Genomic DNA, 72,089 nt, shown 5'->3' with positions numbered 1-72,089 from the left:
TAAATTTTGTGTGCATAGTTGCTCACAGTATTCTCTGAGGATCTTTTGTATTTCCGTGGGATGAGTTGTAACGTCACCTTTGTCATTTCTGATTATACTTACTTGGATCTTTCTTCTTTGTTAATCTAGCTAGCAGTCTATTAATCTTGTTTATTTTTTTCGAAGAACTCTTGGTTTCACTGATCTTTTGTATGGGTTTTGTTTTGTTTTGTTTTTTGAGACAGGGTCTCTCTCTGTCCCCCAGGCTGGAGTGCAATGGCGCAATCTCATCTCACTGCAACTTCTGCCTCCCAGGCTCAAGCAATCCTCCCTCCTCAGCCTCCCAAGTAGCTGGGACTACAGGTGCACGCCACCATGCCAGGATGATTTTTGTATTTTAGTAGAGATGGGTTTTCGCCATGTTGGCCAGGCTAGTCTCAAACTTCTGGCCTCAAGTGATCTACCGGTGTTGGCCTCCCAAAGTGCTGGAATTACAGGTGGGAGCCACTGTACCCGGCTTTTGTATGGATTTTTGTCTCAATTTCATTCTCTAATTTTAGTTATTATTTAGTGCTTCTCTAATTTTAGTTATTATTTTCTTCTGCTAGCTTTGGGATTTTCTTTTTTTCCCCCTAGATCCTTTTTTTTTTTTTTTTTTTTTTGAGACAGAAGCTTTTTGGATTTTCAATATTTTCAGATTTTGGAATATGTGCATATACATAATGAAATGCCTTGGGGATGGGACCCAAGTCTAAACATGGAATTCATTTATGTTTCATATACACAGTATACACATAGCCTGAAGGTAATTAATACAGTATTTTTAATAATTGCGTGCATGAAATAAAGTTTTGACTGTGACCCATCACAAGGTCAAGTGTGGAATTTTCGACCTGTGGCACTATGTCAGTGCTCAAAAAGTTTTGGATTTTAGACCATTTTGGTTTTCAGATTTTTGGATTAGGGATCAAGAATGAAAATTGTTTTTCCCAAGTGCTGCCTCTTGACTTCAGTTGCAGTGAACATATTGTTATTTTTCCCTCAAACACGAAGGCATAAAACCTTGGCATTCTCACTGATTAACACTTTTTTTTTGCTTTAGACGGAGTCTTGCTCTGTCGCCAGGCCGGAGTGCAGTGGTGCGATCTCAGCTCACTGCAACCTCCGCCTCCCAGGTTCAAGCGAGTCTCCTGCCTCAGCCTCCCGAGTTGCTGGGACTACAGGTGCCCATCACCACGCCCAGCTAATTTTTGTATTTTTAGTAGAGACGGGGTTTCACCATGTTGGCCAGGATGGTCTCGACTCCTGACCTTGTGATCTGCCCGCCTCGGCCTCCCAAAGTGCTGGGATTACAGGTGTGAGCCATCGCACCCGGCCTGATTAACATTTTTCTTCAATGTCTGTATCATGTCCTGTCTGTTCTTCAAAACACATTACTCATTTTCACTGCCATCATTCTAATCCATGCCTTCATCACATCACATTTGCATTACTAAAATAAGCTTTTAGCTAGAAAAAGCTGATGAAACACTGACTTAAGATTATACGTTATGTGGTTTGTTACTTACGTCACGTCTCACATATTTTTAGTCTGTTTTACTTCCCTAATAAATTAAAAGAAAGCCCCTGAGAGCAAGGACCATATGAAGCTTTTGCACTGGTTACAGCATTCAGGCTGACGGGAAGCCATACATGGGTGTCACTCAATATATGTGATTCATTTGTGACTGCAAAAATGGCAAAACTAAACTCATCTAATCTTTAAAGGGCTATGAAAATTAAAATGACTATGTAGAACACACAAAAATTACATACAAGATGTTTTATGTGAGACATGTTATAGGTATTTTGTTGTTGTTGTTTAGGGACAGATCTCACCCTGTCACCCAGGCTGGAAATCAGTGGTACGATCATAGCTCACTGCAGCCTCCCTCCTCAGCCTCCTGAGTAGCTAAGACTACAGGTGTGCATCACCACACCCACCTAATTTTTTATTTTTTGTAGAGACAAGTTCTCCTTATGTTGCCCAGGCTGGTCTTGAGCTTCTGGGCTCAAGTGAACCTCCCACCTCAGCCTCCCAGAGTGCTGGGATTACGGGCGAGTCGCCATGCCTGGCTGGTGATCTTTCTATAATGTTTATGACTTCAAAAATGGTAAGACAGCTGATTCCCATTATTCACGGAAGTTATATACTACAAAGTTGAGGCAAACACTGAAACATTTGCCAAGGGGAAATACAAGTTTAGGTTCCCGTGAGCCGCTGGTCACAAAAATCATACATAACCTTGTTTTATGTGTTTATACTTAAAGACACCTTATTTAATATATATTGCTGATCATTAACACTGAGCTCACGGCCCAGGCCTGAAGACAGCTGATCTGACACGTGTATTTTCCACAAGGCAGGTCTTGGCCCTCCTGTGCTGAGGAATAGCACTCTGCTTGGGGCCATGTTAATTGGCAATGATGGTGCCTTGGATAAACTGCATTGGCCACTGCACAAAGCTTGGGGGACTTTTTAAACAGCAGAATTACTGTAGCACAAAGTAAACACATGAACAGGATGCTTGTTTACAGGATGAGGCCGAAATGAAAAGGCAGGGTGTCACCTTGTTCCACTGCAGCTAGGGACGTGTGTCAGGCAACTTGCGTCTGTCATCGCTCTGTGTGTGTCCAAGGACCTTAAAGTGGTTACAAATAAAGTTTGGCAGTGAAGCCAGTTTACAGATATGTAATCTGTGAATGAGATCAACTGTACTTTATTGCAGATTGATAAAATCTCTGATATTCAGGAGGAGCAGAAAAGCAAAGAATTTATGACACAGTAGACTTTGTTAAATTTTATTTAAGGGCTTGAAATTTGCATTTAAGGCAGCCGTAAGTTTTTATTCATTGCATTATACGACTCCAACAAGCCTGTCCGGCCACCCCCACGGTGCTCTACATGTTCAAGATTTCACCCGAACTGATGAAACCCTTGCCCAAATATTTTGTAGGTTCCCTGTGCTTTTTAGATGCACTTTGCCTTCTCGCTCATTCTTACATTCAACAGAAACTTGCTAAACACCGTCTCTGTCCTGGGCACTGTGCCAGGTGTGGAAGATAAGCTCTCCTTGCAGCGCTTGATTCCTTGCAGGCTTGCACCTTGGGGGTGTTTAGTAAATGCCGCCTCAACACGAAGGATGTCACATATTTTACAGAATAAAATGGAATGGGAGCAGTCGCCCAGTTAATTGAGATTTCAACACAAATACTTGAGACAAGTTTTCATTGTTTTTAGTGTCCAATTATTACCATTATGGACTCACTCATCTTGTATCATCCTCCATAATTTTTCTCATATATTTAAAATACAAAATAAGGTCTTAAAAAGATTTAAGATGCCAAGAGGTGAGGCTTTAGGGGAGAAAATACCTAAAGATGACTGGGGTTGGTGGTGGTGGTGGTGGTGGTGAAGGAGGGCTGCGCCTAGGAGACAGCTGTGTGGGAAATGGGGCTGATGAGAAAGGCCTGGGGCGGGTACCTGAGAGTCGGACGCTCAATTCCAAGTTGTCACTTTTACGTAAACCAGACCTTCCAGCATGACGCAGCTTTGCACGATGATGGTATGGCGTGAGGGTAGGTTAGTGAGGGGAGTACTGCCAGTTCTCCCGCCAGATCCCAGCACTCTGTCAGAGGCTGAGGGTTCTAGGAATTCATGGTGAGTTAAGTAGCTGCGGTGAGGAACTGGCTCAGCAGGGCCTGGGGCAACGTGCATTAGAGGTAACCTTAGCAGGAAGCGGGAGGGCTGACATCTGGGTCACATGTAGAATGTAGATAATGTGCCCTATGTAGTAAATGTCCATGCCTCTTCCCTCCCCATTCCATGCCAGGGTTAAAGACAGAACACAGTTACACTTCTTGGTTGGGTTGGGAGGACACACTGTTCATTCATTGTGTCAGGTCTTCCTCCTCCTAAACTTGGGCCCTGCTTTGAGACACGCTCCATCAAAGTACTTGCCTACTATTAGCCTGCCCTGCTTTTATTCCCTATCAGCAATAGAATTTGGATCACTCATATTATCCTTAGAATGAAAAGCAACAGGAGGACAATGGATCCAGGAGGCCTCTAACTGCACATGTGCTACCTGGCCTCGAGGAGACAGGCTGGAGAGGTGCCTTCTTTTTAGCCCTTCAGACTTTATTGGCCTAGATATCTACCAGGTGAGGTCAGATGTGATCCTGGATTTTATAAAACTCAGACCTTGGTAACTGTGGTAAAATCAACACAGCCAATTTTTAGCTGGGGAGGCAGGAGTGAGTCGGTGGAAGCGCTTGGTAAGCAAGGTAAAGAACAGGAGGTACAGAGACCAACCCCCACCACCCAACCACCTGTTAGAAAACACAGAGAAGACATCTGCCTGCCTTTCAAGCTTTGCCACGGATACAGGGACTTGCTTCCTCCAGATTAGTCACCATCTGGGAGACTAGAGCAACTGCTTGGTCTTTTCCTGGTCCCAAAGTGTGAAGTTTCCAACCTGATATTCTAAGTATTTTCCTCTGGCTCACGAATCTCGGAGGGGCGAATCCAAAACTGACTTCCTGTAGGTCTTGATAATTGTTACAGGCGTCCTGGAGGATGCTTTCTAGACCCATCTTTCTAAATCTGGTTATTTTCTTTCAAAGTCTCCATCTCCTACCACTCCCTCCCCCCATTTCGTTTCCCTTCTATTCCTTCTCAAGCAAGATGTATTGTCTTCAACAAATTATCTAACAATGGCATTTCACCTTTTCTCCCCAACTTAAGCATCGTTCAGGGCAGGTTTCTATCTTTTTTCCCTTCCACGGGGCCTAAGAGGTATTAAATACTAGCTTGATAACTGATGCTATGCACTGAATGTTTGTGTCCCTTCAAAATTCATCTGTTGAAATCTTAACCCCCAAAGTGGTGGTGTTTGGAGGAGGGGCATTTGGGAGGTAATTGGGTCATGAGGGTAGAGCCCTCATGAATGGGATTAGTGAGCTTATAAAAGGGACTACAGAGAGCTCTGTCGCTCTGTTTCTGCCATGTAAGGATACAAGAAGTCAGTAGTTTACAACCCGAAGAGGGCTCTCATCAGAACCTGACCACAGTGTCCCCTTGATCTTGGACCTCCAGCCTACAGAACTGAGAAATAAGTTTCTGTTGCTTATAAGCCATCAGTCTACAGTACTTTGTTATAGTGGCCTCAACTAAAACAACTGATTTTTTTTTTTTTTTTTTGAGACAGGATCTTGCCCTGTCACTTAGGATGGACGCGGTGGCGCCATCTCAGCTCACTGCAACCTCTGCCTCTCGGGTTCAAGTAATTCTGATGCCTCAGCCTCCCGAGTAGTTGGGATTACAGGTGTGCGCCACCACACCCAGCTAATTTTTTGTATTTTTATTAGAGATGGGGTTTCGCTGGGTTGGCCAGGCTGGTCTCGAACTCCTGGCCTGAAGTGATACGCCCACCTCTGCCTCCCAAAGTGCTGGGATGACAGGTGTGAGCCACTGCACCCGGCCTTGACTTTCAATGAATACTCTCTACTTATCATAAAATTCTAGGTGTCACAGTTACCTAAAGGGATGAAAACAGAGCACTTCCTGATCATGGAAAATCCTCCAGATTGTGATTTAAAACTTTCAGCAGAATCTCAGAATTTCTAAAGACTGCAGGAAAGTGCCTAAGAAGGCAGGATTATGAAAGCCATTATCACTTTCTAGCCTACAGTAACACTGGATAAGATAGAATATGACATGCCTAAGTTTGAAGACCGGAACTTTAAGCATTGTACGTTCTCATATTAATACATACTCAATATAATATCTGGCATTTAGAAGCTTGGCCACTGACTGATACATGAATCATGCTAGAAAATATGCATTTTTGATCTTTTAAAAATGCATTTTACAGTTAATAAGAGTTCAATAAAATAGAAAGCGTGCATTAAGTGGTCTTTATTGATGTTTCACATTCAGTTATTTCTTATCAGTTCTTCAGTTAATTGTACAAGTATGATAAATTATTTTCTATTTGCTGTGGGAAATTAAATGTAAAATAAATACAAAATACATGTGTGGTTTAATGAACACTCAATGAAGCATCTTTTCTGAGGTATTCCTTTTAGTCTGGTTTTATCCCAGATCTTTTTACTTCCCCTAGGAATAGTCGATTAAACCACACAATGGATCTGTGAACTTGTGGATCAAGTTCACTGTAAATCTGTGAACTTGTGTTTTAATTACATTAGACATATTTTTTGATCTCATCATACAACACCAATACAAAAGCACCGCCCATGCCTCTCAACACATTGGACCAGGCACCTTTGAAGAAGGCCTTGGCTCCTTCATCTTTGGCAATCTTCCTCCAGCAGTCAACTGTCCCCGTGTACATAATATCAGCTGTGGAAACAAATGTTGGTGAGGGCTCCACAACGCTGGAGGAAACAGACTTTTCCTCTGAAACATATCTGTACACACTGTTATCAGTTTTATAAAATCAGGGTCATCTGGGCATGGAGTCCCAGCTCCATGCAACATTCCACTGGACATCTCCTTCCTTGCTTAACTGGCAGGCTGGGTGTCCTGTCATTCCTATGCCATTAGTTCAAGGTCAGTGAAGAACTGGGGCAATTAACCAAGTAATTCATGGACTACCCAACTGCGAAGCAAGAAGGGCGCAGTGGAGCAGGAGTACTATGCTACGCGGTTACCTTTTTTTATGGAGGACCAAACTGAGGCCTAGCCTCAGATGATACTGCACAAGGTTATGCAGTTAAAATAAAAGGCTGCAACTATTAGCTGAAACATACGAAACTGCTAACATGGGACTGTTTTTGACTTTTAAAGTGGCAATTTCCTATGGTTCAATCTATAGAAGCCAAAACTTTTTCTGGCACAACAGATTGCTTCAGGCCATCTCTACCCAGCTAAACACCCCGTCCCACTAACACCTATAGCTAGGAGGGAAGCAAGAGTTCTTTGTAAGAAGTAGCTAACTACTTCTTTTCCCTAGCTTCTGCACCCAGGGTCTAAGGGAAGAGGGCCTAGGGTCTCTATAATGCTAGATACCTAGTTAAATTCACATCTGAATATCTTACTATTGATGTTCTTATCATCTCTTTAATAAAATGGAAAAAACTTTTCCCTAATAGGATAGTTGAGAATGTTAGGGGGAATTAATACAATCTTTCTTCCCTAAGTCCTTATCAAATAATTTTGAAAGTTAATTTCCAGTGAGGAAGACCGAAAGGAGCACTGTAAAATGTTCTCCTCGGGCAAAAATAAACAAGTTTAGACGAGTAGAGCACAAGCTTACCCCCTTTCCGGCCGGACTGCATCATCATCCTACGACGAACAGTGTCAAAGGGGTAGGACACCAGCCCTGCGACTGCCGTCACACTCTGGGCAATCATCCAGCTCACAAAAATGTGCACGTTCTTGGGGTCAGGCAGCATCCCTGTGGACAGAGCCAAGAAGCCGAACGGCTATGAAGTGACTGTTCTCAGCAGAAAGCAGGTGGAGGGAGAGAGGCCACCGCACCTCCAGCTCCACGCTCTGACCTTGCGGGGAGCCCGCCCCTGTGCAGGTGCTTCACATATGACCAGGCAGACAGCAAAGGTGGCTGCTGCCCTCTCCGGACCCCAGGGGGCCAGTGCTCAGCTTGTCTGCAGGGCATTGGAAGTGGCTTCAAGTTAAACTCAATAACTGCTATGGCTGTGTCTGGAGGGAGACAGGCTCCCCTTTCCTCCTCTCTGAATAACTAAAGGCCAGAGTTTATTTCAGCAGAGGACACAAAGAATGCTTTAGCTATTAATTTATGCACACCACCTCCTCATTCAGAAGCCTTAATTATCCCAGAGACTAGAAAAAAACAAGATCAATAAATATCAAGTCCTTTGTGAGTTACAGATCCCGTAGGGTCCTCTTTCCACACCACCCTCCTTCTCCCGATGCCCCTCTCTCACCCTTGGCAGTATCATAGACTCCGAAGTAGGCAGCTCTATAGATAATGATGCCTTGGACAGAGACGTTGAAACCCTGGTAGAGCCCCCTCAGGCCATCAGACTTGAAGATCTTGATGATACAGTCGCCCAGACCATGGAACTCACGCTGGGCGGCGCCCTTGCCCACGTCGGCAGCCAACCTGGTCCTAGCAAAGTCCAGCGGGTAGACAAAGCAAAGGGAGGTGGCCCCAGCGGCCCCACCGGACGCCAGGTTACCAGCAAAGTAGCGCCAGAACTGCTTATGCCGATCCACACCCCCTAAGAAGAGCTGCTTGTACTTGTCCTTGAAGGCGAAGTTGAGAGCTTGGGTGGGGAAGTAACGGATCACGTTGGCCAGATTACCCCTCCAGAAGGAGAGGAAGCCCTGCTCCTTGGGGATTCTCACCACACAATCAATGATCCCTTTGTACTGCTTCTCAGCACTGATCTGTTTGCTGGCATGCTGGACCTGGTGGAGGGGAGGGTGGGTGACAGAGGACAGGCAGGCAGAGACAAGGGAAGAGGACAGGAGAACAAAGAAGGTTTGCACTTCCTGGATTTTTTTTTTGTTTTGTTTAAGAAAAAAGGATGAGGAAATCAAACGGATACTGAGGGCATGTAAATGGATACTGTTATACATGTTAGTTACTAGATAACAAGCCTAAATAACCCAATGTTGCTTCAATTATTAGGGTATTTGAGGGAAAAGGTGTTACTCCAAATAAACTGAAAAGGTGATTGAATTGTATAAAGCTAGCCATTTATTTATTTCACTTTCCCTAGGTTTGAGAACTGTATGAGGGGCTTACTGGGGGACGGAAATGAGTAATACTCCCTGCTTCAAAGGGCTTTGGATTTAATAGACATGATGGCCAAAAATGACAATTTCTCAGTGTCACTCTGATCACCATGGAGATGAGGATCTCTACTAGATGCTCTAACAGAGGAAGGAGAATAAATCCACTAAACATTAGGGCTCCAAAGTTTTCAAGCAGATAATCCAAGTAATCAATTATTGAGAGTTTGCTGCTGTTGTGAACAATTTGTGGGGGTTTTGTTAGTAATTTTGACTCCCAAATTGGGCTCTTCCTCACTGAGGGGCCCTGACCTTTTGGGCAGGTGGAGGAAAACACGAGAGGATGATAAACCATTCAGCGACCAGGTAGGGGAGGAAAAGATTTGGAGGCAGGATGATCTGAGTTTATTCCGAAAATTGTTTCTTAATATTTCAAAACCTCATCTTCATCTGTAAAATGGAGAAGAATAACTCTCTCACAGAGGTTACATAAAGATGAAGGCGTCAGCCTACATACAGCATTATGCATGAGATAAGATAAGGGAATTCTTGGGTGATGACTATTTTGATGTTTTTATTGTAAAGGTGCGTGCGCATAAGACGGTGCCAAAAATACTGGCAATCACTAGGTGCCTCCGGGCCTGAGTGCACGCCCGTGCTGTCACGGGCGCAGGATCTGGCACACGTAAACCGGCTCCGGGTGGGTTTCCATATATAGACACCCGAACGCCGGGCGCCACCCGACACCAGGAATCTGCAACTGACGCTGGACCTGTCTCTACGCAGAGGGCACCTTCTTCCCCCGCGGGCGGGCGGGCGCCCGGGCCTGTGGCCTGGCGCAGATTTTCCGCGGCGCCCCGCGCCCTGCAGCTCGCGCCGCATCGCGCGCCCCACCCGGCCCGCTGCGCCTGCGCCCGCCCCTTGCACCGCGCAGTCCTCACCTGCAGCAGCAGTTTGACCCTCTCGATGGGGGCGACCGCTGTCTTGGAGACGGCAGCGGCTACGCCCCCGGCCAGGAAGTCCTTTAGGAAGCTCCAAGCGTGATCACCCATGGTGACAGCTCGACGCTCTCAGCCCGCCGGCAGCCCGCTCGCGCTCTCGCCCACGCCCGGCCTGGCACCGCCGCGCAGTCCCCGACCCTGCGCGACGCTAAGGGGCAGCCCCCTCGCCCGCAGCCCCCCCTTTTATGCCCGCCGGGCTCTCGCGAGAGGAGGCGGGTCGCAGCCGGCGCTCGCGCCGCGCATTGGCTGGGCAGGTGCGGGGCGCCCCCTCCTCCCAGCTGCAGAGGGCATCGGGGGCGAAAGCGCTTCCGGGAGCGGGGCTGGGCCGGGGGCTGTCCCTGCAACTTGGGACGTTTAAAGGGCACATTCATGTTATCTGTCCCGCCGAGCCCAGGGAACACCGTGTCACCGCGGCATGTGGGCCGCGTATTTATAGCACCGGCAGCCTTAGGCCGGGGCGAAGCCGGGGCAGACACCGGACCGCTGCCGCCGGCGGAGAGTTCTTGACCCTCCGGCCTGCACCGGCCGCGCTCAGGCCCTGGGATTTCGAACCGATTCCTCCTTTTTGCATCTAAAGGCGCCCCCCACCAGAGCTCACTGCCTGGATATGGGCCTCTTTAAAGCCGTGCGCTCGCGAGAATAAATGGCAATCCTCTCAAATAGATACCAAGGTCACCTGATGCTGTGATTGCCTCATAGAATCTGACAACCTGCTGCCTCTCATTTCTTTTCATTCAATCGTTCGTTCAATCATTCATCCTGCTATTACATATTGATGTGTCTGGCACTCAGTGGCCACAGGAAAGACCTGGTGCAGGGGGCCACTAGGTGAATTCATACTTGTTTTGGCAAAACTCTGTGACTCTAAAACATAGGACACTTCTTTTGTAAGCCCCTAAAGGGTTTAATGTACAACTCTGCGTTCAGCGGAATTTCAGCACATATCAGGGCAGAACGTTCTGTCAGCCGGTGCCTTCTTGAGGGTCAGCGCTGTCAGCCTTCCAGAGAAGATCCAGTCCTTGGCTGCATTTGCCTCTTTTTAATGGCAGCTGGGGTTGAGGAAATGCTATTTAATCCCAGGAAATTGATTGCAATTAATTTCTTAAAATATATAAATCTGAGCTTTAATTTTTCTTAAGCTTGTTTTTCAGGCAGTTCATGTAACCATACAGGTTTTCAAATACAGCTGTTCCTTCTCCTAGAATGACTGCAGTTAGTTTTTAACTTTAAACTCTTTACTCAATTATCTTCCCATGTTTGCTAATTTTCATTTGTACGTTTAACAAAGCTTATTCATTGTTTTTATAAGCTTTTTTTTTTTTTTTAATGTTTACTGACATCATGTTAGAGGTTTATGGAGCTGCAGCTGTGTGTCACCCTGGGCCTGGAGACTTTGGTATAGCAGAACTCACTAAGGTTCCAGGGCCACAGAGGGCGTGCGTTTAATCTAAGAGTGGGGCAGGCTAGAGTTCCGAAATCCAGATAAGCAGAATGAAAGCTAGAAACTAGTGCAAAGTTGCCAGAGGTCAGAGCAGACAGAAGTCAAGGACTCGGAAGAGACAAACAGATAAACCATGTATGTGTTCATTCAACAGACTCTTGTTGAGCATTTACTGTATACCAAGAACTAAGTGTAGCCCTGCGGATTGAGTATAAGTAGACATGGCCCGTCTCCAAATACCTTACAATTCAGTGTATTCATCACTTGCTCCACTTTATCAAAACTTCACTTACCGATTTCCATGGATCAGCATAATCCACACAGTAATCCTTTTTAATTTATAATAGCGTACTGTATCCCATCCTGTAATATAGAGCAGTTGCTTTTAAACCTCCATTTTCCTTTTAATTGTGCATTAGAATTGTGTCTTATTTTTATTATGAAAAATAGGCCGGGTGTGGTGGCTCATGCCTGTAATCCCAGCATTTTGGGAGGCTGAGGCTGGCAGATTACCTAGGTCAGGAGTTCGAGACCAGCCTGTCCAACATGGCAAAACCCCATCTCTACTAAAAAAACAAAAATTAGCCAGGCGTGGTGGCTTGTGCCTGGAGTCCCAGCAGCTCAGGAGGCTGAAGCATGAGAATCGCTTCAACCCAAGAGGCAGAGGTCATAGTGATCTGAGATCACTCCACTGCACTTCAGCCTGGGCAACAGAGAAAGATTCTGACTCAAAAAAAAAAAAAAGAAAAGAAAAAAGAAAACAAAACTAATACTGCTATATTGAAACTTACACAAACTTCATTTTCTCCTCTAAGTTTTTTCTTCTCATATATTTCCCAAAAGGAATGGATAGATTTAAGATTTTTAAAGTTTTGTAGCTTTTGCTACATATTGGCAAATTGCTCTTCAGAAATACCGAACCACCAGTTATACAGATGGGCTTTCTCTCACATTCTTCTCCAACACTGGCTTTAAAAAAATAGAGTTAGTTATTTGTGAGTTATTTATGAGTATTAATTTGTATTTACTTAATTACTATGAAGCTGTATATATTCCATAAGATTCAACTTAATTTGACAGTCTGACAAGGTTTCCCTTTTGTATAAACTTTTAATCTTCCTTGACTACTGCTGGAGTGAAAGCAGAGTATTTATATTAACAACAATTCTTTATATATTTGGGGCAATAAATATGTGTTTAATGTTTTTCATTTTGTTGTTTTCATTTTGATATGTATTGTATCATTCTATTAGTGTTATGAACAGATATAGTATGATGATGATCTACTTCATGTTCTGATGTAAATGTATCTCTTTTATAGATACAGCAGTTTATTTACTCTAGTACATATATCAGTTTTTTTCTTCTACTTTGATTAGCTATTTTTAAAATATCTAACACTACGTTTTATATTGTATGGAGGTGTGGGTCTAATTTCACTTTTCTCCATATCATGCTTGGGTATCCCAATACCAATTCTTAAGTAGATATTTTCTTCTCTCCATTATTTGTCTTATATTACTAAGTCTAGTTTGTCACATATTAAGTTCTCATAATAGCTTTAATTTATGAAATATCCACACTATGACATATTTATTTGATCTTCATTTTAAAAAATAAGCTGATATATGATTCTACAATCACTTAAAAATAAAGTTTTATCTGCTTTTATGTTTGGATTTATTTTTACTGTCAAGTTGTTCAATTGTTTAAACATCACCAGAAGGTTTTAAATAGACATTTAAATTAAATTAAATATTAATTAATATATGAATTCAGGAAGTATTATCATCTTTGTTACACTTAATTTTACCAATCAGAGTTTTTGATATTTTCTAAATAGGAGACGTATTTCTCCTTGGCTACCCTCCAGTTATCCTGTTCTATAGAAGGAGTCATAGCTGGAATCCTTGACAAGAGGTTTTCCGTGGAAACTCATACACTGTCCTCTGCTTCCATGGACTTTCTCAGAAAAGAGAGGCCTCAGATGCCCTCGGGAGCATGAGCTGCCTGTGGTCACAAGATCCTGGTATCACTTACACAGGCAGGGGAGAGAATGGTGCTCGGCAGAACATGTGTCCACCCGCCCAACCCAGTACTTAGTGGCTTTCTTCCAGCAGGAGAATGGACAAGGCATCTAGGAGATGAGAAGAAACTCTGCTTTCAATCATGGATGGGATCTTGGATGCTGGTGGGAACAGGGCCATGTAGAAATGAGAGCAGGGTGGAAAGCTAGCCTTTTGGAATTTTAGTGGAAGCTCTTATAGACTTAGTATCTTACCAAACTCGGAATAGAGAATGGAAGTTGCTAAAGAGTAAGAGTCACAAGAAATAAAGAAAAACAATAAAGGATGTGCTAATGGTGGTGATAACATAATGCCTGAGTGCAGGTGTACATTTAAAGTATTGGGAATTAGAACACACTACTACTATTTGTTCACATGGTAAATTTCAGCATTAAGCAAAGAGGATCAAGGTATTTATAGATGTATGTATGTACGTTTGTATTTATTTATTTAAGAGACAGCATCTTACTTTGTCACCCTGGCTGGAGCACAGTGGCACAATCACAGATCACTGAAACCATGCACTCCTAGGCACAAGGGATCCTCCTGCTTCAGCCTCCCGAGTAGCTGAGGCTACAGGCACATACCATCACGCCTGGATATATATATTTTTTAATTTGTAGGTTTTGCTGCGGTCTCCTGGTTTTGCTATGTTGCCCAGGCTATGTGGAGAAGCTTACATGCCAGGAACAGACATAGTTGTGGTGCCTACAGGCAATGCCAACGCAGCCTGGCAAGGACAAGGACCCAAGAGGGGGTTCTGGTTGTACTTCCAGCAGAGTGACTTTCAGTGTGTTGCCTCCACCAGAACTTGTACTTTTTATGTTTTATGAATGTTCGTGAAACAAAAAGTTTTGTTAGAAGGATCTGGCGCCTCATTATTTAAAAGAAGTGATTTGAGGGGGCAGAGGAGCCCTTGAATCATAGAAAAGACAGAGGGACTTCTAGAAGACACTCTGCTTCCGGGGGAAACTGATTCAGGTTGGCCTCTTGGTTGCTGGAGGCAGGGAGGCCTGGGGGACCCCTGTAGCGCACCCCTAATAAACACAGGCAGACGCCGTGCACTTCCCAAAGACAGATTCAGAAACTTTCTTTTCCCACTTCCAATCTTAGCACCTCTCTTTACTTTGTTGAAGAGTCCAACAAGCACATTGAGTATCATACAACACAATGAAGCTAATATTTATGCTTGTGTAATAATGCCTTCCGACCATAACCACATAACCACACACCTTCCAGGCTGGCATCTTCCAGTTTTGCCCACAGGCAACCTCTGTGAATAAAACTGTTACTCACCTGGAGCTGACTGGGTCTGTTTTCTAAACACATTTTGAACTAGTGTTTTGTGTTTCACATATCCTATCAATCATTTTTAAAAACACATTCTTTATTTCTATTATTGTTAAAATCAGTATTATTATTAAAATTAGTAGGCAACGAATGTTATCAGAGACTAATTTTATCATCTGTATTACTGAAGAACAATATTTGCTATTTTGATGAATGAGGGTTTTTTCCATATGCGTTCTTTTACCTCATGACACTTTCCTGGATCACCTGAGGTCGGGAGTTTGAGACCAACCTGACCAACATGGAGAAACCCCGTCTCTACTAAAAATACAAAATTAGCCGGGCGTGGTGACGCATGCCTGTAATCTCAGCTACTCAGGAGGCTGAGGCAGGAGAATCACTTGCACCTGGGAGGCGGAGGCTGCGGTGAGCCGAGATCACACCACTGCACTCCAGCCTGGGCAACAAGAGCGAAACTCCATCTCCATAAAAACAAAAAACTTCCTGCTCAGCTACTCTTCTAAAGATTACATGAAGTTTTCCCAAACCTGGAGAGAAAGGAAGAAAGTTAGAGAGAAAGTAAAGAATGAGAGGCTCGTGTGGATCTCTGGGAAGGAGGGTCCTGTATTCTGCGCAGCCCAGGGAGGCACAGATGCAGGGGAAGAAGTGGCCGGGCGGTGTTTCAGCACACAGGTCAGAGGCAGCCTCGCAGGGTTGATCCAAGTGCAATAAGGTAGACGGAGAACAAATCCCTGGTACCCGAGGGATTTGCCTGTGCCCATAGTCCACCAAATGAAGGCAGCCTGCTGGAGTGAAGGTCCCTAGAGAAACCCGTTCAGTTTTTCCTGCTCTAATGTCTCTAATGTGGTGCAGGAACAGCAGAATGACGTTTCCTTTTCAAGGCCACCACAGTTAGCTGACAGCAAGCCAGCCCTGAAGAGCCTCAGGGTTGGAAGTGAGGAAAGTGTGACCTTGACAGAACACCCTTGATGAAGCACAGACTGAAGACCAGAAGCGAATGCGGGCCAGGCCGCAGGTGCCAGCACGGCCAGATAAAGATCCGGACCGCGACCCCTCTCCTCGCCTCCTTAGTCATCCCTGGGAGAGCAGTGGAGAGAAACGGGGACCTGGATTATTTCCACCGCTTGACAGAATGGAGCCTGAATAGAAATTAAGTTGCCTTGCCCAGCTGAGTTTGTGGACCAATATTTGTACTTACTGTATTCTTTTCTTATTTTTGAAAAACAATAAACTGAAGACATCAGAATTTCAGAAATTCATTACTGTTCCTTGTTCTAGCAAGCACATTTCTTTAAGAAAGAGACTGAGATTTAACTCTGTGTGTGTGTGTGTGTGTGTATGTGTATGTGTGTGTGCGTGCACATTTAGGGGGTGCACTTCAGGGTGGTTTTCTCCATAAATCTTTGTGAAATTGGCTTATGAGGCCAGGCACAGTGGCTCACACCTGTAATCTCAGCACTTTGGAAGGCTGAGGTGGGCGGATTGCCTGAGCTCAGGAGTTGGAGACTAGCTTGGGCAACATGGCAAAACCCCATCTCTAAAAACAAAAATACAAAAGTTATCCAGGCATGGTGGTGTGCCTGTAGTCCCAGCTACTTGGGCTACTTGTGGGGGCTGAGGCGGGAGAATCACTTGAGCCCAGGAGATGGAGGCTGCAGTGAGCCGTGTTCACGCCATTGTACTCCTGTGTGACAGATGGAGACCCCATCTCTCAAAACAAAAAAGCTTATGAATTATGAATTTATATTAAATAGCTAAACTAAGTACAGCAACTGACTCCTTTAATGTATAAACTTTACGCCTTCAACACAACACAATAGTCTTTCAGTAACTGCTTGTTGAATGAATAGGAAAATAATGTACTTTAATTTCTAGGTCAATGGTTCTCAGATTTCTCCAATGAGGGAGCACCTGGAATCCACCATCATTTTTGTGCAGCACTATGAAATGTAGGTATATGGAATTTCATCATATAAATGAAGAGTAGTTATACTAGCAGAAATGTGGTCTTCTGTTATGTGTCTGCCTCCCATATAAAACAATAGTCATTTTAATGGTGGGTTTATCAATTTCTCCCTTGAGGTCTGTTGAATTTTCCTTTATACATTTCAAGCCTTTTGTTTTTAAAGGCATACAAGGGCCAGGCACAGCGAGCCTGTAATCCCAGCACTTTGGGAGGCGGAAGCAGGCGGATCCCTTGAGGTCAGGAGTTTGAGACTAGCCTGGCCAACGTGGTGAAACCCCATCTCTACCAAAATTACAAAAATTAGCCAGGCCTGGTGGCAGGCGCCCTTAAATCCCAGCTACTCGGGAGGCTGAGGCAGGAGAATCACTTGAACCCGGGAGGCGGAGGTTGCAGTGAGCCAAGATTGCGTCGCTGCACTCCAGCCTGGGTGACAAAGTGAGACCCTGTCTCAAAATAAATAAATCAATAGGCTGGGCACATAGGCTCATTCCTGTAATCCCAGCACTTTGGGAGGCCAAGGCGGGCAGATCACTTGAGGTCAGGGGTTCGAGACCAGCCTGGCCAACATGGTAAAACCTTGTCTCTACTAAAAATAGAAAAATCAGCTGGGTGTGGTGGTGCATGCCTGTAGTCCCAACGACCAGGGAGGCTGAGGCAGGAGAATTGCTTGCATCTGGGAGGTGGAGGTTGCAGTGAGCCAAGATAGTGCCACTGCACTCCCACCTGGGCTACAGAGTGAGATTCCATCTCAAATTAATTAATTAATTAATTAAAAATAAAAGCATACAATATTTGAATTGTTATATCTTTTTGGTGAATTTAACTTTTTATCATTAAGTTGTGGCCCTCTTTATCTGTAGTAATACCTTTTGCCTTAAAGTCTTCCCCCACACACACAAATTAATAGAGCTATTTGTTTTCCTTTGGTTTGTATTTGCCTAGTTTATATTTTTCTAACCCTTTACTTTCACCCATTCTGTATAAGTATATCCCCTGTAAACCTCTATGTTTTCTTTTTCGTTTTTTTTTTTTTAGACGGAGTCTCGTTCTGTCGCCCAGGCTGGAGTTACAGTGCTGTGACCTCGGCTTACTTCAACCTCTGCCTCCGAGGTTCAAGCAATTCTCCTGCCTCAGCCTCAGCCTCCTGAGTAGCTGGGATTACAGGCGCCTGCCACCACCCCTGGCCAATTTTTGTAGTTTTAGTAGAGACGGGGTTTCACCATGTTGGCCAGGCTGGTCTTGAACCCCTGACTTCAGGTGATCCGCCCACCTCAGCCTCCCAAAGTGCTGGGATTACAGGAATGTGTCACGTGCTCAGAAAAATTCTCATTATTCTCATTATTTTAACTATAGAGTTTGGATCCATTTTCATTTATTATTACCACTGATATTATTTAATTTTTATTTTGAAATAATTATAGATTCAAAAGAAGTTGCAAAGGAATGACTGCCGATATTTTAAAATTTTATTTCTGCCATTTTATTTATACTTTTTATTTGTCCTCCTTCTACATGTCCTTGAAATTCATCATTTCCATTGCTTATTTACCATAACTATGCCAACTACTACATGCGTTTCTGAATTACACGTTAAAGGGCTAATGACACCATAATTGTTATTAATTATTTTAGGTGGCTACTATTTTTCCAGGTTCCAAGGAGGCCAAGTTTCCCCCTCTTGGCTTATTTAGGCACTGGGTGTCTCTCAGGACTGTGATACCAATTTATACACAGTTGCAGACAACACTGAAGTCAAATTAATAGTTCAATGTGCATAACTTGCCATGGAAAAGCTCAGCTCTGGAAGAAATGCTTGCATTTCATAACATTATTCAATGTGGCCACTAGAGGGAGGTCACACATAGCTATTCTCAGAATAGTATTCTAAGTTTCTAATTTTTATCAAAGATCTGTCAATAGTACACAAAATTAAGGGAAAAAACCCAAACCCTTTCTACTTTTAAGAAGACATACAGTGCAGTCTTAAAATAATAGGGAAAATAATTAAGTCAAAGCAGAGATTTTCAAATGGGGAAAATGAAGCAAGACCCAAGTATATGCTGCTGCAAGAAATGCACTTGAAATATGAAGACATACATAGGTCAAAAGTAAAAAGATAGGCCGGGTGGGGTGCCTCATGCCTGTAATCCCAGCCCTTGAAGAGGCCAAGACAGGAGGACTGCTTGGGGCCAGGGGATGGAGAGCAGCCTGGGCAACATAGTGAGGCCTCCTGTCTCTACACACAGACAAAAAAAGGAATGAACTCTTTTTGGGGAAGGGGGTGTTTCTTTTTAAAATTGTGGTAAAATACACGTAATACTAAACTGACCTTTTTTTTTTTTTACGATTTTTTTTTGAGACAGGGCCTTGCTGTTGCCCAGGCTGGAGTACAGTGGTGTGATCACAGCTCACTGCAGCCTCAACCTACTGGGCTCAAGCAATCCTCCAACCTCAGCTTCTCTGGTAGCTGGGACCACAGGCATGCTCCACTATACCTGGCTAATTTTTATTTATTTATATTTTTTGTAGAGATGGGGTCTTGCTATGTTGCCTAGGCTGGTTTTGAACTCTTGGGCTCAACAATCTCTCCGCCTTGGCCTCTCAAAGTGCTGGGATTACAGGCATGAGCAACCATGCCTGGCTGAAATTGACCATTTTAACTTTCTTTTTTTTTGAGAAGGAGTCTCACTCTGTCGCCCAGGTTGGAGTGCAGTGGCATGATCTTGGCTCACTGCAACCTCCGCTTCCCAAGTTCAAGCAATTCTCCAGCCTCAGCTTCCCAAGTAGCTGGGATTATAGGTGTGTGCCATCATGCCTGGCTAATTTTTGTATTTTCTGTAGAGACAGGGCTTTACTATGTTGGCCAGGCTGATCTCGAATTCCTGACCTCAAGTGATCTGCCCACCTCGGCCTCCCAAAGTGCTGGGATTATAAGCATGAGCCACTGCAACTGGCCCCATTTTAACAATTTTGAAGTGTACATTACAGCAGTGTTAAGTACATTCACATTGTTGTACAATCCTCAGAACTCTTTTTATCTTGCAAAATTGAAACTCTGTACCCATTAAATAATCCCTTATTCCCCTATCCCTCCACCCCTGACAAGCACCATTCCATTTTCTGTATCTATGAATTTGACTTCTCTAGGTATCTCATATAAGAGGATTTAAGCAGTATGTAATTTTCGGGCCTGGCATATTTCACTTAGCTAATGTCCTTAAGATTCATTCTATATGTTGCAGCATATGTTGGAATTTCCTTCCCTTTTAAGGTTGAATGTACTATCCTATGTATGTACCGCGTTCTGTTTATTCATACATCCATCAATGGACACTGTGTTGCTTCTACCTTTTGGCTGTTGTGAATAATCCTGCCTATGCACGTGGGTGACAAACATGTCTTTGAGATTATTATTATTATTATTTTTTGAGACAGAGTCTCGCTCTTTCGCCCAGGCCAGACTGCAGTGGCGCTATCTCGGCTCACTGCAAGCTCCGCCTCCCGGGTTCACGCCATTCTCCTGCCTCAGCCTCCCAAGTAGCTGGGACTACAGGCGTCCGCCACCACGCCCGGCTAATTTTAAAAATATTTTTAGTAGAGACGGGGTTTCAGCGTGTTAGCCAGGACGGTCTCGATCTCCTGATCTTGTGATCCGCCCGCTTTGGCCTCCCAAAGTGCTGGGATTACAGGCGTGAGCCACCATGCCCGGCCGAGATCTTGCTTTCAATTCTTTTGGTTATATACCCAGAAGTGGAATTACTGGATCATATAATTCTATGTTCAATTTTGGAGAAACCCCCATACTGTGTTCCATAGTGGCTCTACCATTACGCGTTCACCAACAGCACATAAGGATTCCAATTTCTCCACATCTTTACCAACCCGTTATTTTCTATTTTTTGATAGTAGCCATCCTAATGGGTGTCAGATGGTAGTTATATTAGTACTACCTTGTCTAATGTAAAAATTATTTCTAATTGGGATTGCATTGAATTACAAGACTAAGGAACATTTGTATTTTTATAATATTCAATATTTCTTTCCAAAAAAAAACGGATGTCCTTGTTGCTTTTATTCAGAGATGTTTTGTTTTATGGTGCTAATTTAAATAGTATATCTTCTTCTGTTATATTTCTCCAAAGGGGTTGTTTGTATACAGAAAGACTTTTTTTTTAATACTTGAACTGAGTCATCTTAAAGAAGTCTGATATTACTGTTGCAACAGTTTTTCAATTGATTCCTTTGAGTTTTCCAGTTCAGAAATCAAATCGCCTGTAAATAATGACCATTTTCACTTCTTTATAATTTGTGTTCCTTGGTTTTTTCTTTTGTGTAATTGAATCAGCCAATATACCCAGAATAATTTTAAATAACAGTGGAGATACTGATAGCCTGTGTTTGTCCTCATTTTAGTTGTAATATTTTTAATGTTTCCTCATTAAATATGATACTAGTTTTTAGCTATACATTGTTTCTTTGTGTGGCCATACCTTTAAAAACTATTGATTTTATTCTCTTTTCTTAACCTTTTTTTAAATTGAGAATGGATTTTACACAATCTTTTAAAAAAATTATAAAATTAACCATGAAAAAATTGATGAATTGGACTTCATTGAATTTTTATTTATCAAGTACACTCCGCATCAGTTTGCTGGGACCATTATAACAGAATACCATAGACTGGGAAACTTAAACACCACATTTATTTTCTCACAGTTCTGGAAGCTAGAAGTCCAAGGTGAAACTGTTGGCAGATTTGGTTTCCCCTGAGGCCTCTCCACTTAACTTGCAGATGGCAGCCTTCCCTGTATTTTCATGGTCTGCCTTCCATGTGTGTCTGGGTTCTAATCTCTTCTTATAAGGGCCCCAATCATATTGGATTAGGGCCCACTCCAACAACCCATTTTAACTTAATCGCCTCCAAAGATAGTCACTTTCTGAGATACTGGGGATTTGGGCTTCAATAGATGGATTTTAGGGGGACACAATTCAGTTCATAACACACCATTCAGAGTGAAAAGGCAAATTACTGTAAACCAAAAATAAAATTTAACTACCCCTCCTCCTCCAACCTTGGGGGCCTTCCTCTTTGGCCAGGGCACTTTTAACCTGAAAGAGTGGTTCAGGCCATGACAAGAAGTGGGGCTTCGACCCCTCCACCATTAACATCAGCACAAACCTAAAGTCTGATAAGAAACATTTAGTCTATCTCCTCTAAAGCCTGCACCTGGAGGCTTTATCTGCATGATAAAACCTAGGTCTCCACAACCCCTTATGATAACCATTCCTTTCTGTAGATAATAACTCTTTCAACCAATTGCCAATCAAAATAGGTTTATTTATTTATTGTTATTATTATTTGAGACAGGGGCTAGTGCTGTAGCCCAGGCTGGAGTGCAGCGGCACGATCTCTTCTCATTGCAGCCCCTGGCTCTCGGTTCAAGCAATTCTCATGCTTCAGCCTCCTGAGTAGCTGGGACCATAGGCGTGTGCTACCACACCCAGCTAATTTTTGTATTTTTAGTAGAGACAGGGTTTCGCCATGTTGGCCAGGCTGATCTGGCACTCTTGGCCTCGAGTGATCCACCCGCCTCAGCCTCCCAATATGCTGGCATTACAGGCGTGAGCCGCCACCACAAACGGTCACCAATCAGAATATGTTTAAATCTACCTATGACCTGGAAGCTGCTCTCCTCCTTCCAGTTGTCCTGCTTTTCCAGATAGAACTAATATAAACCTTACACGTATTGGTTGATGTATTGTGTCTCCCTAAAATGTATAAAAGCGAGCTGTACCCTGACCACTTTTGTACATGTCGCCAGGACTGCCTGTGGCTGTGTCTTGGGTGTGGCCTTAACCATGACAAAATAAACTTTCTAAATTGATTGAGACTTGTCTCAGATACTTTTTGGTTTACACTACAGATGATCAGAAAAGAAAAAGACAAGTAACCTAATCTATAAATAAATCAGGACTGAACAAAAACGTAGGCTTCACAAAAGAGATCGCACCCATAGTTAATAAGCATTTGGAAAGGCGTTCAACATCATTACTCACCAGGGAAATGCAGATTATTCGGTTGAAACATACGAAATTAGCCGGGCGCGGTGGCTCACGCTTGTAATCCCAGCACTTTGGGAGGCCGAGGCGGGCGGATCACGAGGTCAAGAGATCGAGACCACAGTGAAACCCCGTCTCTACTAAAAATACAAAAAATTAGCCGGGCGTGGTGGCGGGCGCCTGTAGTCCCAGCTACTCAGAGAGGCTGAGGCAGGAGAATGGCGTGAACCCGGGAGGCGGAGCTTGCAGTGAGCCGAGATTGCGCCACTGCACTCCAGCCTGGGCGACAGAGCGAGACTCTGTCTCAAAAAAAAAAAAAAAGAAACATACAAAATTGCCGGCCAGGTGCGATGGCTCATGCCTGTAATCCCAGCACCTTGGGAGGCCCAGGCGGGCGGATCACCTGAGGGACAGGAGTTTGAGACCAGTCTGGCCAACATGGTGAAACCCCGTCTCTACTAAAAACACAAATACAAAATTAGCTGGGCATGGTGGCACGGGCCTGTAGTTTCAGCTACTTGGGAGGCTGAGGCAGAAGAATCGCTTGAACCCGGGAGGTGGAGGTTGCAGTGAGCCGCGATCCAGCCATTGCACTCCAGCCTGGGCAAAAAGAGCAAAACTCCATCTCAAAAACAAATAAAATAAATAAATAAATAAATAGCCAATAAAGGACAGGCGCAGTGGCTCACGCCTGTAATCCCAGCACTTTGGGAGGCCCAGGCAGGCGGATCACCTGAGGTCAGGAGTTCACGACCAGCCTGGCCAGCATGATGAAACTCTGTTTCTACTAAAAATACAAAAAGCAGTTGGGTGTGGTGGTGGACGCCTGTAGTCCCAGCTACTTGGGAGGCGGAGGTAGGAGAGTCACTTGAACCCAGGAGGCGGAGATTGCAGTGAGCCGAGATCGCACCACTGCACTCCATCCTCCGAGACACAGCAAGACTCTGTCAAAAAACAAAGAAAAGGGGCCTGGCGCGGTGGCTCACACCTGTAATCCCAGCACTGTGGGAGGCTGAGGCGGGTGAATCACAAGGTCGGGAGATCGAGACCATCCTGGCTAACATGGTGAAACCCCGTCTCTACTGAAAATACAAAAAATTAGCCGGGCGTGGTGGCGGGCGCCTGTAGTCCCAGCTATTCTGGGGCTGAAGCAGGAGAATGGCGTGAACCTGGGGGGCGGAGCTTGCAGTGAGCCGAGATCGCGCCACTGCACTCCAGCCTGGGAGACAGAGCCAGATACCGTCAAAAAAAAAAAAAAAAAAAAGGAATTGCCAATAAGCCCCAAAGTGGCCCATTAACAGCAATATCACATGAATCAACCTAAACAAGAACAGTGAGATACCACTACACACTCCAGAATGCTAAAATTAGAACAGACAGAACGCCAAGTGCTGGTAAGAACGCGGAACAACTGGAATTCTCCCACATTGCTGGGAGAAAAATAAAATAATACTTTGGAAAGCCATTTGGTAGTGTCCACTAAGGCTAAACATGCACCTACCACCCGCCAAGTCCACTAAGATACAAACGGGGCATTTAACCTGAGTAGCAGACAAAGGCGTCACAGGGACATACTAACTAGAACGGCCTCGTGCAGGGACCTGTTTAACTGTTCTCCGAGAGCCGCATAAAGAGGTATGCAGTCAGCGTCAGTATTTATTTCCAGGGAGCGGAGACACTAGGACCGCGGTAGAAAGCGTTGCTCAGGGAGCGCCCGCGGCGTAACTCGGTCACCCCTAGCTCTGACCTGCCGAGCGGGGAGTGACGCGATTTGACATAGAAAGAATTGAGCATCCTGCAGATTAACTCCTTTCTTGCAGCTTCCTTCCCCTGCCAGGCCCATTTCTGGCGTTCAGAGAACCCCGATTATCTCTTCGTGAAGAGGGACTCGCAGGCGGGGTCCCGGCGCCGAGGGCCAGGCGGGGCTGGCGACACCCAGGTGCGGTGGAAGTCGGTCCCCTCCGCTCGCGCCTCCTCCCCGCCTCTGCTGCGCTCTTCCCCGGGCTTCCGAGGGAGCGTCACGGGAATGGGACGCTGAGCGCTCGTCCCGGGGCCGGGGAAAGCCTCCACCGCGCGGCCAGTTCCACCTCGCAGCTCCTCCGGGAACAGTAAAGTTGACTCCAAGGCTGTGGGTAACGCCACGAGCGCTCTGAGCTAGGGGCGGGGGTGGGAGTGCGGGGAGGCGGGAAGGAAACCGGTGCTGGCCAGAGCGGCGGAGCTTTCCAGGCCGAATCTCCGCAAGGGGAGGGCGCCGGGTTCACGCCTGGAATCTTGGCACTTTGGGTGGCCGAGGCGGGAGGATCGCAAGAGCTCAGAGTTGGAGACTAGCCTGGCCAACATGGAGAGACCCCATCTCTACAAAAAATACAAAAAAAAAAAAAAAAAAAAAAATTAGCCGGGCGTAGTGGCAGGTGCCTGTAGTCTCAACTACTCGGGAAGCTGAGGCAGGAGAATGGCGTGAACCCGGGAGGCGGAGTTTGCAGTGAGCGGAGATCGCACCACTGCACTCCAGCCTGGCGATAAGAGAGAGACTCTGTCTCAATAAATAAATAAATAAATAAATAATAAAATAAAGTAAATCTTAGTGCCCCCTTCTCAACCTAACCCCCAGTCCGACCCAAAGCACACATCCCAGATACAGAATGCCCGCACTTTCCCGAGGGTCTTCCAAGCCCTGGGTGAGCCTGAACCGTGGGTTCCGGAGCGTCCGCGCCCCCTTCCGCCCTCCCGCACCCTCAGTCCCGCCTCAGGGCCCCGAAGCCGTTCTGGGCGCGCAGCGCATCCCCAGGCAACTGGAGCCCCAGCCCCGGCCCCGACCCCTCGTCGCCGCAGTCCAGGAGACCGCAGGAGAGGGGGCTCGTGGGGCAGGGACAGCCTGGCGGGGCCTCTGCAGCCCGGGAGCCTCCTTTGAACTCGCCGAACCCAACTCCCAACCCGCCCTTACCACTGCCCAGAGGCTCGCGCGCTGGGTTTCCTCCCATCCTGTGTCCTCCCACCCTGTGTCCTCCCACCCTGAAGGACACAGATCTCCCCCGGACATAACTCAGCAACTGCCTGTTCTGGACTCCGGACTGCACTGAGCGCGTTACCTGCAGGAGCTCGCGGAGTCCTTTCGGCGCGCGTGGCGCGGGCGCGGTCACCACCGCGGTGCAGGGAGCTGAGTGCTGCGGCGGGTCAGAGGCCTCGTCCTCCGGCCGGTCAGAGGCCTCGTCCTCCCGAGCTTCTCCCTGTCTAGGCGCTACTCCCAGGCGCCTCCAATTGGGTCCTAATAGCAGCCTCCGCAACAGTGCTGCTTCCAGAAGCCCCACCGTGCAGGCCTCAGTGTAAATTGGTTCAGCAAACTTTTCTTTTTAAAATCACCAGGTACTCAGCCATAAACAGAACAAAATCTTGACCTTAGCCGCAACATGGATGCAGCTAGAGGCCAGGTCCTAAGCCAATTAGCACAAGAACAGAAAACCAGATCCTGCATGTTCTCACTTGTAAGCCGGAGCTAAAGTTTGGGAATCTATGGACACACAGATGGGAACAGTGAGAACTAGGGCTCCAAAAGGGGCAAGCGAGGGAGGGGCCAACAGCTGAAAAACGACCTAACGGGTACCATGTTCACTATTTGGTTAATGGGTCCAATAAAAGCCCAAACCTCAGCATCATGCAATGTACCCAGGTAACAAACCTGCACATGTATCCCGGAATCTAAAACTAGAAAAAAAAAAAAAAAAAATCGGCCGGGCGCGGTGGCCCACCCCTGTAATCCCAGCACTTTAGGAGGCAGCTAATTGCGAGGGCAGGAGTTCGAGACCAGCCTGGCCAACATGGTGAAACCCCGTCTCTACTGAAAATATAAAAAATTAGCCCGGTGTAGTGGCGGGGGCCTGTAGGTCTTGGTCTACATTCCTTTGAGGTGTTACTTTCCTGCTTGAAGGCCTGTAGGGTGTCTCCCTATTTTCTACGGAATGAATCCTATTTCCTCTGTCCCTCTGCTCACATTCTATTTTTATTATTATTATTATTATTTTTATTTTTGAGAGGCAGTCTTGCTCTGTCGCCCAGGCTGGAGTGCAGTGGCACAATCTCGGCTCACTACAACCTCTGCCTCCAGAGTTCAAGCAATTCTCCTGCCTTAGCCTCCAGAGTAGCTGGGATTACAGGAATCCGCCACCACACCCAGCTAATTTTTGTATTTTTAGTAGAGATGAGGCTTCGCCATGTTGGTCAGGCTGGTCTCGAACTCCTTACCACAGGTGATCCCCCCCCGCCTCGGCCTCCCAAAGTGTTGGGATTACAGGCGTGAGCCACCGCGCGTGGCCCCACCTCATTTTAATGCTAAAACACCACCACGAAATGAACATGGGATATATGTTACATATATGTATGTTGCCCAGGGAGCAACCTAACCCAGGGAGACCCTAACCCAGCAGTGCTAGAGGAATTAAAGACACACACACAGAAATATAGAGGTGTGAAGTGGGAAATCAGGGGTCTCACAGCCTTCAGAGCTGAGATCCCCAAACAGAGATTTACCCACGTATTTATTAACAGCAAGCCAGTCATTAGCATTATTTCTATAGATATTAAATTAACTAAAAGAATCCATTATGGGAAACGAAGGGATGGGCCAAATTAGAGGAATAGGTTGGGCTAGTTAACTGCAGCAGGAGCATGTCCTTAAGGCACAGATCACTCATAGTACCCTTTGTGGCTTAAGAATGCCTTTAAGCGGTTTTCCACCTTGGGCGGGCCAGGTGTTCTTGCCCTCATTCCAGTAAACCCACAACCTTCCAGCGTGGGATTTATGGCCATCACAAACATGTCAGTGCTGCAGAGATTTTGTTTATGGCCAGTTTTGGGGCCAGTTTATAGCCAGATTTTGGTGGAGCCTGCTCCCAACAGGTCCCCCTTCTCTGATTTGCAAATTGACAAAAGCAAAGGCAGCTTTGTCACAGTGAGCTACTTCTTGCAGGAGTCAAGATCCACATCTGCAGACTACACAAAGACAAACAACACAGATTAAAAGCACAATCATCATTGAAATCACAGAGCTTCCAAGTGTTTTTATCCATTTTCAGCTCCTTTAAGCATTCCAGTTCCTGGCATTAAGGTCTGGGCTGCTTTAGGTGTGCCTGGGCTGCTTTAAATATTTGTTCTTTTAATTTTAAATCATTATGTTAAGCTCCTAGAGCAGGCCATATCATTTGAAGTTGAGGTGTCACTATACCGCCATGATTCCAGATAATAGGAACTTTTGCTGTACTTCTTATCATTTCTACCATCTGACCATTTTGTTCGGATCATCTGAACATAGTGTGGCTGTGGCACACAGACCGAGAGGTGCAATTCAAGCTAAACATCCCCTTAGGGGACCAATTAATAATAATTCCATAGGAATCTTGTGCAGCACCTCTGCCTGTTCTGCAATGCAATCTTCCTAAACAAGTACGTTCATTTTTTCTCACTGGGTCCAATCCTGTTTACAAATAGGTTTTTGAGGGTGGTATGCCTCAATTACAGGAGCAGATTTATTATGGTAAATACTGAGATCAGAAAGCATGTGTAACTACGTCATAGAGTGATTAAAATATGTCCAATATAATTGTTCTCTGTGTCAGCCCTTATTGAAGGAATACTCACAGCAGTGGTGATAACCGCTATCATGGCTACCATTACATTACTCATTGTGACCGGTTGTCCCTCTTTCCTCAGGTTTTCTTCCGCCATCTGTGACAGCTTCTTGATCTGTCCCCAGGTGGGTGGCTGTGTTCGACGGGTGTTGCTCATGATAGTTGGGGTCCCCCTCAGCATCAGTCTTGACATGGCTTCAACCGGGGGGTCCTTGGGATCTTCCCAGAGTCTCTTCCTCGGCATCTGGCTCATGATAAGGTTTCAGGTGTCTTGATGGTATCCAAATCGGCTGTTGATTTTGGCCTGGAGATATACAAGCATAACCTCTACCCCAAGTTATTATTTTACCTATTTCCCAACTTTTTGTTATCGGACCTCTCCACCAAATCAGTTGTTCTGCTTCTGTCTTTGCAGCTGGTTTCTGTGGATGCTGTTCAGCTGCTGATAACATCTGGCCTTTGGGCAGGCTCAAAAAATTTAAAGTTAATAATCCTAGGTTCAGTTGCATCTGTGGGGTTCCATATTCTCTGTCTCCCCCTTTCTGCTTTTGCAACTGCTGTTTTAGGGAGAGATTCATTCTATCCACTATGGCTGGTCCTTGAGAATTGTATGGGATACAAGTGATGTGTTTAATATTCCACATAGAGAAAAATGTAGCTAGAGCTTGGCTAGTATAGCCTGGGGCATTATCTGTTTTAATAGAAGCTGGAATGCCCATCACCACAAAACACTGCAAAAGGTGACATTTAACACAGGCAGAAGACTCTCCTGTTTGGCATGTAGCCCAGACAAAGCGAGAAAAGGTGTCCACACACACATGTACATAAGCTAGTCTCCCAAACAAGGGAACACGGGTGACATCCATTTGCCAAAGAGAGTTAGATTCCAATCCTCAAGGATTAGCTCCTGTGAAAGATGAGGAATGTACCATTTGGCAAGTTGGGCATCACTGGATAATAGCTTTGCTTCTTTCCAGGTAATGCTGTATCTGCGTTTGAGACCAGAGGCATTAACATGGGTTAAATTGTGAAAGTGTCAGCATTAGATGTTGCATTAGCAACTAGGCGATCAGCCATTTGATTCCCTTCAGTCAGAGGTCCTGGAAGAGATATATGAGCCCTAATGTGAGTGATGTAAAAAGGGTGCATTCTACTTCCAACTGCTGTTTGCAATTGGGTAAATGAAGTCATCAATTGTTCATCTGTATGAAGTCGTAACTGCACACTTTCAATTAACCGTGCGGAATGAACCACATATGAAGAATCAGAAATCACATTAATAGGCATATCAAAAGCAGTCAATACCCCAATTACAGCTACAAGCTCTGCTTTTTGAGCTGAAGCATAGGTCCTCTGGAAAACTTTACCTTTTGAGCCAAAATAAGAAGCTTTACCATTACTAGACCCATCTGTAAAACAATGAAAACACTTAGCAGGCTGCAGGTTGTTTACTGCAGGAATTGTAAATGCAAACTATTCACAGTCTTGCTCAGCTAAAGGGATAGTAAAGAAACAGTCTTTGAAGTCTATGACTATTAAAGGCCAATTTTTTGGAAGTATAGCAGGAGAAGGCAATCTGCCTGTGATGGTCCCATAGGTTGGATAACTGAATTGATGGCTCTTAAAGTCAGTTAACATTCTCTGTTTACCTGACTTTTTCTTAATTGCGAAAACCGGAGAATTCCAAAGGGAAAATGTTGGAGTGATATGCCTATTTTCTAATTGTTCAGTAACTGATTACTCTACAGCCTCCAGTTTCTCTTTACTTAGCAGCCATTATTCTATCCAAATTGGCTTATCTGTTCACCATTCTAAAGGTGTAGGTTCTGGAGGCTTAACAATGGCCGCCATCAAAAATTATTTCCTAATCTTTGGCGGGAACTTTGTTTTTCCGCTTGAAGCAGTTCTTGCAAACCTTGCAAATTTTTTTCTAGTCCTATACCAGGTACATACCCCATTTCATGCATTGTATGTTGACTTTGAGGGCTATATAATTGTTCTGGAATTAGAACTTGTGCTCTTCATTGTTGTAATAAATCTCTTCCCCATAAATTTTTAGGTACAGAAGTTATAACTGGTTGAATAGTCCCAGGTTGTCCATCAGGCCCTTCACAATGTAAAATGTAACTACTTTGATACACTTCAGCAGCTTTACCAACTCCAACCACGTTAAATTGAGTGGGTTGAATTGGCCAAGCGGACTGCCAGTGCTGTAGAGAAATGATTGAAATGTCTGCACCTGTATCTAGCAAACCTTTAAGTTTCTTTCCCTGAATAGTTATTTCACAGGTAGGGCGTTTATCAGTAATTTGATTTACCCAATAAGCTGCTTTGCCTTGTTTATTTGTGCTTCCAAATCCTCCTGTTCGTTTAGTTTCACTTTTCCCCATTCCCACATACGGCACAATCAGGAGCTGTGCTATGCGCTCTCCTGGCTCTGCTTTCCAGGGAACAGAAGTAGGTATAACAATTTGAATTTCCCCATTGTAATCTGAATCAGTGACTCCTGTATGTATTTGTACCCCTTTTAAACCTAAACTAGACCTTCCTAGAAGTAATCCTATCGTCCCCGCTGGCAAGGGTCCACAGACCCCTGTTGGGACCTTTTGCTGGGGTTCCCCAGGCAGAAGGCTCACAGCTTTTGTGCAGCATAAATCTACTGTGGCACTACAGGCTGTGGCGGGGGGCACACATTGTACGGAGGTGAGGGAATGGCCTGAGCTGGAAATGCCCTGGTTTAGAATGGGGCCCGGGACAGGCCTCTCATGGCGTTTCCTGAAATCGGGTTCCCATCTTTATCAAACTTAGAGTGACACTGATTAGCCCAATGTTCTCCTTTTTTACATTTTGGACATATTTCAGGCTCAACAGTTTTCTTTTTTCCCCTATCTGGTGGCCTGACTCGCTGATTTTTTCGACATTCTTTTTTGGTATGACCATGCTTCCCACAGTTAAAACAATCTCCAGGAAATGGAGCATTTCCTTTATCCACTCTCGGTCCTGCCATTGCCTGTGCTAGCAGAGTAGCTTTATGCAGATTACCTCCGATACCATCACAGGCCTTGATATAATCAACTAAATGTGCTTTCCCTCTGATAGGTCGCAGAGCAGCCTGGCAATCGGGATTAGCATTATCGAAAGCTAATAACTGCAACACTATATCCTGAGCAGCCGAATCTGCAATCATCTTTTTAAGAGACTCCTGTAACTGAGCTATAAAATCCACATATGGTTCTCTTGGTCCCTGTTTTACAGCACTAAAGGAAGCGTATTGTTCCCCACCTGAAGTGATTTTTTCCCAAGCTCTAATGCACACTCCTCTAAGCTGCTCTGTGGCATCATCCTGTGTGACCAGTTGTGCATCTAAACCAGCCCAGCCGCCAACCCTCAAAAGTTGGTCTGCAGTTATATTAATTCCAGGTTGGGCCAGGGCATTGAGAGCAGCCTGAATGGAAGCTTCATCTGCCCACCAAGTTTTAAACTGTAAGAACTGAGCAGGAGTTAGACAAGCTCGAGTAAGAGCGTCCCAGTCAGTAGGAATCATCCTACTGGCAACAGCAATATTCTTTAACAGTCCCATTACAAAAGGAGAACCTGGTCCATACTGATTTATAGCTTGTTTAATTCTTTGAGTAATTTAAAGGGAAAAGGCTCAAATGTAGCTATAATATTTCCCTGTTGGTCTGGGGGGTGTATTCTAACAGGGAACTGCCAAGCCTCTAAATCACCCTCTTGTCTAGCTTGCTGAATTCCTGCCTGAATAGAACTAAGAGCGGTCGCTCGAGGCGCTGCTTGAACAGTCACTGGGGCAACTACTTTTTGCCCAGTGTCCTCTGGAAAAGAAAGATCTGAAGGGTCTTTTTCTTCAAAATAATAAGGAGGGGGTGCAGAAGGGGAGGGATGAACCTCTCCTTCCTTTGCCAATTTAGCTTTAGCTGGTAAATAAACATGTTTTGTAACCTCTTCTGTTACTTCACTATACTCTCCTTCCTCCTCATCATCAGTGTGAAAAAGTTCCAAGGTGAGACGAAACAGCCTGGTATATGGTAGTGATCAACGCAGGGTCCTTTCCAGTGATCCTTTGAGTGGAACTAATAGCGTACATCTCTGATGCATTTACCTTGAATTTTTCTCTAAGTAGCAAAGTGAAAGTTAATAAAATACTTCATTGTTCAGTCCCACAATTGTGTTACTAATGATGAAGTTGACAAAACATAATATCCTTTCTATTTCATTGTTCCGTCCCATAACGGTGTTACTAATGATGAAGTTGATACAACATAAATATCCTTTCTGTCCCTTAGGGTACTGTTTAGCATCAGCAAATTGTGCCTCTACTGCCTGGTAGCTTAAGTAGCTTAAGACCTTGAGGAAGCTACTTCTCTTTGCTGAATTTCAGTTTCCTAGTCTATGTAAAATCTGAGCAACTATGAAGTGCCTCTCAGATCTTGTGTTAATTAATGTCTGTAAAATGCAGGCTCTGGGTAAAGATTCATTCCGTCTCTCCTTTTTTCTTTCATATGTATCTGACATGCGGCCAATGGTACCTATAACCTGCTCAGTGTGCATGTATTTAGTCTCTGAGCAAAACCTCAGTAGTTAGTGAAGTACTTTCATGTTCAGTTATAAAAATAAGGTAGGACTGGTAGTAACCTTATTTTTTTCATGAGGAAACTGAGAACAGAGTTGGTAAATAACTTGCACAAGGATAAAATGGAAAAAATAGATAAAACATCACCCCTGTTCAGAAGCACAGTAAACAAATGCACCAAATCACCTGTTTTCAATTCGATTACACAGTATCTAGTAGGGTTCTATAAACCAATTATAGAGGAGAGATTCTGTCTGTATTTGTACAGTAACTACTTGAGATACCTTGTGGCTAAGATGTTTTGATCATTATCTAGATGAGTGGCTACTAGGAAACTTGAAGCTGAACAGAGCTTCATTTTTACTTAACAGTGGATGAAGGAAAGGGAAGGGGAGAAGGACACTTATATTTAGGTTGGGCACTGACTGTCTACCAGAACATGTGCCACATTCCGCAGGCTACATCTTTAAAGGGTCATAGTTGGATGAGGTCAGCATCTTCATTTTACAGATGAGGAAGCTGAAGCTCAGGAAAGTTAAGTAACTTGCCTCAAATCATTCCATCCATAAGAAACTCATATCTTGGCACTCTTATGCAATTTTTTTTTGGAGAGAGTACCAATTTGCAGACGACTTGGAAGATAATTTTATCAAGACCCTTATTCATTCTGTTTGTCCCGGTTATTCCACTAATGTAAGGTTATCGTTTTTTTGTTTATTTTTGTTTGTTTTGTTTTGTTTTGTTTTGTTTTGAGATGGAGTCTTGCTCTGTTGCCCAGGCTGGAGTGCAGTGACGCTATCTCGGCTCACTGCAGCCTCCACTTCTCGGACTCAAGCAATTCTCCTGCCTCAGCCTCCGGAGTAGCTGGAACTACAGGCGCACGCCGTCACACCTGGCTAAGTTTTGTATTTTTAGTAGAGATGGGGTTTCACCATGTTGACCAGGATGGTCTCAACCGCTTGACCTCATGATCCACCCACCTTGGCCTCCTAAAGTTCTGGGATTACAGGCGTGAGCCACCACGCCCAGCCTAGGTTATCTTAAGAAAATAGTTCAAAATACAGGGAAAAATTTATTGTGTAAAGTTCTTCCTGAGAGAGTTGATCATCATCGAGAGAAATTGGAAAGAACCTAATAGCCAACATGAGGGCAATGGCTAAGTAAACAATAAATTGTAAAACTTTCAGATGAGGAAATATTACCCAGCCAGTGAAAATATTGTTTCCAAAAAAGCTTGTAATACATGAGACAATGTTACTGTAAAAAGGCTAAGCGAGAATAAAAAGATATTAGGACAGATATGATGATACATGTATAATCTATATTATACATATAGATTTTATATATATAGATTTCCAGGGAGGCCTCAGGAAACTTCCAATCATGGCAGAAGGCAAAAGGGGAGCAGGCACATCACATGGTGAGAATGAGACCAAGAGACAGTGAGTGTGCGGGGAGATGCCACACACTTTTAAATGGCCAGATCTCATGAGCACTCGCTCATTTCGAGCACAGCACCAAGGGGATGATGCTAAACCATTCAAGAGAAATCCGCCCCCGTGACCCAATCATCTCCCACCAGGCCCCACCTCCAACACTGGGGATTACAATTCAACATGAGATTTGGAGGGGACCATATTCAAACTGTATCAACACCCTGCCGTCAAAGCACTGACCATCAGGTACTTAGCTGTCCCAGTTAGGACAAACGCCTTGCTCACACAGACCATGTCTTAATCAACTGTGTTGATTAAGTGTTTGGGGAGTGTTCTATTCTCAATAAATGTTTAGCGAACTTACCAAGTAATTAAACTGGAGGCAGGAGGAGCGGATGAAGGGAAGATGAAAAAGGGGTGAAGGCAATATTGTTGTGTTGTGTTTTTTTATTTTTATTTTTATTTTGAGACAGAGTCTCACTCTGTTGCCCAGGCTGGAGTGCAGTGGCGTGATCTCGGCTCACAGCAACCTCCGCTTCCTGGGTTCAAGTGATTCTCCTATCTCAGCCTCCCGAGTAGCTGGGATTATAGGTATGTACCACCACACCTGGCTAATTTTTTTTTTTTTTCTGTATTTTTAGTAGAGACGGAATTTCACCATGTTGGTCGGGCTGGTCTTGAACTCCTGACCTCAGGTGATCCACTGGCCTCGGCCTCCCAAAGTGCTGGCATTACGGTGTGAGCCACCGCACCTGGCCGGTAATATTGTTTATATGAGGGAAACCACACACAATCACATCAAAGTGGACAGTGCTGACCTTTCCTTTTTTTTAAATCATCATATCTCATTTTTGGACTCCTTAATCCTTGCAGAGATGCACTTTTCATGGTGTTGTCTAAATTCCTGAGAAGATAGATCAGTCCCAAGCAGCATCCCCAACTCCTGCTCAGGCCAGTCACCTGCATGGGGCCCTGTGACTGCTATGAGCCATTTATGCCCTGCCAAGTCAGGGCAGGGAGGGGGGTTGAGGGCTGTGAAGCTGGGAGATCTCTGAAGAAGGGTTCAGCTGGCAGGACAGGCATCTGAGGAATTAGGAATGCTTTCCTGCTGTCGTTCTTTCTTTTCTTTGCTACAATCTGATTTCTACCATGAAACAACACAAAATCCAACCCTGCCATACAGGCAAGCAGGATTATGATGTGTTTCTGTCTCTCTCTCTCCCTTCCTTTTTCTCTTTTCCCCACCCCCACATACACCTACATACACACTGTGGAAGTGAGAATAAAAAATTAGAGATGACTCTAAATTTAACACTTTATTTGGGAAGAAAGAATTTGCAACTCAGGGCATACGGGCAGACTAAGTAGTTTTTGGTATGTCTAAAGAATGAAAAGGAGGTTGGGGATTTTATGGGGAAAAAAAAGGGAATGTTCTGTGTGGTCCTAGAGAAAGTTCTTTGGTTTTAGCAAAGCTCTGGGGGCCGGCCAGCTCCATTTGGTTGGTGACCGTGGTGAACAAAATTAGTCCTGGAGTTGTAGCTGCTAAGGCCACAGATAAAACTGGTCTCAGGCTACAATAGGCAGTTTCAGCCACTAGACTTGCAGAGAATTTTATTTCTAGAGCAACGTCACTTGTCATTAGTGCTCTTTCCCCCCAGCCCTTCACTCTGTTTTGGTTGGGTGGATAAGAATGACTCAGCTTGTATGATCAATTTCCACAACACAGAGTATGTTTATGAAGAAGTTACTTTTAGACCGATAGTCCTAGTTTCAAAGTCACTGTCTTCACTATTATTTTTTAACTTGTTACTAATTTTCTTCCACATCAACTTGAAGAAAACTGTAAAATTCGAAACCACATTTTTAAACTTTAAAACTTAATATCTGGCTGGGTGCGGTGGCTCATGCCTACAATCCCAACACTTTGGGAGGCTGAGGCTGGTGGATCACTTGTGGTCAGGAGTTTGAGACCAGCCTGGCCAACATGGTGAAACCCCATCTCCACCAAAACAAAAACAAAAACAAAAACAATACAAAAAAATACAAAAATTAGCCAGGTGTGTTGGTGCGGGCCATAGTCCCAGCTACTCCAGAGGCTGAAGTAGGAGAATCGCTTGAACCCGGGAGGTAGAGGTTGCAGTGAGCCGAGATCATTCCACTGTACTCCAGCCTGGGTGACAGAGTGAGACCCTGTCTCAAAAAACAAACAAACAAAAGCAAAAACAAAACAACAACAACAACAACAAACTTAATATCTGAGCTAAAAAGGGTAAACGTGTTGGGAAGGGATCTGGTTACTGTGTTTCCTGGAATACAACTCTCTTCTATTTGCAGATCTGTTCTATCTGCAAGTCCCTTTTCCTTTCCCGGTATTCTTAATTTCTTATAGGCTGAAACTCCAAGCCAAGAGCACAATAAAGTTTGAAGAGTTCTATGCAGCAGTTTGGGAAGAGGAACCCATTCCCTCGGAATTCTTGCTGGGTTTGACCCTTTTAACAGAAGGCGGGGGCACTGCTGGCAGCTTCACAGATCCATGTAAACCTCAACGGAGAAGCTCAAACAAGGGAGACACCTGTCTGCTTTTGACCTAACGAGTAAATCACTGCATGTCTTTTTCAAAACAAGGAATTGCAGGCTGATTCGGAATGTCCGGCAGCTTCTGTTGGAACTCATAGGGCTAAATGTCTTTCACAGACAGCTTTTGTCTCAGACATGGCTATAGGCGTGACTTATTGGTTATTTCCTCTCTGCTTTCACACTGATAACTCAAATAATAAAATTCTAACAATCAAACTAACATGTTTTATTAGCAAAAGAAAAAGTCAATGGGAGTTTATATACAGTATAGATATATCTGTAGTGAAACGTATTTCACATTTTAGCCAATCCATTGTTCTGTTTATTGAAAACAGGTTCCTGGATCTCATACCATGGAATAGCTCAGTAGATGAAAGAATGATATTGAGGCTAGAATTTTAAAAAGACCTCTCCAAGCCTTGATTAAGAAAGAGGATTTTCTTAATCAAGAAAGAGAGGGCCGGGCGCGGTGGCTCACGCTTGTAATCCCAGCACTTTGGGAGGCCGAGGCGGGCGGATCATGAGGTCAGGAGATCGGGACCACAGTGAAACCCCGTCTCTACTAAAAATACAAAAAAAAAATTAGCCGGGCATGGTGGCGGGCGCCTGTAGTCCCAGCTACTCGGAGAGGCTGAGGCAGGAGAATGGCGTGAACCCGGGAGGCAGAGCTTGCAGTGAGCCGAGACTGCGCCACTGCACTCCAGCCTGGGTGACAGAGCGAGACTCCGTCTCAAAAAAAAAAAAAAAAGAAAGAGGATTCAGTGGAAGGGGAAAGTAGCTAAGAACATTAGTTATTAATTACAAGGATAACAGGCCGGGCGTGGTGGCTCATGCCTGTAATCCCAGCAGTTTGGGGGGCTGAGGCAGGCAGGTCACCTGAGGTCAGGAGTGTAAGACCAGCCCGATCAACATGGTGAAACCCTGTCTCTACCAAAAATACAAAAATTAGCCAGGCGTGGTGGCACATGTCTATAATTCGAGCTACTCGGGAGGCTGAGGCATGAGAATTGCTTAAACCCGGGAGGCGGAGGTTGCAGTGAACCGATATCGTGCCACTGCACTCCAGCCTTGGTGACAGAGTGAGGCTCCGTTTCAAAAAACAAAACAAAAACAGAAAAAAAAACAAAAATTACAAGGGTGACAAAGTCAGGCCCAGACAGACATATTCTGTCTGGGCCTGAATCAGGGAATCAGCCTGTGAAATCACACAGCCCAGAGGGCCAGGACTTGTCCCTGTAATTTCCTACTAAGAGCAAAGCATGAGCAGCTGATGTATTTCACCATAATTACACATGCAAGAGTACATGTGGTGTGCATACAATGAGAATATTTTTTTCAAATCCAAACTCAGGACACATGGTCTGACAAAGGACTTCTAAAGAATTGTTCATTTTTTGACATAATAAAACAGACAAATCTATTATGTGCGTGTGTGTATATCTGTATACATATACATAAATAAATATATTTCATACTGCATACCATTGCCAAGCGTTTGGTAGAACTTGGGAAAACTTCTGAGGCTGAATCTGGGCTCAACAAGAAGAAAGCGGTGTTGAACAGTGTTGTCTGATAGGCACTATCAGGAGGAGATAGGCACCCAGGAGGAGAAATTGGCAGCCCGTATAGCTCACATTTGCCATCACTAGACAATGAACTTGTTAGTGTCGTAAAACTTACATATTAAACCACATGTATCATTTCCATTAATGGTATGGTGAGAACAGAATAGGTGTTCTCAATAGAGATGCAACGCTTAAAAAATTGGGAGTAGAAGATCACAATGAATCATCAAAAAATGCAGAGGTTTCAGGTAAAAACTAAACAGATGATGCAAGCTACACGTTTATTCTTTGACATTATAAAGTATGTGTACATTATTTAAAAAATCACCTTTCTTAATAAAACGAAGTCAGAATTTTCAAGGTGAACGCTGAAAAGAGAATCTCCCAGGTGAGGCAGAGAAGGCAGGTGAGAAGTCCTCCCTCTGTTCCCCCAAGAGTCACTTCAGCTTTGGCTTCTCATCAACCCTTGCGGCCACCTCCACACCCACCGTGGGAGGCTCCCCCAGCTGTGGCCTGAGGGCCCTCCTGGGAGACTCCAAGGCACAGCTGAGACAAAGCTGAGAGTTCAAAAAGACCTTACCAAAGGCTGATGGATTACAAAGAAGAAATAAAAAGCTAGACCATAATTTGAGGATGCCTCAAATTATATGAACCCCTAGATGTTCATGGACTCCAGGTTAAAAAATTCTGATCTGTATAGGTATATTTTAGATTTATATGTAAAGTGATTTAAATCTTTATTTCCCAAAGTAAAATAATACTTTATGCAAAGGGTCAAACCTATTTCTTGCCAAAAAATTACCTTTTTGAGATTTTATATAATTTTAAATTAAGTAAATATTTGGTCTTTTCCCTCTTCAGTTATATCTATAGACCATGTCAAAAAAAAAAAAAAAACCAAGAACAGGGGAACAAGAAGAGCTACTTGATGTAAAGAAATGACTGAAAGACAAGTTCAGAGAAGAATTTAGGAATATGAGAGAACTTGAAAAACATGATCCAGAAAAAAGAGGCAAAAAGTAAATGTATTTTAAGAATTATACTTGGCCCACATTTCATTGTTTTACATTTGAGGATTTTTCAGATAAAAAAACACATATTTATTATAGACAAATTGGAACCTATAGAAAAATATAATCAAGAAAATGTGAATCATCTAATAATGTCATCACTCAGATCAGCACTATTATTATGTTGGTATATCTCTATCTAGTGTAACAAACTTTTAAATATAAATAAAACAAAATTTGTGATCATCCTCAATTATTATTATTTTGTTAATGTTATTATTATGTCATGAACATTTCAACAAATCATTAATTAGAGTTTTGACATGAATTTTAATATCCACCTAAGATTTTATCAAATGGACATATTATAATTTAATAATTCCCCCAAACTGGTAAATTATTACCGGTTATTCACTATTATATTTACTATGTTTAAGACTTTAATGGATATACATAAATATTTATTCATTTATTTCCTTCAGGCAAAACATAATTGTGAATATCTTTAGGAATATTTTTAAAACTGCTCTCCAGAAACTTACACCAATTTACCTTATTACTAACAGTATATATGCACACCAGCGTTAGCTTTTACCCTGGTCTACGTTGGGTGTTAGTTATCTATTGCTGTGTAAAAAATTACCCAGAGGTTTGCCAGCCTAAAACAATAAACGTTTATTTTCTCATGGTTTCTAGAGGTCAGGAATTTGGGCTGGGAGTCTCTTGGCCGGGAGCTCTCCTGAGCCTGCAAGTTCAGCTGCTTGCCAGGGCTGCAATCACCTCCCAGTTCACATGGGGGAGGATCTACTTCCAAGCGCACTCACTGGCTATTATCCAGATGTTATCAGGTCTTCGCCATGTGGGCCCCTCCATGGCGCAGCTCACAGCACAGCAGCTGGCTTCCCTCAGATTAACAGAATGAGAGACAGTGAGGAGGAAGCACCGGTCTTTTCAGAACCTCATTTTGGAAGTAATGTTCCATCAATTTGTCATATTCTATTTGTCAGAGCAAGTTACTACATCCGGCCCGTATTCCAGGGAAGGGGATTACACAAGGAAGGGCATGAATACCAAGAGATGGGATCACTGTGGCCGTTTAGAAGCTGCCTATCACAGTATATTGCCTATCAAAGTGTCCTTATTTCAAAAGTAAGCTTTCCCAAAAGTAATAACTCAATTTTATTTTACTTTGTTAATATTTGATTGCCTGTACAGTTGATCATATTGTTTATTTACTAATAAGCTAATATTTATCTAGTAAGATTTCTTTTTTTTTTTTTTTGAGATGAAATCTTGCTCTGTGGCCCAGGCTGGAGTGCAGTGGCGTGATCTCGGCTCACTGCAAGCTCTGCCTCCCGGGTTCACGCCATTCTCCTGCCTCAGCCTCCCGAGTAGCTGGGACTACAGGCGCCCGCCATCATGCCCGGCTTTTTTTTTGTATTTTTAGTAGAGACGGGGTTTCACCATGTTGGCCAGGCTGGTCTCGAACTCCTGACCTCAGGTGATCCACCTGCCTTGGCCTCCCAAAGTGCTGGGATTACAGGCGTGAGCCACCGTGCCCGGCCTGTATGACCCTTTGAAACTGCACATTTGATTAGACTCCTTTGGCGTGCATGCCAGGTCTTGCATTCTCTGGGTATGGCCTTCCTCTCTCGCCTCGCCTCCCTTCACCCCCGCACATCTTCCCTCCATCTCAGCCTCTCCAAACCACGTAAAAGCTCTAAGATGCACTGTGCTGTTTCTTACCTCCAGTTCTCTTCATGTGCTGTTCTTGAAATGCTCCTCCCTTTTTTCTCATTCACTCACACTCGTCCTTTAAGTTCAGTTTAAGTGTCACCTCCTCAGAGTCTCCTTGCATTCTTCCATCTGACCTAGATGCCTCCTCTCCTCCCTGACTCTCTCACAGCACCCATTCCATACCCTATTATAATTGTTTCTAAACTGTAAACTCTTAAAGACTGAGTGCACTTTTAGCCTGGTGTATTAATATCGCATTTACAGATTTTATTTGAGTTTTTCCAGTAATGTAGCATATGCATTACAGCACAAGGTGATTATGTGCCCCCAACTTTCTCTGCTTTCCGGAGCTCCCAGGTGTGGGGTCTGGAGGCATGGGCAAGACCATCTACTGCTCAGAGCCGGGAGCTGCAGGTGCCACCTCCTTCCCCTAACCATGCCCCCTCACTTCTCCCTACTCTTGCGACTGAGCCCCATGGCCAAGCTGCTGTGGAGCCAGGAAATGAGATGTCTGGATGCTCTGCTGCTGGACTGCCACAGCTTCCCATGCTATCTTCTTGGCCCCTTCCTATCCCCACCCCAACAAGACTGGGTGAGAGGGGAGGTGTTGATGCTCGTTCTGCTGACTGGCCCCTTTTGGGGGAGATGGCTGGCCCCAAGACAAGAGATGGTGGTTCTCTAAGCATAGAAGGTGGGAAATTCAGCACCTTTTCTTTTCTCAGTCAATTCCAGAAGTAACAGTAATAGCCAAATGCTTCTTGTGGGCCAAGAGCAATTTTGAGGGCTTTACATTTAACCCTTATGGTAACCCTATGACGAATGAATTAGCCTTATTATTCTCAATTGACATACGAGGAAATTGAGTGAAAGAAAGGTTAAGTAACTTAACAAAGTCACCAGCTAGTAAGTGGCAGCGCAGATTCAAACCAAAGTAGGCTGGCGCCAGAGCCCCTCTGTGTGCCCACGGGGCTCCACTGCCTCTCTCCTTAACCAGCTGTTACAGGGAGGTTCACTGACACCCACGGCGATGGTCCAGAGAAGTGCTTGGCAGCCAGGCATTCCTCCCTGAGCCTCAGCGACCGCGTGGGATCGTGGTGCTTCTCTTTGCCCCTCGTTTAATTCTACCTGCTGGATGTGGTTTTCAAGTTACAACGTCTCTCGGCTGGCTCCCCATGGCTTTTCAAAAATGTTTCTCTTAGAGTTTAATTATTAGTCATCTACCCACTATTTATTTGTACTTTTCATGACATTTACTTTCATATGCTTTTACTGCTTTTTTTTAATTGATAAGGTAACATGCGCTCATGACAAGCTATGCTGATTGCAAAAAGTGCACAGTATGTAGAACAAAGGCATACATTTTGTTCACAGCTTAAATGTGGTGATAAAATGTATGCTTTTTTTGTCTGTGACTAATCTAGCCTTCCTTCTAACTCCATCCTCACCTTACCTCTCTGCCACCTCCACCCACAGACTAGTGGCAAAAAATTTAAAAATAATAATAACTCGTGGCTCACGCCTGTAATCCCAGCACTTTGGGAGGCCGAGGCGGGCGGATCACGAGGTCAGGGGATCGAGACCATCCTGGCTAACATAGTGAAACCCCGTCTCTACTAAAAATACAAAAAATTAGCCAGGCATGGTGGCGGGTGCCTATAGTCCCAGTTACTCCGGAGGCTGAGGCAGGAGAATGGCGTGAACCCCGGAGGCGGAGCTTGCGGTGAGCTGAGATCGAGCCACTGCACTCTCTTCAGCAGGCAGCCTCAACAGCAGGCAGGGAAAAGGGGCGCCTTCGGGGTGGACAGACACCTCCTCAGGTCTCTCCTCTTATTATCAGAGTGAAAACCTTTTCAGAAGCTGTCCCAGCAGACTCCTCTATTTCATGTCATCCCTAACCTTGCCACCTGCCCGGAGTTGGAAGGAACACTGGGAAGGAGTGCCAGGCATTTCCACAGCCTCTGCTGTGGGAAGCAGGATCTGCTGCCTTGGAGGAAGGGGGAGGTAGATGGCTGTGGCGTAAGAAACAGCAGGGTCTGCCACCTGAAACAGACCCTGCTCTTTCCCCTGGGCAGGGCAATGCTTTAAGTGCTCTAGGCTTGTGCTCAGAAAAGGAAAATAGAAGAATCCACTAATAATTTTAAAATATTATCTCCTGTATATGGCAACATACACTATGGATACATGGTAATAGGTACTTTTTTGTATTTTACTTTTTTCATTTGACAATGCTAACTTAATCATATACTAAATTCTATATATACTAGAGTGTATTTCTGGACTTTCTGCAATGTCTAGTCCTGTGCAGTATGACACTTTGTGTTGTACAATCTGGCAGGGCGACGCATCTTTAGTACTCTTCAAAATTTGCTTAAATATTTTTGCAAGTATGTTTTTGTAATGTTAGCCCCATTTAGAGCTGAACTATGCCTTAAAGGCCTGGTTATACTCATGTTTACACACAAATATTCATGCTTAACTGGAATTATGTGCTATTAAATGACCAAGTTCCTCTTGTTAGCTATCCCAGAGGGTCACAACTTCAAATTTCTACATGAGCCAGGCAAGTAATGTAAATGATTGAAGCAGGCTACAGTTCCAAGATTAATCATTTAATCTCTTTTGATGGAAACATAGTAATTAGGAAATATTTCTCAACTACCAAGTGACTAGTAAGTTGCATCCAACATTTGGCCTTAATTATGGGGAAATAATAAAGAGTAGTGGGGATTGTGGCAAATCTGCCTCTTCTAAGGAGAGTAATGGCATCAGCCCCACCAATTGCTGCTACTGGGGATTACAGATACTCACATATCTGCTGATTTTTACAGAGAGCTAAAAATACAGATTTTATATGAAACTTCCTAATTTAAAATGCTAATATTTAACACATCTGCAGGCCAGGTGCCATCCATAGGCTACTAGCATGTAAGCTCTGAATTGGACCTATATATTACTACCATTAAAAAGTAGTTTTATGTTTGCTAAATTGTAAACTATTATTTTTAACTGACTAAACCAAATATAATCAAAATAGCTAAAAACCAAAACAACTCAGAGGAAGCTGTATGTGAATTTATGTTGGATAATGTTAATATTAACCAAGGGGAAACAAATTGAGATCCAATGATTTCCCCAGCTTGTTTGGGCATAATCTTATTTATTCATTTTATTCAATTAATTTATTTACTGAGTACCAACTACATTTAAAGTATGGTAGCGAACTTGGAGGGAAAAAGAAAAAAGACATGACATCTTCCCTGGTTTGACTTATTTTCTTAATGCCATTAATGACGATATTAACGTAAAGCAGCTAATAACAACATTAGCCCAGCTTTGGACTAAGGTTGTCACACACACACACACACACACACACACACACACTTTATTAAGATATTTAAATAAATATTGAGTTTTTTCTTTTAAGTATCACCCATAATGCAAATAAACAAAAAACCCTCCGAATTCTAGAAGAGTTCTTGTTTTCATTTAGAAGTCCAAACAATGGGAAAATTAATCAAGGTAAAGCAAATGATTTAAATATGTGAAGTTGTAAATTAAAAAAAGAGGAAAAAGCTGAGGCTGGATTCCTGACTTTATAACATGCTATCTTCACCGAGAGACATTAAGTAATATTATTTAATGTTACATTTTAAAATAGGTTTTGTAATGAAAGAAGAATCAGCCCCATCTCTACCTTAACCACAATTGAAGTCAAATTGGCAAATTTGTTTCATTACGATTTTCTCTAATTCTTGACCACTTTCCAGTAGGTGTTTGATCAAAGTGAATGTCCTATTTTTATGTTTGTTTCTATACTGGTTACTTCCTCCTCAAGGGAATTACAAAACCAATCATTATTTAAAGTGTCTATTAAATTAGAAATATTTTTGATAGAGATATGATATAAATATACTTTAGTTGGCACTTCTATTAAAGTGATGGAGAGTTCTGAAATCATCTGTAGTTTGGTTTGTATGTTATCAATAACTCTGAAGATTGTGAAGCTGCATCTTGAGAAGATATTTTTCTTCTGCCTGTGTCAAGTTGTCTATACTACAAAACAATAGAAAAATGCTCATATAAGTTGACTCACTTATGCTAAAAATGGGACCATTTAAAAAATCTATTATTTTTTGTGTAATTTGAGGGAACTGTTGAATAATTTTCAGGAAGTTAGAACTAGGGCACCTGGATTTACCATGATAAGGTCCATTTTTCTTTTTCTCTTTCTTTTCTTGTGTGTGTGTGCATGTGTGTGTGTGTTTGACAGAAAGATTAACAAATTAAAAGGACACATCATTAGTCAATAGGAATTTCAAAAATAACATACATGTAAATTCTTGAAAGCAGGTAATAAGAATTTACATATATTTTTTTTCAATAAAGTACTAGCATGTAAGCTCTGAATTGGACCTATATATTACTACATTAAAAAGTAGTTTTCTTTTTGCTAAATTGTAAACTATTATTTTTAACTGACTAAACCAAATATAATCAAAATAGCTAAAAACTGGAATCTTTGGTGATTTCACTTTTCTACAGCGCCCTTAAGTGAAATAAATTTTTTTCTGTCTCTTCACAACAAAATGATACATATTTTTCTTTGTTTGTTTTACTTACCTTTATAAAAGAAAACTGTATGAGCTATCATTTAAAAAATTTCTGAGGCTGGACATGGTGGTTCATGCTTGTAATCCCAGCACTTTGGGAGGCCAGCGGGGGAGGATCCTTTGAGCCCAGGAGTTCAAGAGCAGCCTAGGCTGAAATTGGGTGACAGATTTTAGGTATTAACCTACCCAGTAAAAAAACTACCGATGGTAATTTCCTGAATTTGAAATTATAATATTAAAAATTCATCATTTTATTTCCTTCGCTGTATGAATATCTCTTATCATCAAATAATCTCTGATTCCATATACTGTGAGTCCGTTCATTATCATTATCATACATGATTGGAGCAAGAGAGCTTTTGATTCCTGCCTGGTGACTGTGAAAATCTCTAAGCCACCAGGTGGCAGAGTGTCCTTGGTTTAGATTCAGCATTGCAATTTTTTTTTTTTTTTTCTTCACTGATTGCCAAATGAATTAATAGTTTACAGCTATTGTGAGCAACCTTTAAACCTCTTACTCATGTGCCCCTAAAATCATTTTGAAAACATGTGCATCACCCACAAACTTTTAAGTTTACATATATTTCAACAAAAGTTTAAATAACTCAGGAGATGTAACTTTTGGCATACTGTAGAAACTTTAAAATAAAATTGTTATACCAATCTTTACATACATCTAATAGAATACAACACATTATAGGGGTCTGATAACCACCATCATCTGTTTTTAAAAATTCTGAAATAAGTTCATCTTTCATAGTTGGATGCTTTATATTACTCTTTTTTCCCTTGAATCTCATTTTCCATTTTATCTCCTCTACAGAATTTTATACTAATATAAAATATTTTATAATTAAAAAGCTGTGATCACCCTATTGTACTTCTCTGCAACAAGAGTATGTATATAGATATTTTATTTTTTGTGTCTTGTGACCAAAAGGTGTTGAATGTCAAAATTTTACTAATATACAGTTATCCAACACCATAAACATATTACTTTTGATAAATAGTTATAACAAAAAGTGAAATTAATTGGAAATGCATTCCTGAATGAGTCAGCTTAGGGGCTAGAAGTTTTCATTGTTTGGGGCCCAGGATTCTTACACTCCCAGGCAGTGCACTGCGGTAAGATTCTGGATGGGAAGTGGGGGCCTTTTGTAAAGTAGGAGAAGGGTGCTTGTGAAAGAAGAGACGGGAAGAGGAGATCCAGCCTAATGAAAGCTTGTTAATTTTAACATAATGGGCGCAGGTTAATTTTAGGAAAGAGTATGTATATGAGCTGATGATCTAGAAATTTGTTTTCTTAAGACAGTGGTTCTCACCTAGGGGAGATTTAGCCCACAGGGCACATTTGGCAATGTTTGGAGACATTTTTGGCTGTCACACTGGGGGCAGGGTGCCGGCATCTATTAGGTAGAGGACAGGGCTACTGCTAAACTACTCTGAGAGCCCGAAACCTAGCAAGTGCTCAATAAATGTTTGTGGAAAGGAAAAGACAATAAAAAGGAGGGAAGGAATCACACAATTGGCTGCAGAGAGAGCCACAGTAAGATGACTGGACTCCTGCAATCAAATTTGCTGAAAACCTCAGAGTACTGCGTTCTCTTCTGTGTTTATACAGTTTTCTTATCCGAAAGGAGAAATTCGAGGAATAAAATTTAAGAGGTCTACATTTTCCCAGTATATATTTTCATTAATTAGAGAAATCCTGAAAAACACAAAAAAGACCAAAATGACCCCTAATTTTACCACTTAAATACCTACAGAGAATGATAAATAGCAGCCCTTGTTTTGCTTATCTCATCCCACTTATATCTGCTAATCAGTTGATGTCCATTCCTTCATAATTTTTTCAAAGCTTTTTTTTTTTTCTTTTGATGGGAGTTTCGCTCTTGTTGCCCAGGCTGGAGTGCAATGGCACGATCTTGGCTTACTGCAACCTCCACCTCCCAGATGCAAGAGATTCTCCTGCCTCAGCCTCCTGGGTAGCTGGGATTATAGGCGCCTGCCACCGTGCCCGGCTAATTTTGTTGTATTTTTAGCAGAGACGGGGTTTCACCATGTTGACCAGGCTGGTCTCGAACTCCTGACCTCAGGTGATCCACCTGCCTTGGCCTCCCAAAGTGTTGGGATTACAGGTGTGAGCCACTGGGCCCAGCCTTTTCTAAGTTTATAAAGAACAATTTATACCTTTAAACTTTAGAGTATAGAATATTAAGATGGCTTCAAAATTGCCTATTGAGAGATTCTTTCTTTCCTAATATTAAAAGCACAGTGGTCCATTGGGGTTATATATGTATACTCACACACACACGTGTGCACACACACACATACACACATATTATTGTGTACTATGGGAAACAAATTACCATACTTTAAAAATAATCTTTATTGAGATATCATACTGCTAAAGTTTAGAACCATCTCCTTGGGGGTTTAGGCAACCGCAAAGTTAGAGGGAACCCAGCCCTCTATAAGACCCACTGCACTCCTGACACTAATTGCAGGTTTGGGGGATTGGTCCCAAAACCACCCTTGAGTTCATTTATTCACTAGAGGGACTCACAGAGCTCACTAAGAACTGTGACACTCACAGTTATGGTTTATTACAGGGAAAGGTTACAGATTAAAATCTGCCAAGGGAAGAAGCACAAAGAGCAGAATCCAGGAAAAATACCCAACATAGAGCTTCTGTTATTCTCTCCCCATGGAGTCTTAGAATTATTTTCTCAGTATGTGTCTGTAACAATATGCATGGAATATTGCCAAGTAGGGAAGTTTTCATGGGGCTCCATTATACAGGTGTGATTGATGGCCTGTGTGGCTGATCTCCGTCTCTGGCAAGCTGATACTGTGTAACTCAAATGCCCACCCTATATCCCATTGTTGGTCTTTCTGATGGGGTCAGCCCCACCCTAAATACTGTCTGGCATGGCTAGATCCAACCTTACATGACATTGTTAGACTACTAGCATAATCCAAGGCCCCCAGGTAAACAAAGACACTCCTATCTCCTATGAAATCCAAGGGCTTAGATGTTACCACCCAGAAGCTGAGGGCAAAGGCCAGACCTCTTTGGGTATAAATTTAAATTCTTTACTACACATATATACGTACAACCTATATATAGCCATTTTAAGTGTACAGTTCAGGCTGGGCGCCATGGCTCATGCTTCTAATCCCAGCACTTTGGGAGGATGAGGTGGGCAGATTATTTGATATCAGGAGTTTGAGACCAGCCTGGCCAACAAGGTGAAACCCCGTCTCTACTAAAAATACAAAAATTAGCTAAGCGTGGTGGCACTTGGCTGTATGTAATCCCATCTACTTGGGAGGCTGAGGTGGGAGAATTGCTTGAACCAGGAGGCAGAGGTTGCAGTGAGCCAAGACTGCTCCACTGCACTCCAGCCTGGGCAACAGAGTGAGATTCTATCTCAAAAAAAAAGAAAAGAGAAAGCATACGGTTTAATGACTTTCAAAAAAATGTATACATCTGTGTGACCACCACCACAATCAAGAAAAAGGACATTTCCAGCACCCCAGAAAGTTCCCTCTTGTTCCCTTGTGGTCAGTTCCTCTCTGCTCCCTGGCAGGTTTCCCCTGTTTAGAATTTCATGTATAAATGGAATCATACAGTATGAATGATTTGTTGTCTGACTTCTTTCAGGCAGCATGTTTTTGGGATTCATGCATAGTGTGCCAGCTGTGTGTTAGTGCTAGGTAGGATTTCATCTCCCATGTATGTGCCACAATATGTCATCTATAGATTCACCTGTTCAACATTTGGGCTATTTCCAGTTTTAGGCTACTTTGGACAAAGCTGCTATAAACATTCCCATATATGTGTTTGTGTAGACATATGTTTTCATTTATTTTGGGTAACTCGCTTGGAGTGGAATTGTTGGGTTGGATGGTAATCGTGTATTTAATTTATAAGAAACTGCCAAACTGTTTCTGTCGTGGTTCTAACATTTTACGTTCCTGCCAGTAAAGTATGAGAATTCAATTGCTTCACAGCCTCTCTAGCACCTCGGGCTTTCTAACTTTAGCCATTTTCATGGGTGTATAGAGTAATTACTTATTGTGGTTTTAATTTGCATTCCCTGGTGACTTTTTATGAGTTTACTGGCAACCATATATCTTCTTTTGTGAATCTGATGAGATTCTTTGTCTATTTTCAACTGGGTTGCCTGTCTTCTCATTGATTTGTAGGAGTTCTTTATATTTTTTGGATATATCCTTTTCCAGATATTTATTCTTTGTAGCTTGCTTTTTTAAATCTCTTGATGGTATCTTTTGAAAAGCAGATTTAATTTTGATGAAACTGAAGAAAACTACATTTTAAAATGGTGCTGTGAACTCTGAATACATTTATAGCTATTTCGTTGCCATCCAAAAATTCTACAAACGTTATCCAACAGGAAACTGATGAGTTTTAGGGGAGTGCCCACTTACAAAGCCTTTCTCCTAAAATTAAGTGGTGTTAATAGTAATATTACACAGTTTCTCACAGATCATCAACTAAGTCCTTCTTTGGTGGGAAAGGCAGATGCTTTACAAGAAATAGGTATTAATTCTACTTCCTACTCTATTTTTTCTTTACATAGTAGACACAAAAACCATTAAAGCTGGCTGGGTGTGGTAGCTGACACATGTAATCCCAGCACTGTGAAAGGCTGAGGTGGGTGGATCACCTGAGGTCAGAAGTTCAAGACCAGCCTGGGCAACATGGTGAAACCCTATCTCTACTAAAAACACAAAAGTTAGCTGGGCGTGGTGGCACATGCCTGTAGTCCCAGCTACTCGGGAGGCTGAGGTAGGAGAATAGCTTAAGCCCGGGAGGTGGAGGTTGCAGTGAGCCCAGATTGCGCCATTGCACTCTAGCCTGGGCGACAGAGTGAGACTCCATCTCAAAATAATAATAATAATGAAATTAAAAAAAATTTTTTTTAACCATTAAAGCAACCAAATAGTACAATATTGGCTACTACATTGCTTTGGCTGCTACATTTCAGGCACTGTGCTAAAATAATTAATCCTCATGGAAACTCTGTGAAGTAGATATTTTTGTCTTCGTATTCAGATACTCAGGTAAGGACAGTGAGTTCAGAGAAATTAAATACCTGAATGAATATCAGACAAAGAGGTGGCTAAGCTGTGATTCCAAGCTAGGTCTAACTCCAAAGCTGGTGTTCTTCATTAATATTCTGTATCTGTTCAGGACATGTACAAATCAAATCATGGACATTTGATTTTAGATATACTGAACGTTGATTTTGGCAGGTTGTAGAGGGAGTAGAGGCTGAGGAGAGGGGAAGGGAGACAAAGATTAGGTCTGGAACTTATTTTGGCAGGGGCTGCTCATGCCTCCAGTTCCTCATGCCCTAGATAGGCTGGATAACTTTATGAGGATCAGAGTAGCCAAGCCAAACTGAACCAATTTAAACACATTCAGAAGCAGAACTGCTTCAGATAATCTAACCAGTTAACAGGACATTCAGCTTATCACATGCTCTGCCGGAATTTCACGGGATCCTTCTTTTGTTAAAGAATATTGGAGAGCGACTTCCTCAAACTTTATGCTAAGGCTTGATCTACCATTTCACATGTAATCAATACTTTTCTTGGTACCATTTATGTCAGATCTCCTCATTAAAGTCATGTAATTATTTGGAATCTTATCCTAGTGATTAACACAATTAATGCCAACTCTCTTTTGAAACCTTTAATGCATTGTTATTTTCCAACTTGGCAGATGTGAAATTCCTTTAGTTTACTGAAGCTGCAAGTTTGGGACTTTGGTAGTCTCACATTAGTCGTCACACATTCTACTAAGGCCCTTCCTTCTACTTGATGCCCTGAGTGGATGTCACTTGCACAGCAAACATCAAATGCTCAGTGATATCATTAAGTTATAACTGCTTTAATCAGCAATACAGTGTCCGCTATTGTATAATTCTACTGAATTCTGACTGTTTGGATTTTCCTTTTTACAGTTAATTGTTGCATTTGAAAATCCAGATGATCTTGACTAGTCAGACGGAGATGAATTAAAAGACTGTGCATAACCTATTAGAAGTTATGCACTTATTAATAAAAAGACAAATCTGTGTTTTCCCCCTTCTTTAAAAATCAAGCACCAAAACAATAATTTAGTTTCAGAATGCATTAATATGGTATTCAACTGCATTGTGGAAGGAAGAAGTAAATTAGAAAGAAAGTGATAGTTACATGTGCTTAGAAATGGGCTGTTTTCAACCAAGGGAAAAAGGAACCCTTACACAAAGGCCAATGCTCTTTTTTTTAATTGCAAAATAATATTTAAAAGATAGTTAAAAGACTTTCAAGTCTTTTAAGAAATGACAGTTAAAACAGAACTTTGCAGCCTTTTCTTTTATCATAAACTATAACAAGAGGTGAAATCCACAATTTTCTGAAATTTTGTCCCATGTAAACTTCCAAAATGTTTCTTATTTTTAAGCCTGAAAAACATTCAAACACCTTTATCCTGAGAAGTTTGTGTCAGGTTCATATCTGCTCTGATCCTCCCACAATCCACTATTTGATTATTAAAGGTAATTGGCACTTAGCATCAAATCTTTAATACACTAAGTATCTAATTTTCTTACTATCAGACAGGAATTTAGACTTCTTATAAAGTTTTCATGCTTATTTGATTGTTGCTGCTTATAAATGAAGGCCTCAATAATCATAAAAAATTCCAATAAATGTTTCAGATATAAAAGAAATTTAAGCGATATTTTTAAAAATTAGGGTGAAAAAATGACAATAGCCATGTCTTTCTCCCTCTCTGAACATATTCTCTAAAAAAAAACCCCTAAAAAAGTTTCTCATTAGAAATAATTATGAATATATTGTCTGTGCTTCACAAATGAGTTGTAAATATAAAAAAAGAAGTCAGATAAAATATATATACTAAAAAGGGAGAAAAGACATATAATATACTCTGTTCCTTTGGAATCCTATTTTCAAAGTGCTTTACAAATTACCATATTCTTATAGTATTTTGTGAGTTAAGTAGATAGTTAATATTCTTGGTATTTGGCAACTCAGATGATAAAGAGGTAAAATACGCTAAATTGTCCACATCCCTTGAGCCTACACCTGAGTACTTTGTCCACGCTCTTCTCCTCCGTCCATGGTGCTCTGCCTAGGGGATGTAGATAGCCATCCCACCCTATAGGGGTTAGCTGGGCCAACTGAGAAGGGGCCATGACAAAGAATAGCTTAGGCATCACTTGACATCCGGCATAGAAAGAGAACAACTAATGGGTAAGAAGAGTCAAGTGATATTGATCGGTGGCTCCCCAGGGTTGAATTCAGAACATGTTCTGCTGTCTCCTGGGTGCCAAGTTTTGATGGAAAGGGCAAAGGACAACTTGAACAATGTGGGGTGGGCGGGTGAAATCTCCATTCATTGTTGTTCACGTGGGAATGGAGTGCTCGGAATGAGGGAGAGCTTGACAAGGCTCCCTGCCAGTAGCAGCCTCTTGTTTCTTATCAAAAACTGAATACTCAGTCCTTCTTTCTCTTCACTGTTGGGGTTGGAAAGTATTGGGAGAGCATATTGGTACCAGAGGGCAGAGATATTGTGTGAAGAGGACCTTTGTGCTTACTGGGGAAAAAATAGGAGAATGAAAAGAGGAGATTCCAAAGGAAAGAACAAGACTTGGAAGTTGGAAAACAGAAAACAGACTAAACGAAAAAGAATAAGCAAGAAAGTGGCCCTGGGTCTAGAAAACACCAATTTTTTTCTTTTGCCAGAGGGTGAGAGGTCCAATGTAAAGGAAACACCCACCCACACACACATACACACACACACACACTTCAAGAAGCTCATGTAAGGAAAGAGTAGGCACAACCTATATAGACATTAGTAGGGAGCGGGTCAAATACATTATGGTACATCCATACAATAGATACCATATAGGCTTTTAAAAGGATTTAAGTATGCAAATATTGGCACAGATATCTAAGAATGGTTTACTAAAAAAATAAAATGGCAGAGTAATTTTTAAGATATAATTTTATCCTAAAAATAATAATATAGGTTAGCATATGCATAGAAAACAATATGGAGGGTAAAGCATCAAGCAGCCAAAGGTAGTTATTTCTGGTGGGAGAAAGGGAGAAGGAGGAGAAATTATTGTGGAAGGTGGTTATGTTTTATATTACACATTTTTGTGTTATTTGAAACTTTTTTTTTTTTTTTTGACGTAGTCTCACTCTGTTGTCCAGGCTGGAGTGCAGTGGTGTGATCTCAGCTCAGTGCAACTTCCATCTCCTGGGTTCAAGTGATTCTCTTGCCTCAGCCTCCCAAGTAGCTGGGACTACAGGCACACGCCACCATGCCCAGCTAATTTTTGTATTTTTAGTAGACGGGTTCACTATGTTGGCCAGGCTGGTCTCGAACTCCTGACCTCATGATCTGCCTGCCTTGGCCTCCCAAAGTGCTAGGATTACAGGCGTGAGCCACTGCGCCCGGCCTATTTGAAACTTTTAAAAATAAAAATTATATTGTTTCCATTGTGTATTAGAAAGAAATCAATAATAAGTATAGAAATAAATTATATTGCAAAGAAGAAACATAATACATAGGTTAAAAAAAGAAAATTTTATAATTTGCAGTAAAACTTAACATTGAAGTAATCTATACCCAGATATCTGTATCTGTGAAATGGTGATCCCAAAGTAAGAGTTTTAATTTCATTTAAAGAATGTTTGTCTTAAATTGACATGAGTGGTGAATTTTTAAACGGTGATAATTATAGAAGTGTATTATACTTTATTAGCTCTAAAACTGAATATTAGATATAATCCATAACTTACCTATTGATGTAATTGACATTTGTCAGTAATTGAGTATTTTCTTCTGATCAATTTGAATTATTCTCTTCAGCTCTTATATTTGGGTAAATCTCATAAAGTAACTCTAATTGCTTTAATTTAAAGACAGTCCTTCCAACAAGAGACTCACAAAGCACTAAGAGGAAAGGGAGAGCAATAACATTTTACAAATATGTATTGAAATACATGAACAGCATATTTTAAATCAGGTCTTTAGAAAACAGCGGAATTTGGAAGCCGTCTAACTGGACTGCAATAGTCAGCCTGCATAGATGGGCCCAATTGCTGTAACGTTTGAAGTAACTAGACTAGGTTACATGTAAAACATACAGTAATGACAATTTCACCTGGGAGTCTGGACATTCTTCCACTTATCATTTAGGAAAAGCTCTCATATGAAATCAGACCAATAAGCTATCCAGGGCATTGTAAAATCTCAGCCGCAGCCATACCAAAAAGAAAAAAAAGTGTAGGCCGAGCACGGTGGCCCATGCCTGTAATCCCAGCACTTTGGGAGGCCGAGGTGGGCAGATCACCGGAGGTCGGGAATTCGAGACCAGCCTGACCAACATGGTGAAACCCCGTCTCTACCAAAAATACAAAATTAGCCGGGCGTGGTGGCGCATGCCTGCAATCCCAGCTACTCAGGAGGCTGAGGCAGGAGAATTGCTTGAACCCGGGAGGTGGAGGTTTCGGTGAGCAAAGGTCGCGCCATTGCACTCCAGCCTAGACAACAAGAGGGAAACTCCATCTCAAAAAAAAAAAAAAAAGTAAATCTTTTATTGTGTACAAAATCACACAGAAGCTACGTTCCAGTTTGTTTGCATATGGCAGTCAGGTCAGATAGAATTCTATTTAATAGGACGTCATCAACAATCCACTCACATAGAGCTGGGGCCCTGTCCCAAATTAATGCAACCGTAAGATGAATTGCCTAAGATGGAGAAACTTACATGTATTTATGATTTTGGAAACTCTTGAAGGCTTGTCTTATACATATCAGGCTGAAGTAAAACTTCAGAGACAGTTCTCCCCATAGTATTGTAAAATTAGAGGCCAGGCACAAAAGAAATAAAAGGCTAGGATGAGGAAGTCAGTAGGGGCAGGGCAGGGGGATCGTTAACACCTAGAACAGTGCGAAGAGGCCACAGGAAACGGTCCCCTTCAGCCATCTGGACCAAGGTGAGGAGGCACTAGGGAAACCCAACGGGAGACACCGCTCTCAGACAGGAAGAGTTGCTGGCTGTAAACAACTCAGGCTGTCTTGTCTTGTGAGAACAGTTACGGAATGGACACCGCGAGGGCAACCGACTTCTGAGATAACTAAACGCACCTCTCCTTGGCCACTCAGCTCCCCAACGGGCCCCAGGGCCCCACCCTTCCTGGGGTTGCCTTCCCAGTGTGCCCCGCGCCTTTCCCGGCGTGCCCTGCTGCAGCTCCCCAAGCTGCTCTCCTGGAGGCCTCGGGGCGCCCCTCCGCCATCTGCAGCTCCCTGCAGACTTGCAGGCTCAGACGGGAGCTGTCCACCGCCGGCATCAGGAAAAGGGCTTGCTTGCGTGTGGTAACCACCTTCTTCAACGTGAGATTCCCCCAGGTCCCATAAATGCTTGGGAAATTTCCCTAACCCCCTCCCATTCCATGTGACCTTCAAAATCCTGAAAAACCTATGGCCCCAAGGCTTACCCACCTGGGAACAAGTCTCGTCTCCAAAAGTCAATCAACCTCAGGTTAAGCAATCTAGGGAGAACACCTGCTCAGGATCAAAACGTTTCCTCTTCATTCTTTTGCAGAAATCTTCAGCTTTAGCCTGTCTTTAGCTATTATTCATTGTCTAATTGCTTTGTTCCCCAGTAACTCAAATGAAATCAAATTCTGCAGAAACCGAGTTTCACTGTGTCTGGAGGAACAAGGAATGCAAAGGGAGTGTGAGGAAGCGAACCATTCACCTTTTTCAGTCGTAGCGTCGAAGTGAATACAAACTTTACCCAATTGTGTTGTTGATACTATGAATGTGTGACATTAAGAATTTAGAATTTATAGAGTAATCTATGTGTTCATTAACAAGCTTGAATCTAGAAATAATCTTGTTGGTTGGTAGCTTAATCGTGATTATACTGCACATTTTAAAAATGAAGAAACAATCTGTGAGAGCTTACGAGACTTTCTAAAGCCTCACATCGCATAAATAGCAGAACTAAGGACTCAAACCCAGGTCTTCTCACTTTATTACTCATGTTAAGAAATTCTTTTTTTAAAAAGTCATTGAAATTATTATTCGAAGCCCTTCGCTTATGTTTATTTTGATTAATATAAATAAATGTTCTATGATGGCAAATATCCTTTTCTTTGAAGATAGTCTGATAATAAAAACAAAACACATCCATGTATAGAGAGATAGATACTGTAGATACAGAGATATTATATATAGAGTAAGAGAGAAAGAGAGAGATACAATAGAAGTGTACAATACAGGAAAGGCAGTTGTAGGGAAAGAAAGAGAAAGAGAGAGAAAAAGAGAAAGGGAGATCTCAAGTTGATATGGCTCAAAAGAGAGGTCTCTCAGTTGGGAGGTCCTCTGGGGATTTGGGATGACGCTGGGCCACTTGTGGTTCATAATACCAGGATCACACTAGTAATTCCCATATCTCAGGCTCAGTCCCACCTGGCCCTTCTGGAGCCTTTCAAGCCCATGGATCTGACTTTGGAGTACAAGATGGAGAAAAGACAAGACGTATTACTCAGGATGGGTAATGAGTATGTCATCTACCAAGAGATCTTGCATATATGATCAGGATTAATGTTTTTTATCATCACCCTGGGTTTGATCAGAGTTTTTGTTTTTGTTTTGTTTGTTTTTAATGTGCTTTTAACGTCTAATGTTAGAGAAGTAAATTCCTGGAAAATCAGTTAAAGGCTGGATTATTTCTCCATTTTGAAGTATATACTTTTACCAGAGCTTGAGAACTTGTTTTATAATAATACCCAGCTATTTTCTGAGGGAATATAGTATTAAAGATTTTGACAGTAATAAAGAGAACAGAGGTGATGAAAAATACTGTTTCTCCTGCACTATATATCCTGGTGTGTATTTTAAAGATAAAGTAATCTACTGGAAAAGATGTTGATGTAAGAAATTAAAGTCTTTAAAAAGAAGCTCTAAACATTGTACTTTTTAAAAAGAGGATAAGAATATCATCCTGAAATACTTTTTGAATATTACACATGATTTAATTGCATACTAAAATAATTTAAGTATCCAATTAAACACAGATTTGTGAGGAAAATAGATGGTTCTGTTTAGGGATTTGGTTGAAGAACCAGTGTTAAAATGCAATGAAACAAACTCAGATTTACATCAGTAGACATAGTATTATTTCTAAAACACATAATTAGAAAAATATATTTAGCCAATATAGATTTTTTTTGTTTTTGAAGAATATGTCATTTAGTAAAAATTACAAAGTCCTTAATGAAGAGGTCTAAAGTCATTAATACATAAGCACTTCAGTTGTAAGCCTTCCCATTATAGTTACCTGTAGGAGTAAATAAAGGAGCTTTATTAAATGTAAGGCCCCATCTTTTCTACTTAAGTCTTTTAGACTTTTAGATTCCTTGGAAATTTCACCCACTAAAATCAAAGTGTGATTGCTAAATCAGTATTAAGATAGTAAGAATCCAACTGTGGGTTTTTTTTCCAGATTATTTATTTTTTATTTCTTCTTGGATTCTATATACAAATACTATGCTTTGGTATTTTGAAACTTAAATAACAGAAAAGGGGAATTTCTATAATGGGATTCCTACTACTTATTTTATATCTATGAAAGCTACTTTGCTTGTTTATTTGCTATATACAGACAGAAAAATGTATGGAGCTAATTTTAAAAACCCAATATATTTTCTGTTATGGAATTTAAAATAAGCCTGACAGTAACTTGTTTTTTTTGTCCTTGGGGAGAAATATCAGAAGCTAGTTTCCTGTCTGAGGGCAGATCAAATTTATTGTGTGACAGATGATTTCTTAAACACACTGGATCTGTCCTAAAATACTATCTTTGGGATATAGGCCTTAAGACTACCTTCTAAGTGAAGGAGGTCTTTGGGATACTTAAGAATGTAAGCTCTCTTGGGTAAAGTCTGAGATGAACTATTCTTATTTCAAAATCCACTTACAGAGTATAGTGTTAAAGGTTAGCTTTAAGTGTATTGACTTTGTCATAATCTTATACATTAATATTTAAGTTTCTCTGGAAGGATTGTGGAGAGACCTTTTTCTGCTAGAGAAAGTGTGCAACATGGTAAAGAGAACTGTAGGAAGAGAAATGGCAGCCCTGCTTGAGCAGTGAGAATAATAAAATGGTCATCTGGAGAGCTCCAGAGACAGTTGGCAAGGTTCAAATTCAAGCTCTACCAGGTAATAACTATGTAAGGTTTCACTGTACAACAGAGATAATATATAGTACATTTACCTCATAGTGTTGTTGTAAGGATTATATAAATACAGGTAATGTATCTGACATGTAGTAGGCAGTCAATGAATATTTGCTATTATCATTACAGCTGAAAACTTAAGCTACTTACCTGTACCTAGAGAGACAGTGAGTGATGAGCTAAAAATATGGCCTAGATGATTATGTTTGAGGTTTAGAATCTTAATCCATCTGGCCTCATACTAATTTTCCTTGTTATACTACCTGTAACGTAACCTCCGCCCCCCAATTGTCTGGCCTATATACACTTTCAGAATTCTCTTACCCTAATGTTCATCTGGGTTTCTTGTTCACTCTTCCAAACTCTGATGCTTCCCCTTGTAAAATCCTCCAACTGTGCCCTCCAGAATTCCCAACCCGTGAAGCACAAACTCTTCTCCGTCCTCCACCCTTCTAAATGCAGTTTAATCACAAACTGGCTTTTTGCCCAAGACATTACTTCCTTTTTCAGGAGGAAGCTGTTCATTTGCCTCGCTCTTTAGTGCCATTTCCAGACTATTTCCCTTTAACTTTCTTCATACGCAGTCACCTCAGAGATCTCACTGACACTATTAGGACAGTGTTAGGAACGATAGTAATTGATACTGGTAGGGTTAAATGGGGACAATGCATGTAAAATGCTTGGCATAGTGCTAAGAACATATGAAATTCTCAGTAAATTTTAGTTTTTGCTATTATATTCACTTTCTAAGTGAAGGAGGTCTTTGGGGGGTACTAAGAATGTAAACTCTCTTGGAAGTCTGAGATGAACTGTGATATCCAAAATAACTACACCTAAGAAATCATGAATTGAGCCCATTCCTGACTATTATCTCCTATCTGTTCTAGTCCACTGACCTTCCTGCTGTTTCCCAGTTCTATCCCTGCACACATGTTCTGTCTTCCCTCTCTAAGCTGGAGCACGGTTTAGATTCTATTTTTCCATGAGTCATTTTTTGGTCAGTATTCTACGCTCCCTTGCTTTGTTGTCTTTTATTCACATCTATCTGACAAATTCTCAAACCTGCATGTGCCCAACTGCTCATCTTGTCTTCACCTGCACCCAGGCTGCTTAGTGCTGCTGGGGGAAACCGTGCTACTGAGGAGACATACATTACTGTAAATTCATTGTCACCAACTTCACGTGGATTCCTAGTGTTTCCTGTCAATTTCCTGTCAATTCCCACTATGTTTTATTAGTCAACTCTATATTCCATTCTCCACTGTGCTTATTTCAAACCTTTTTCAATCTCTTCAAAGCACACATTCTCTACTGGTATATTTATTGCAGCACTATTCACAATAATAAAGATACGAAATCAACCTAGGTGTCCATCAACAGAGGATTAGATAAAGAAAATATGGTATATATACACAATGGAATATTATTCAGCCTTAAAAAAGAATGAAATCGTGTCTTTTGCAGCAACATGAATGAACCTGGAGGCCATTAGCTTAAGTGAAACAACTCAGACACAGAAAGACAAATACCACACGTTTTCACTAATAAGTGGGAGCTAAAAAAATGTGTACACATGGATGTAGCATGTGGAATGATGGACAGTGGAGAATCAGGGGGTGGGAGGCAGGGTGGAGGATGGGGGGGTTACTTGATGGGTACAGTATGTGTTATTCCAGTGATGCACTGAAGGCCCCGACGTCACCACAATGCAATATATCCATGTAGGAAAATTGCACTTGTACCCCAGGAATATATACAAATAAATACATAAAAGCTTCTTTTTATGTTATTATTATTTCTTTATTCTTTTTTAAGTTGACATAAAATTGTATATATTTATCATATACAACATGTTTTGAAATATGTATACATTGTGTAATGGCTTAATCAAGATAATTAACATATGCCTTATTTCACATAATAAAAATTCCTCTTCTCTCAAGTACATATACCCTTACAGTAGAAATGAGTTAGTCATTTGTTCGTTGATTAAATATTTATTGAGTACCTTCTGGTTGTTGTTACATTCTAGGGATACAATGGTGAACAGGCAAATGATGAAGTCAAGTCCTGGAGATGACTGGTGTTTAGTCCCTAGTTGCACTAAACCTGTTTTCATGGAGTTTACACGAGAAGTGGAGACAAAAGACAGACAATAACCAAGTAGTCAGTAAACCAATAAAATAATTTCAGATAGTGGTAAGAGAGATAAGATAATAATAGCAGTGCGATAAGACAGAGATTGGACACTGAGGTGGGAGACTAATTTTGGTGGTTAGGGAAAGCCTCATTTTATCCAATACAGTGAAGGTAGTTTCACTGTTAAGAAAACACGTTTTACATTAAAGATAGTATATGCATACTTATTTACTTAATCAATTTTCAAAATAGCCTTTCTTGTTATACAAATGAAAACTGAGGCTCAGGGAATTAAGGAAATTGCCCAAGGCCACACATAGCTACTAAATGACAGAGCTGGGATTCAAACGTTGGTCCAGTTAACCCGAAGCCCATGCTATCTCCACTAAACCACATGCCACTCACCAAGACGGGCTCTTGAGAAAAAGGGCTTGTGTTACTGTCAGGTTTGAACAGTCTTTTCTAGTATGTTTGGGAGGGCTTTTTTAACCTGATTTCTACATCAAAAATAGTAATACACAATATTTATGTGATGTTTTTCCAGGCACTTTTGTTATCATTATCTCACTATCACATAACCCCTCAGTAAGATACAGAACACTCACAGACCATTGAGACCACTTTTATAAATGAAATGTAAAAGTTAAGTGATTTTCCATGATTATCTAGCTGTAGAATGGTGGATATAAACTAGATTCGGATTTCTTGACTTTTAATCTTTTTTTTTTCCCCAATATGCCTATACAAAATGTTTGTTTCCTTTTAAAGTACTGAGTTTAAGAGTTTAAATCCAAATAAAACCTGAGAATTAATTTTCATTTCTGATGCAAAATACCAAGGAGTTCTCCATTAGTCCAGGTAACTTCATTGTGAAGAAATGATAAAGAGAATAAAAGGGAGTAAGATAAACACTGTGCAGCTATAACATTAAATTACCCTTTTTTTTCTAATTTTATACAAATGAAAAAGAGGATACCCAACTGCAAAGTCCCTGAGATGCTATTTAAATTCAAGTATTTCCGAATACAAATATGTGATAACTTATTTGCAGCTTAGGAAAAAAAGCCATTTTGGTTTGTTGCATTGTTGTTGATGATGTATATATGTTGTTTTATAATTATTAAGAAAGTATACTCTGGTTTCTCTGCAGATCATATAAATATTTTGCCTTTTTATAATTATTAAGGAAGTAATAATGAAAATGGAAAAAGAGCCTTTTTGATGTTATTCTGTCATTGCGTTGTCAAAAGAAAATATATTCCCCTCTTTTCCAAAAGTCAGCTGGGTTTTATCAGCTTTGCAAAATGATGAATGAATGCCTTGTTCATTATTATTGCTTAAGTCATTCTTATTTATGCCAGTGATTCACGGATTATGTTTTGATTGTTCTTGAGAGATGAAAACACTTTCTTGCTGATGAATAAACACTGCCACTTTTAAAATATTTGTATGCAAAATGTCTTTAAAGCCATTATGAAATGCTTTGCAAGAGTATTAGGAAGCTGTTTTTCGAAAGGCATTTTTTTTCTCTACCTTTTCTTTCATGCTAAGCAGCCCAATTGAAAGGCTTTTCAGAGTTAACTTGTTTAAGCAATACCAGTGTTTTAGTGTAATGAATAACTTTTTACAGAGGACAATCACACACAATTCAACATGCCGGTGTTTCTATTTCTGTGCTCCACCAATGCAGGGATTCTGTGGTAGAATCTCTTTCTCTGAGAAAGCTGAAGCGATCAAAACCCTGATTAACCTCTGATATTCACGTGGTGCTCTTGATCTTGAGGACTGCAGCAGTCACAAAGCTTTAATGGCAGCCATATGCTTAGGGTATTGTGGGTATGGGTGACCCAAATGTGAACTTGGGGGGTGACTGATGCTAACTGCTATTTGTTTCAGGTTTGGTGTGGAGATTACTGATGAAGAGTTTGACTTACTACTTGACAGAATCCCCTTGATGAAGATGGAAATGTCAGAGACCCCCAATTCATGGCCGTGTTGGATTCTTAGCACTCCTTTTCCACATTTTCTCATTTCTTGGTAAATTTTTTATTCTTGCTTTTAGTACAGAGAATGTACCCCAAAAGTACTAGGATTATTTACATTTTCTCTTTATGGCCTGGTATCTCACTTATTAATATTTTATAAGTGACAAAGGATTTTTGAAAAAACATTGTTAACAAAACGATAGAATTTTTAAATGATCAACTATGGCAATGCATTTGAAACTATTTAATGTCTCAGAACCTGAATAGTGGACGTGGGAGGGTAATGTGTGACTGAGGTGATAAACGAGGCATGTAAACTGTGTTTGCAGAGTTGGGAAGAAAATTGCAGTAAGTGGCAAAAGTCAAGTCCTGGAGATGACTGGTGTTTAGTTCCCAGTTGCACTAAACACTCCCACACACAAACTGACTTTTACCCCCTCACTCGCCTCCCAAGGGACTCCCATTTACAAGACGTCTTTCTGCTTTCTTCCCAGAGGATTCTGCCTGGACAGTAGAGTACACACCTATTGCCAATGGTTGTGTTAAAGGCGGAGCAAGAATGCCTTCTGAAATATTCTCAATCTGTATTTCTCTATCAGGAAACCCAAGTTTTTACTCTTTTCTAAAATCTTTTCGTGGATTTTATAGGGTAGTTCAAGGCTTAAGTATTTAAAATTCTGATCAGTATTGACCATTTTATTCCTCAAGTACTTTAAGGCATGTTGCAGTCCCAGGCATCTGATGATTTGGGCTGAAGCTATTGAAAGATGGGCTGCTTCTTCCTAAAGATACCTTTTTTTTTTCTGGGGCAGTTTCAGAATATAATTATCTTCATCCCATATGCCTCCTGGACCATCCTCCAGATCTCATGATTATCTCTTTAGCCATGAAACCCACCCATGTTTTCTGTTAGTTCTTGATAGCAGGGTGGAAGTTACCAACCTGGTTTGGCTTGAAGGGCATGATGAAAGCATGCTACAAGTCAGAGAATGCCCTCAGACAGAGTCGCAGGTGCTGGCAGTAGGAAGCCCTTGAAGTGAAAGAGAACCAGGAGTGCTGAGGAGGTACCAGTAGGCCTTACCTAAAGGTGGGCATCTCCTACCGTGCAATTATTCCATAGCATTTCCCAAGCTTATTTGACCCTCTTTGATGGAGCATCTTAGAGGCTAGCATTCCACAGAACATGGGCATGCTAACTTAGTTGAGTAAGTTATTCAGCTAAGTATTAGCCTTTATTTTAGGAGGTGAAGATCAGGTGCCTGAGAGAATGAAATGAAGTGGGGGGCAGGGGTTGTTTCTTTGGTTTTGTTTGTTTGTTTTTTGAGACAGAGTCTTGCTCCGTCGCCCAGGCTGGAGTGCAGTGGCACGATCTCGGCTCACTGCAACCTCTGCCTCCCAGGTTCAAGCGATTCTCCTGCCTCAGCCTCCCGAGTAGCTGGGATTACAGGCATGCGCCACGACGCCCAGCTAAGTTTTTTGTATTTTTAGTAGAGACGGAGTTTCACCATGTTGCCCAGTCTGGTCTTGAACTCCTGACCTCAGGTGATCTGTCCACCTTGGCCTCCTAAAGTGCTGGGATTACAGGCATGAGCCACCGCGCCTGGCCTGTTTGTTTGTTTAAGTATGGGGCCTGTAGGGAAAGAGAAGTACGAGCAAGTTGTTATGAAGGGAGTTTCCTGAACTTCCAGAAGGCAGCAGAGTAGAGGCACTGAGGCCCAAGTGTCAGTGCCAAAGCAAAGGGGCAGGGTGGAAAGAGAGAGGTGGGGGCACTAACCATAGAGCTGGCATGAGCCTGGCCTATTCCCCTCAATTTCAGGTAGATCAATGTTAATGACAGGTCACATCTCTTTGAATTCTTTATATTATTGACTCAACATATAAAATGACAGATTATAATTTCACTGTTAACATTAACAAATGCCTCTACTTATCGATATTTTACATACCCAATCTCATTATTATTCCTTTTTTGCCTGTGAGAAAACAGATACATAGAAAGATTAAGTGAGTTGCTCAGGTTACATAAGTCAGTGAGAGTACACTGCCAGCTAAACCTAGGTCCATCTGATTTGAAAATCTACAAGCGTTTCCACTATTTCACATTGCATTTCTGAATTATACAACAACAAAAATAACTGTTCTCTTTAACAAGCGTTTATTATGTGCCCCATGTCCTGCTAAGAGCTTGACATGCGTTATTTAATTTAATGGTAAATACCATTTCCCTCAATTCTGCTTGAGTTCACTGATGGATTGCTAACTGTCCATCGTATCTGCCAGATAGAAGGCTGGAATTTATTGCCTGGTGGTGTGGTGTAAAGGCCCCTACACTGGGTGTTAGGAGACTTGGATGACAAGAGTTACAGCTTGGCTTTTCATTTAATAATGACATGCCTTTCGTCAAATCTTTAATATCCCCTTGCTCTGGTTTTCTCATCTGTAAAATGAAAAGTTTAGCTCAAAAGATCTCCAAGGTTCTCTCTAAGTGAAAAGTTCTGCTTGAAGTAGTTTATATTCTTATAAATATTAATGAAGATTTGAGGCAGCCACTTAGTATGACTTAAGAAGATGCTGTAACAGAAGCATGTGTTTCCCTGGTAAATAAGAAGAATTAACAAGCCATAACATTAGAGTAATAAATTCATTTTTAGAGTCTATTTTATAATCATCAAATTAAAATCAACACAATAAACATTTATGAGTACTTGTGTTTACAGTCAAGCATTCCTGAATTGTGAAAATAAATGTTTCTTTTAGAGATTTTTTTTGTAATTTTGTCACAAAATCTGCATATATGATTGAGAACTTCATTTCATATATATATATATAAATGGAAATGGAAAAGAAACATAAGTGTCAAATTGAGGAGAATGAAGAACTATAGAAAACAGTATATAGAATGGTTAACAGTTCCAGGAGTATTAACAATATAAAAATCCATATCACTTTAGACTATTTTTATTTTACTTCTGTGTAAGTCCTACCTTTAGTGCCCCAGTTTTTAAGGATACACATAAATACTAACACTTTTTAAAAATCTGAATTAAACTCAGGAGGCTGAGGCAGGAGGATCACTTGAGCCCAGCAGTTTGAGGCTGCAGTGAGCTATGACTGTGCTACTGCACTCCAACCAGAGTGACCAAGTGAGACCCTGTCTCTAAAACAAAGAAACAAATAAAAAACTGAATGAAAATTAATGTTTTGACCATAATAAGATGTTTGAAAAAACTGTGGCAAAAAATGACAAAGTCCATTAAGAACAAATGGTAGACTTTGTGACATGCTCACACTAGTTTAATCACCAAGAAACCAATGGAATTATTTCGCTGGGTTTGTGACTTCCTCATTCATTTTATAGGCAGCTGTCCCACCAAGAATACCACGTCCAAGAGCAGGATTCTCCTTCCAAAGTGTGTGTGTGGACTTGAGAAGCAGCCTTTGGAAGATGGCGCTGCCCAGACTTTGTAGAGCCTACTTTAATTCCTTGGAGGTCTGCAATCTCCAGGTCGTCAGTCATGCAGGACCTTGGCTGTTGGTGAGACAGAGTGCTTCCTTTTGGGTGAAGAAGTCTGTATTACTTTCCTAGGGCTGCCATCATGAAGCACCACAAACTGGGTGGCTTAAAATGACAGGAATGTATTCTCTCACAGTTCCAGAGGCTGGAAGTTCAAAATCAAGGTGTGAGCTGGGGCACACTCCCTCTGAGACTCGGGAGAATCCTTCCCTCCCCTTTCCTTGCTTCTCAGGGTGACTGGTAATCCCTGTGAGCCTTGTTCTGCGGCTGTTCCATTCTCATCTTTGCCTCAGCTGTCATGTGGCACACTGCGTGTCTCTGTCTCTGTGTCCAAGTTTCCTTGCTCTTATAAAGACACCAGTCTCCTCAAAATGAGGGCTCAACTTACTCAGTATGACCTTGTCTTAACTAGTAACCTCTCCAACTACCCTATTTTCAAATGAAGGCATATTCTGAGGTGCTGTGGATAAGGACTTTGACCTATCATTTGGGGACACAATTTAACACATGACAAACCCTGTTATAGACCTAGCATGTCTAGTTTCTTACAAATTTCGCTGGGGGGAGGGTACAAATAATAATTAGCTCTTGTGTACTCTTGTGCATTCTCTGACAATAGCAGTACCAATAGCTAACATTTAATGCCTACTACTTGTCAGGCACTAAATACTAACTCATTTCATTCTTACAACAGCCCTGCTTCACATATGAGAAAGCTGGGACACAGAAAGTAACTTGCCCATTGTCCTCCAGTTAGCAGTGGCGGAGCCAGGGTGCAAACCCAGACTGCACCTGCCCAGAGCCCACATACTCCATACCACCTTGCCTTCTGGACAGTCAGGACAAGCAATTGTGCCTCTGCTAACCATTACTGTGCCAACAAGTAAGGTTACACTTGAAATGTGGCTTGCAATGCAAGGTTTAGCTTTTACAGGAAACTCACTCATGTTTTCTGGTTACTTATTATTTTTTTAAGTCTGAATTCAATTTAGACTTAGTATTAAAAAAAGAATATTAAAACCTCTCAATGATTTTTATATTGATTACATATTGAAATGATTATATTTTAGATATACTGGGCCACATAAAATATATGATTAAAATTAATTGCACTTAAAAGCATCTTTTTTAGTGTGCTATTAGCAAATTTAAAATTATGAATGTAGTTTGCAGTGTATTCCTATGGGACAGCCCTGAATTAGACAGCAAATCTTTTAAATTAGAGTAGGCAGCATGATGGAAGAAAGAAATTGATTCAGTCTTTTGTCCCAAGTAAATCAGTTCCTAAGGTCTCTGTGCTTTAGTTTATCTATACAATGTGATGGAAAACTTGAATTTTCCTCACGAGTTTAATAAATTGAAGAAAGTCGATTATGAATCATTTTGCCCAATGTTTGCAGGAGGCTAGACAGTTATCCACCAAAGCCAGAATATTATAATAAAATAGCTCATCCAGATTAAATATGAATTTTAGGTTTCTTTAAACAAATAGATGTGTATCTTTGAACTACAGACATTGAATCCAGAACGAAATATTTCTTTATTTTATTTTATTTTTTTTGAGACAGAGTCTCACGCTGTTCCCCAGGCTGGAGTGCAGTGGTGTGATCTCGGCTCACTGCAACCTCTGCCTCCTGGGTTCAAGTGATTCTCCTGCCTCAGCCTCCCGAGTAGCTGGGACTACAGGTGCGCACCACCACGCTTGGTTAATTTTTGTATTAGCCAGGCTGGTCTCAAACTGCTGACCTCAGGTGATTTGCCTGCCTCGGCCTCCGAAAGTGCTGGGATTACAGTTGTGAGCCACTGCACTTGGCAAGAACAAAACATTTCTATGGCGAGGCCTAGCTTGCTTGGCTCTAAGGCCAATACTTTTCTCATTATACGTTCCAGGTAATGAAAATTGTGGTAAAAATACAAAAAATCAGCTGGGCCTGGTGGCGGGCACCTGTGGTTCCAGCTACTCAGGAGGCTGAGGGCAGGAGAACGGAGTGAACCCGGGAGGCGGAGCTTGCAGTGAGCTGAGATCGCGCCACCGCACTCCAGCCTGGGCGACAGAGCGAGACTCCGTCAAAAAGAAAAAAGAGAAAATTATGCTTAATAATTTTTAGGTGAGGTGATGATCAGCTGTGCTTCACCTCAGCAGTGGAAGATGTATGTAGATAAATGAGATGGGGTTAAAGCTTCTATGCTTTTATTTGACATGATGTATTGATTTGTGTAGCCAATTTTTACATAAACCAGAATCTCAAAACTTTTACTCTGTACTTTGCTGGGACTGTGAAGTTGCCACAGTGGGACTTTCATATGAATAAATTCAGAAAACAAAACCACTTAGAGACGATAAGATACTCAGACGTTTCAAGCACTTCATGTGTTTTTGTCACTTACTCTTATTATCTTTTAAGTTAGAAAAGCAATAAAGGGTTATCGTAAATATCCAAATATAAAGTGTATATAAAATGAAGAGGGAAAGTTTCTGCCCTTATCATTTTGCCCAAATCCAGCCTTCAAACAAAAACCAATTAATTATTAATTTTAACATAGAAGTCAGTACATTAGTTTTGTGGCTCTAAAATATTTTATAAATTATCACAGTGCTCAGTATGAACCTATGTATGGCTGTGGCTCTAATAATGTTATATGTATACAGTTTTTTATTTGTTCTTTATAGTCATATATTGGATCAAATGTATACATCTCACATTCGTTAAAGATGGCAGTTCTGCTAAAAATATGTGTATTTTCCAAGAGTTTTTTTTTTTTTTTTTTAGCAAAGAATAATGAAAAGCTGATTTAGAACAATGATCTCCTCCAGAGATGCTTGTTAGAAAAAGCAGACTTTTTTCACATCCCAATTTTACTGTGTGTTGACACGGCTTATTATGGGGTTTAGAAAAATCATCTATGTGGTCTCATGAATATGGGAGATTGTCCATAAAATTATATTAGTTATTGGTTTTGTTTAGATTTGTTTTGAATGGCAGAGAAATGGCATCGTTTAAAAATATTAATGAGCTATGGAAAAAGAATAATTAGGTCAGGGTGGTAGTTAGGGTATAGTTTCTCTAGCTTCATTAGTACATTTACCACAAGTCATTTGAACATGTTTATCCCACCCATATAATTACATAAAAATCATAGATATATTCTGTCTTTATGAAGGTCACTTTCCTTATGTTAAGGGGGACTCATCTATGAGTAAATTAAGTTTGGCCTTTCGGGGAGTCCAACAGTGTAGTGAGCCATAAGATTTTCCCTGCTGGATTGTAATTGAGTCTTGTCAAATGGCAAACCACTTGTATCTCAGTATCATAATGAAGGAGTTTTGGGAAATTTATTGACAAATGGTCTAATTCTGAACATGTTATCTGAGAGCAAGAGGACAGTATTTGCAAGTCAAATGATGGAAGAATCTATTGTCAGACAATTAAAACATCTTCACTGAGACCCACCGAACTAACCTTTGTGTGGTCTTGTTCTCAGATGGAAATGATTCCTAGAGACAGTTGACAGCGTGAATTTTGAGACGACACTAAATGTGTGTGGGAACTTGCAAAAACAAATCTAAAAAAAGATTTAGGAGCGGGGTTTTCTTTGCTACTTTTTTGCCATGATGGGGTGGGTGTGGGAGCTGGGGCCAGGGGTTGTGGGGAGGCATCGAGGGAAAGGTGACGTTAGAGATGCTGGTAAAAGTTAGTCCTGGTCGAGCCTGGGGTGAACAATGACACAGTGTTGTTGTGGGCTGCCTCCACGACTTAGATATTCTTCCCATGTCAGTATAATCACTACTGGGAGGTAGCTCGATTAAGGATTACCATATCATTAATAGTATCCATGACTTTTGTTCAAAAGCTACTTGTGCAATGTTGCCTTGTGGATGAAGCGCCGTAATCCTCTGAGCCGCAGCTGTAGAGAGGGAGGCTCCTTAGAGCCGCCCACACTGACTTCCCTGTCCTCTCGGATCAGTTCTAAAAAACAGACAGAAACAACAGTCAACTCAAAGCCAAAAAAAAGAAACATCCATTCTACATTTCCACATTCATCCCCAAGCTTCAATCCCTGCCAATGTCTCCCATTCATCTCTTCTCTAACATCCAGATCACCACTCGGATGGTGGCCAGATTAAAGGGGAACAATGAAGTTTTAAATGTAAAGTTTGCATCTAATTTTTTTCTTTGCATGAGAAAAAGCACATTGATTCTATCTATGTGTCTGTCTAATGCTTAGCCAGTAGTTTGTCAGGTCTTTCTTATTTTCTTTGGCAACATGAGGCAACATTTGTGTCTTCCCACTGTCTAGGGTTTCTCAGTTTATTTGGTGAAGACACTTAACTCTGAAATTTGTACTTGGGTAGGAAATTATATATGCAGTTAGTAAACAGTGGGGCTTTGCTTCATTTAATTAATATTGTTGCTGCTAAGAAACTTCTATTTCCAGTGGGTGGGAGCACTGAAAGAAATTGAAAAATTTAGCAGTAGCCTGAAATCTAAGCAAACACACCCAGGTATTGGGATTGGGCAGAAGAAAATAACTGAGTGAGCCACATTTGGTAAAACTCTTTGTGTTAAAAGACGGGAAAGAATGGATGTGAGCTTTAGAGGACATTTCATTTCATAAAGATCGCCCCTCAAAAGGGGAAAGGAAAGGGAAGAGGGAAAAAAGGACCTTTATTTTTTTGGCAAAGGAAAATGTTAAAAAGTAATATGAAACCTGGAGTTCAATTTCTTGAATTTTAGCTTCATAATCATTTTTATTCCAAATTGAAATGAAGCTTTGCCTTGGTTTACTCATAAATCATGATTCTAAAGAGTTTTAGTCTTTTATTTTCATCTCATTGCTTCATTTAAAAATCACTGTAACTTTATTTTTTACAAAAAACACTGACAACTTTTATCTATCCTAAGTTATTTTTCCGAGGAATCTATAAAAAGATTTGGACTATGGCCTTTGGATCAGAATGTCTTAAGTTCTTTCTGATTGCCTAAAGATTTATGTTTGTCCAAAGTACATGGGAAATTTTACTTTTTGAAACCTTGCTCAGTGATAACACTTTATTTTCCCATCTCTCCTCTTTCCGGTGGCATTGACATCCAAGCTGCACTGTCATTTAATGTCACTGACATCCCTTCCTTTTAAGATGTATTTATTGGGACGGAAATTACGTAAGTCTTGCTACCTGAAACACTGTTAAGTGTGAGACAGCTGGGAAAACTCAGGAATAGTTTAGCACATTTCTAGGCCAAGAGTATCTATTCAACAAAATCATTCTATTTGGCAAGAAAGACTTGACAATACTCATCAGACACTTTAATTTAGTGTCTCTTTATGTCATGAATGTATATGCTCAAGGGATATTGTTTACATGTAATGCTGCTTAATCTTGTATGTAGTATTTG

The 72,089-nt window shown here is 41.8% G+C and overlaps 1 protein-coding gene and 2 long non-coding RNA genes across 4 annotated transcripts in view; 1 reads left to right on the top strand and 2 right to left on the bottom strand.

Annotated features, from left to right (window-relative positions):
• Positions 1-5,923: 5,923 nt before the first annotated feature.
• Positions 5,924-9,948, bottom strand: SLC25A4 (solute carrier family 25 member 4). The gene is made up of 4 exons (XM_032149022.2): positions 9,706-9,948; positions 7,951-8,437; positions 7,302-7,442; positions 5,924-6,385 (listed from the first exon to the last, which is right to left on the bottom strand). Exons 1-4 carry the CDS (start codon positions 9,814-9,816, stop codon positions 6,228-6,230), a joined length of 897 nt encoding a protein of 298 aa, XP_032004913.1. The 5' UTR covers positions 9,817-9,948; the 3' UTR covers positions 5,924-6,227.
• Positions 9,949-40,069: 30,121 nt separating this feature from the next.
• On the bottom strand, positions 40,070-55,934 carry LOC131383148 (uncharacterized). Of its 2 annotated transcripts, none has more exons than XR_009212975.1 (4): positions 55,578-55,934; positions 54,607-54,760; positions 45,767-45,906; positions 40,070-40,308 (listed from the first exon to the last, which is right to left on the bottom strand). It is a non-coding gene; the product is annotated as an uncharacterized LOC131383148 (long non-coding RNA). The 2 variants fall into 2 exon arrangements; XR_009212973.1 differs by lacking the exon at positions 40,070-40,308 and adding an exon at positions 44,834-45,199.
• A 7,153-nt stretch (positions 55,935-63,087) lies between these two features.
• The window catches only part of LOC131383149 (uncharacterized), a 13,339-nt gene continuing 4,337 nt past the window's right edge, over positions 63,088-72,089 (top strand). The window contains exons 1-2 of the long non-coding RNA XR_009212976.1: positions 63,088-63,231; positions 66,538-66,714. This is a non-coding gene — a long non-coding RNA (uncharacterized LOC131383149). The remainder of the gene's footprint in view (positions 63,232-66,537; positions 66,715-72,089) is intronic.

The sequence above is a fragment of the Hylobates moloch genome, unplaced genomic scaffold (assembly GCF_009828535.3).
Source record: "Hylobates moloch isolate HMO894 unplaced genomic scaffold, HMol_V3 SCAFFOLD_3, whole genome shotgun sequence".
In the NCBI taxonomy this organism is placed as follows: Eukaryota; Metazoa; Chordata; class Mammalia; order Primates; family Hylobatidae; genus Hylobates; species Hylobates moloch.
This window is presented reverse-complemented; position numbering and strand designations above follow the sequence as displayed.

Coding starts and splice junctions, on each gene's coding strand:
- SLC25A4 (XM_032149022.2), bottom strand. CDS start 9,816: ATGGGTGATCACGCTTGGAGCTTCCTAAAGGACTTCCTGGCCGGGGGC. Junction 7,443..7,950: donor AGTCTATGATACTGCCAAGG/GTGAGAGAGGGG, acceptor CTCTGTCCACAG/GGATGCTGCCTGACCCCAAG. Junction 6,386..7,301: donor GCAGTCCGGCCGGAAAGGGG/GTAAGCTTGTGC, acceptor TTGTTTCCACAG/CTGATATTATGTACACGGGG.